The 60,948-nt window shown below is 33.6% G+C and overlaps 9 protein-coding genes, 1 long non-coding RNA gene and 1 pseudogene across 10 annotated transcripts; 3 read left to right on the top strand and 8 right to left on the bottom strand.

The window, feature by feature from the left end:
- The first annotated feature begins 4,222 nt into the window (after positions 1-4,222).
- Positions 4,223-7,223, top strand: LOC122599964. The gene is made up of 2 exons (XM_043772954.1): positions 4,223-4,578; positions 6,507-7,223. Exon 2 carries the CDS (start codon positions 6,536-6,538, stop codon positions 7,220-7,222), a length of 687 nt encoding a protein of 228 aa, XP_043628889.1. The 5' UTR covers positions 4,223-4,578; positions 6,507-6,535; the 3' UTR covers position 7,223.
- Positions 7,224-9,959: 2,736 nt separating this feature from the next.
- On the top strand, positions 9,960-16,312 carry LOC122592874 (MACPF domain-containing protein At1g14780-like). Its single transcript, XM_043765197.1, has 7 exons — positions 9,960-10,374; positions 11,664-11,902; positions 12,156-12,357; positions 12,460-12,537; positions 13,479-13,662; positions 13,766-13,932; positions 14,570-16,312. The coding sequence occupies exons 1-7, from the start codon at positions 10,111-10,113 to the stop codon at positions 15,290-15,292; spliced, it is 1,857 nt and encodes a 618-aa protein (XP_043621132.1). The 5' UTR covers positions 9,960-10,110; the 3' UTR covers positions 15,293-16,312.
- A 798-nt stretch (positions 16,313-17,110) lies between these two features.
- On the bottom strand, positions 17,111-19,471 carry LOC122596868 (auxin-induced protein PCNT115-like). The gene is made up of 5 exons (XM_043769515.1): positions 19,104-19,471; positions 18,805-19,011; positions 18,225-18,397; positions 18,029-18,131; positions 17,111-17,628 (listed from the first exon to the last, which is right to left on the bottom strand). Exons 1-5 carry the CDS (start codon positions 19,314-19,316, stop codon positions 17,293-17,295), a joined length of 1,032 nt encoding a protein of 343 aa, XP_043625450.1. The 5' UTR covers positions 19,317-19,471; the 3' UTR covers positions 17,111-17,292.
- Positions 19,472-19,827: 356 nt separating this feature from the next.
- Positions 19,828-22,462, bottom strand: LOC122596852 (probable aldo-keto reductase 2). Its single transcript, XM_043769501.1, has 5 exons — positions 22,216-22,462; positions 21,851-22,054; positions 21,591-21,763; positions 21,410-21,512; positions 19,828-20,344 (listed from the first exon to the last, which is right to left on the bottom strand). The coding sequence occupies exons 1-5, from the start codon at positions 22,441-22,443 to the stop codon at positions 20,012-20,014; spliced, it is 1,041 nt and encodes a 346-aa protein (XP_043625436.1). The 5' UTR covers positions 22,444-22,462; the 3' UTR covers positions 19,828-20,011.
- A 2,325-nt stretch (positions 22,463-24,787) lies between these two features.
- Positions 24,788-26,654, bottom strand: LOC122596857 (probable aldo-keto reductase 2). Its single transcript, XM_043769506.1, has 5 exons — positions 26,366-26,654; positions 25,951-26,154; positions 25,654-25,826; positions 25,478-25,580; positions 24,788-25,346 (listed from the first exon to the last, which is right to left on the bottom strand). The coding sequence occupies exons 1-5, from the start codon at positions 26,585-26,587 to the stop codon at positions 25,014-25,016; spliced, it is 1,035 nt and encodes a 344-aa protein (XP_043625441.1). The 5' UTR covers positions 26,588-26,654; the 3' UTR covers positions 24,788-25,013.
- A 438-nt stretch (positions 26,655-27,092) lies between these two features.
- LOC122596877 (voltage-gated hydrogen channel 1) lies at positions 27,093-27,909 on the top strand. Its single transcript, XM_043769524.1, has one exon. The coding sequence runs from the start codon at positions 27,112-27,114 to the stop codon at positions 27,817-27,819; it is 708 nt and encodes a 235-aa protein (XP_043625459.1). The 5' UTR covers positions 27,093-27,111; the 3' UTR covers positions 27,820-27,909.
- Positions 27,910-28,158: 249 nt separating this feature from the next.
- LOC122596347 (F-box/kelch-repeat protein At3g06240-like) lies at positions 28,159-29,199 on the bottom strand. The gene has a single exon (XM_043768914.1). It carries the CDS (start codon positions 29,197-29,199, stop codon positions 28,159-28,161), a length of 1,041 nt encoding a protein of 346 aa, XP_043624849.1.
- A 2,160-nt stretch (positions 29,200-31,359) lies between these two features.
- LOC122585350 (F-box/kelch-repeat protein At3g06240-like) lies at positions 31,360-33,747 on the bottom strand. The gene is made up of 2 exons (XM_043757477.1): positions 32,464-33,747; positions 31,360-31,630 (listed from the first exon to the last, which is right to left on the bottom strand). Exons 1-2 carry the CDS (start codon positions 33,651-33,653, stop codon positions 31,627-31,629), a joined length of 1,194 nt encoding a protein of 397 aa, XP_043613412.1. The 5' UTR covers positions 33,654-33,747; the 3' UTR covers positions 31,360-31,626.
- Positions 33,748-42,229: 8,482 nt separating this feature from the next.
- Positions 42,230-50,944, bottom strand: LOC122596337 (annotated as a pseudogene).
- Positions 50,945-51,395: 451 nt separating this feature from the next.
- Positions 51,396-54,842, bottom strand: LOC122585570 (F-box protein CPR1-like). Its single transcript, XM_043757698.1, has 2 exons — positions 52,491-54,842; positions 51,396-51,703 (listed from the first exon to the last, which is right to left on the bottom strand). The coding sequence occupies exons 1-2, from the start codon at positions 53,496-53,498 to the stop codon at positions 51,680-51,682; spliced, it is 1,032 nt and encodes a 343-aa protein (XP_043613633.1). The 5' UTR covers positions 53,499-54,842; the 3' UTR covers positions 51,396-51,679.
- Positions 51,396-56,081, bottom strand: LOC122585571. The gene is made up of 4 exons (XR_006321732.1): positions 55,831-56,081; positions 55,508-55,571; positions 55,267-55,361; positions 51,396-51,679 (listed from the first exon to the last, which is right to left on the bottom strand). It is a non-coding gene; the product is annotated as an uncharacterized LOC122585571 (long non-coding RNA).
- Positions 56,082-60,948: the final 4,867 nt, after the last annotated feature.

The following is a 60,948-nucleotide window of genomic DNA, read 5'->3' as shown; positions in this document are numbered from 1 at the left end:
ATCATGTCAAGTGTGATATCTATATCTATAAACCCTTATAAAGAGTATTGGGTTTAAGACATTAAGCACTTTTGTTTCTTTCGAAAATGCCCTTACAAAAAGATACTCCGTAAAACCTATCTCCTGTTCATCACATCTTCCTCCACCACCACCCACCAACCTTCAATCTCCACCGTTGCCTTCTATGTACACCACCGCCTTCCATCTCCACCACCTCCTTCCATCTCCACCGCCGCTATCAACATCATCACTGCCCTTCACCACCATCGCCTATACTTGGTGTATTATTATAAGAAATACCAAGTAAGTGGCGGGACTAAGTAAATGATATCTAAAACTATTTGTGGCAAAATCATGTATGGGTATGGTGGTTTGACTAAATGTACCTGATGTTCGATACAGGTAAACTATATTCCTAAACACTTCAACTTTTGATATGTTTCAACAAGTTGATCCATATACTACGACCCAAAAAACGACACTTTCCAATTTAGACAACCTAAAGCAACGCCTTTCCATTTAAGGTATGTTGTAATTACTAACTATATTGATATCAGTTGCGACATTGTTAAGCTACTGACTTTATGATCTAAATGGGTATCAATATATGTCAGATTCAAGATCTTGCAATATATTTGATACATCTGTGGAACTAATGGAAACACCTGTTGCAGAGCAACAAATGTTTCTAAGTGTTGCATGAGTTGGAGACATGATCTAATGTATTATTTTTCATTACATATCACCTCTTGAAACATTAATCCTTTGAATAAAGGACTCATGGAAGGTGATTGTAACCTGAAAGAAATATTTCTCGATTATGTTTCAAAGTCTGCTTTGAAATAACTCATTTGTCGAATTTCCAATAATATATATCTTATCCTTTTGGTTCTGGTATTATTATATTCTTATACCACATAATGTCAAGTATTACTATTTTCTCGAGGTGTAGTTTCTATCTTTACATAGCTACGTGATTGGTTCTCTATTCTTTTCGTTGTAGTCCAGGACTTTTGTAGCATCCGAATGTGCTTCATGATCTACCTACTAACATATGATATTCTCAATAGTTTTTTTGAATAAGTATTTCAGAAACTTTGTTGTTACCTAAGTTCTACAAATATTCTTCTCACTTTTGAGTGGCTGGTCGAGTAAGGATCAAACATTTTGTTTTAAGATACCTGTTTCTCAAATTACGTTGATGCTATTAGTTGTTTTTTTCTCCCTTTTTATATCACAACCAACTCTCTTAAAACATTATAATAATTATTATGACCAAGTATTAACTTATGCAACAGGAACACAAATATCACAACTTATAATACTAATGTCATACAAAACACATGTAATTCTTTGCATGTTTGCTTTTTGTTTTAGTAATAATTTTGTCCTGTATTCCACTACACATAACCCATTAGTTTGTTCGTATAGTGAAGCAACAACCCAATACTGCCTCTGTTCACGATCACTATCTAAGAAATATCATCGTAACGTGCTGGTATCATACTAAAAGTTGTACATTATTGTCATCTCGACATCTCGCGCATTGTAAGTTATGTCTGCTGCAGCGCGCGGGTACTAGGCTAGCGTTATAATCAAGTAGAAAGAAAATTATGATTTAAGTTAAGTTGATAAACAAGATTATTAAATTGTATGACAAATTAAATAAACTATTAACAGTGTTTTAAGCTGTATCTAATATTTAGCTATAATATTACGTAGTAATTGAAAAAATAAATAAAAAAGTTATAAATTTCAAGATAAACATGAAACAAACATTAATATATGAACCTGAATTATGCTTCAAGTAATATCTCCATAGAAAATCTTCTATGTTATTCACTTTCCTTACTTTGTTTCGATTATTACGGCCTACGTACGTGTTAATCAAATCACGAGTTTTGAGCTTTCGTGGGCCAAACTTAATTCTATAAATCACCCTTGTCTATTCCTTCACAATTATCTCATATAATAAGCCATTCTCTCGTACAACTCTTTACACCCATTTGGTAACAATAACACCCCCGCCGCAAATAATATTTAGAAGGGAGAACAGCCGGGTGGTCGTAAACAGGAGATTTCTGGTTCCTTTTGAGATCTTTGGCGTCCCTTCGAGTCAATGTGAAAGGTTTTATAATTCGTTTTGTGATCCGTTTCGAGTACATCACGTACACGGTATTACCGGCGGAGGTATAATCTGATCAACCTTTTTCAATATCGATCTTATCCTCTTTTTGTTATGTGTATATGTATAGCATTCATACCTCATCTTTCATATTGATCTATCATTCCATACCGGATCTCTGATATATCTCTCTTTTTGATCTAGATTTTGTATCTCTCTTTCTCATATTTGATTGATTTTGTACTTCTTGATGGAATGAAAGAAATGCCGACCTATAATTAATTCCTAGTCATGAAGTGGAAAAGAAAGAAGTAGGAAAGCAATTCGCCAAGCTAAAACCCAAGAAGGGATTCTCTCAAAATCTTTGAAGTGATAGGACAAGTCATGGTGATCAATGGGGAAGACGCATTGCCCTCGAACTCGATTAATAACGCACCTGAAGAACCACGAAAGGAGCTAGGAACATAATATATATATATATATAGAGAGAGAGAGAGAGAGAGAGAGAGAGGAGGGGTAAAATAAAACAACTATTATCCTAAAACAAATAAGATACATTGTAAGTTTAACACGTGGCCATGGAGTTAAATAATATTTTAAAATACGCTGAGGCTATTATTATTAATTCAATTCTAAATCTTAATTTTGGAACTCCAAATCGATGCTTAAACAATATACTAATCTTTGCGATCTTTGGATAAATCGAACCACATCTGCGAATACTATTCTGTTAAAGAGTTGATTTCTCTATGCTTCATTAGACAAGTTTTAATTCAGTTTCATGTTGGTGTTTACTTCTTGTGTCACGGAGCATCACTTTGTATGAGGATGCAAACTATTTGGAAGCTGGTCATCAAAATGAATCTTGGTGCATTAGTTTTCTGTTATTATGTCATTAAAGTGAATCTTGGTGCATCAGTTTCTGCTAATACGACATTAAAGTGAATCTCGGTGCATCAGTTTTCTGCTAATATGCATTAAAGTAAATCTTGGTGCATCAGTTTTTTGTTGATATATGATTGAAGTAAATCATGTTGGAGGTTAAAGATGGATCATCAAAGTAAATAAAAGTATATCAGCATGCATCAAATGTCTCGCTTTTTCTTTTTCTTTTTTTTTTGTGCATCAACGATCTGATAATTTACGACTGTGCATCACCATTTTCGTTGATATAAACATGTGATTTCACATTTTGTATTTCAGTTTTTATTTTGTATGGAGAAAATAAGAGAAATAGTCAAAAAGAGAAAAAATTCAGAAGGAGAGAGGTGAGACAAATATAAGTACATGACATATATATCCTTAATCATTAATATTTTAAGTTTAAAATATATTTAATTACTAAAATCTTGATCCACATGATCTAAAGGCTGAAAATCTATTTTATTTGTTTTACCATAATAGTTATCTTACAATACCTAACCCCTCTATATATATATATATATATGAAGAGATCAAATGAGAAGGTATCTTAAGAAGAGAAGGGAGAGAAGATTCATTTTTTTAGCTTGTTTTTTGAACTTTTTTTCATCTTTTTCATTTGCTCTTTAATTAACTGACTTCATATAAAAAATTTAAAAATATCTTTTTCAAAGAGCGTAGCCCGTAAGCTATAGGCGAAGCCTTTCAGTTTATGACGTAGCCATGATGACTAAAGGCGAAACCCGTTAGGTAGATCAACCCATCACTGATCACCCCCTATGACCAATCACCCTTTATGACCTATCACTTCCACCAGTTTATGACATAGCTATGTATAACTTACTAACTCGAGTTAGAAATTTTTTTATTTTTAATTTTTTTTTTATGGATTGAGTTAATTAAAAAAAGAATGAAAAAAAGTGAAAAAATAAAAAAAAAACAAGCTAAAAAAAACGGATATTCTCTCTTAACTTTCTTTCTAGATCTTTACCCTATATATATATAATAGGGGTGGGATAAAGCTAGTCCAACCAATAAAAAAAGTCCAAGGGACCAGATCTGAGCCGTCCATTTTCCAGATCTGATCAAAAACGCGAAAGGGCATGATGGTCTTTTTACGTATACTATAAATACCAACAACTCGTTTCATTCTAACTTAAGACCCGACTTCTCCATCACCGCTGCGTCAACACCGTCGTCCTCCGTCATCTAACACCGCCGTACTTTCAATCAACACTTTCTTCTTCTTCCTCGTTAACTACAGATTCCGGCAAATAATCCTATTGGATCAATTTTCAGAATCCGGCCAGCTAGGTTTTTTCCTCTGAAATTGTAAATTGTAGATTCAGGCCAACTAGGTTTTTTCCTCTAAAATTAGAAATTGCACATTCCGGCCACCGGTGTTTGCTTCCTCCATCAATCCGAAACTGTCTTCTTTTTCCAAATTCTGGCAAATTTTCCAATACAAATGGAAAATAACAATGAAGAAGTTAATTCAAATGAAAAGCAAGCTGAATCTGAATCTGAATCAAGTAAGTAATTACTTTTTGTAATTTTTCTATAATTCACTGTCAATTTATGATATATCATTATCAATCTGAAACAAGTTTTTTAAAATTATTACTATTATCAATGTTTCATTCTTTGCTGTTGTAGTAGGAGTAGTATTTTTTTTATTGTTAATTGTTATTTTAATCCTAATGATGATACAATTATTTTGCTTTGTATAGTATTAGTACCAGTTGAGTGGTTTTATGAATGAAAATAAATAAAGAAACTAGAGTAGATAGTGTTTGTCAGGTGGAATAAGTTGATCCTATTTTTAGTTTATGCATTCTACTATTTATAGAAACGTTGATACTTTTTTTTTTTCAAGCCAAATACTTCTTGTTTCAATGTCAATATAGAAGGTCTTCCGGTAATACTATTTTTTCCACAATATGTTAGATTAAAAAATGAAGGCAAACCGATGATTCGTTTTAACAACGATGGCGCATTGTTGGCCGTTTCTCAATCGAAAATGGAATATTAGATGAATATTGATTTTTTTAATTATTATGTATCAACACATTATGCCTTTACCACATACATATATTGCCGCAGCTTGTATCCTTTTTAGCATTGTATTTCAGGTACCTTGATGCTTACAAAACAAAACATAATCGCGATTTCCTCAATTCGTAGGTAGATAAGCAGGAAAGTCTTAGTGTTTTTACAAAAAAATCTTGTATATCGTAGTAGATCATGATGGTGTACAAAAATCAATGGTCCTAGTTGGTCCTAAAATAAGAGGTGGTCTCAAATTATCTCACCCCTATATAGGGTTTATATCTATATATATAAACTAAAATAGAAGACACGCGCCTTTTATTTACTTTTCAAATAATTTTCTTTTGATTTTCATATATGTGATAATTTTTACTTAATATAATTATAATATAAAATATTTTAAATAATACTTATATATAGATAATTCTTTTTCTAAAAATATTTATATTTAAAAACAGAAAAAGAATATTAACGATGATCGTATTATGTCCGTATCTACCAATAAACTAAAACAAGATTAAAATACTTATTGATCGAGACCGAGTGTTTTTAGTTTATTATGATTAAAAATCTTATCTTTAATCGCCATTAACTTAAATTTAATATTAATAAATCGTATTATATTATAATAATCATTATTTACGAATCAAGAGATCTGTGCGTTATTTTAATATAGATATAGTTATTAATGCTTTTACTTTTTAAAGCTACTCGCATTATATTTATTATTTTTATTATTATCTTATATAATATTTATTGAATGCATTGTTGATCGATATAACACATTCAGTAAATTTATCGAATGTGTTGTATGTTTGTTGATGTGCAGATTACGTACGTAAAATATATATTGTTGAATTTGTAAATTTGTATTATGACTGGATGACGAGAGTATTGTTAAATTTGATGCCTTACCCAATAGAACATGGGTGGGTCTTCAGTCCACTTTTTGGTAATTTTGGGTTCTCGGTCGGGTTAAGTTGAGGCTGGGTTGGGTCAGATCGAGGCCCATGATCACCCCTTGGTGTAGCCATCCCATTTAGATCGAGGCCCATGATCACCCCGTGTATGTTTGTTAGAGTCGGTTTCAAAAAATATATACTTGGTTCCATTATTTGGTTCTATGTTCATAAGCATATATGTTTTAAAGCGACAATTCATCAATACCCCATTACATCAATAACCTATACACTACTCGCCGCCACCGCCGCACGTTGACGTCATTACACCGTTTGCACGGATACCCTTCTAGTATGTTTTTAGAGTTCATTCGGTTTTATGTAATATATGGATGTTTAAATCCGGTTCTCTGAACAATTATTTTAGTATTATTTTCATAGCAATAAAAATCCAAATGATGTAACAATTGATCGAGCATTTGAAGTTCAACAATTGTACTTTGTGATTGCAGAAGTTGAAAAAGATATCTGTTGACCGACGATGGAACTGGATAAGCATTCCAAAAAGCCACTAAAGAAACCAAAATATACCCTATACTTGCAAGATGTTGAAAAGGTTGTAAATCTTGGGGTCAGAAAATACGCCTCTACTACAGTTTTCGATGAGCCTTCGGTGGTTGCGGGTATCAATCATTTTTTGGATTCCCAAGCTAAACCACTGCTGGTGAAGCTAAACCATCTATCTAGCTCTAAGGAACAAGTAGCTGTAGTAATTGATCATAGTGAAGATGATGAAGAAGAAAAAAGGATAAACCTTCAAATGGGAAAGCCAAAAAGTGCAGTAGAATTAGCTCAATTAGAGGCTCAACAATCTGCACTGACGATGAAAAGAAACGCAAGAAAAGTTGGAAGATTGGAAAATGTTAGGCGTATTATGGAATGTTCTACAAAAGATCAACTTGTGAAATATGATGCCAAGACACTAGCAAGGACTGCCATGTGGTTTAAAAATTTGATAATGTCCCTTCAAAATATTATGAAAGAATACCCAGGATCAAATGAGTATTCAGGAAATTTGGACCAGGTGCAAAGGGATGGAAAGATAAAGGAGGGAAACGTGGATGTCCGGGTGAAAAATGTGCAAAAGGAAGGACAACTGGCAAACAAGAACATTGTAAAGCCAATGTCATATTTGAATAAGGCAAAATCGGGGATGACGAAGAATTGAGAAGATTTGATACTAAATCGGAAATACTAGGCATGTTTTGACTTTTTGGTCAGTATAAAAAAGTTTTGACTTCAAGTTAAACATGATGTTATTGAGAATCTTAAATAAAATGATAAATAAGTTTTTAGTACTTAAAAGTTTTGCAATTGACCTCCAATTAAATCATATGTTGAAGGTTGTAATGTTCAATGTGATCAAAGTCAAATTTGAATTTGTTCTATACTCATCCCAAGCTTAATTGGTCGCAGATACATAGGGTGGTCTAATTACTCTAGGCAGCTTTTGGGTCGCTTTAGCCTTTAATAGTTTAACCCGTCCCCAAATCAACATTGTGATGTTTTTCTCTTTCCTGATTGTAATATAGACTAGGCTAAATTTGGGTTAATATTTCTACTCAATAAGCCCATTAAGCTTATGGAAATACTATCTCATAGCTAACGAACTTTGTTTATCGACACAACTACAGCTACTACATAAGTTCGTTAATTTTTTCCTGATACAAATACTAGCCTCAATATCTGTGTGTGATGCACGGTATATTATAATTTATTATATAACTAGTATTTGAATTCCGGGCGTTGCCCCGGGAAAGATAATGATGCACAAAACGTATATCGTGCATACAGGCGGCTATACATACATAAGGATGAACGTACATTACAAAAAAGGTACTACACGAACGACAAAAATGGATGTAAGAAACAATTTAGATATGATAATTTAGTTGTAGCCAAAACACTACACGATATTCCGGTCGTTAGTCAGATTACCTTGTTGTTAGAATCATTTAAAAGAATGAAACAATGAAAACATAAAAAACTAAATATAAATGAAAAGAAAAAGACATTAATGCCAAGAGAGAAAAATAATTGTTTAATCAATTTTATTTCTGTAAAAACAAATGTTGTAATGTAATAATAATCCACATATGTAAACAGTAATTTACATATGTAAGATGGAAAAAAAGAGCGATAATTCACATATTTCAAACTCTAGTTTAAATACTCGTACGATGTATGATTCATTATATATTATACAATAACTTTCTTTGTAAATGATGGTGGAAAATTATTTATTAAAAACGATATTTTTGTATGTAATTGTTTTATACTTAATAAAATATGTATTAAAATGACATCTATGAGAGAATCATTAACGGTATTTTTGTAAAGCTTTTTAAATGACTTATTATTATTACATCAATCTTTTTTAAAGGCTTTTTATCATTGGTGTAATAGCTTTTTTGGCAATAACTTATAAAATTTCTAGTTAGTAAGATATTTGTTAAGAAAATACAAATATGATTCTATCGTATCGAAAACTACACCAAATGTAGCACATTTAAATTTGGACTCTGACTCAAATGGCAAACCAGTGAACACAACTGAATATTATTACGCTGTAAAACATCATTATTTTACGGAAATCGTCTTTGTCGTGGACTCCAACTTGCAGCTTTTGTCCCTAACTTTCAAAAATTACAGTTTTGGTCCAAATTACTTTGCTCCGTCAACAACTTTGGTACAAATTCCAAACGGACGTTTTGTTACCCATCACGTGATCTGCATATAATGGGTATTTTAGTCTTTTTCATAACGCCAGGACCAAAAATGTAATTAACTCAATTCTTGCCTATAGCATCATCAACTGTATGTATATTGTATTTATAATCTACAAACAAGATCTAAAAAATGATTAAGATTTCAATCTGCAATTTAAGGAAGAAAGATGAACAAACAAATCAAATCAAGAAAATGGATGCCATGAAAACCCAGATGGCAGAATCAAAAGAAGCCATGAAAAACAAACAAGAAACTATTATATACAGAATGGTGTATTGATCTGGGTATGGACCAAAAAGAGCTAAAAAGAAAATGTGAAAAAATGGAGGAAGACAACAGATGGGTTTTGGCCCAAGTGTTTGTTTCTGAATGAGGTTTAATCCAATCCATTATTTTCCCACGATTTCTTGATGGTATATGATTGGTGCCTTTTTAGTAATACAGCTTATATCTTTGTTGATATCTAAAAAAGAGTTTATTGAGGATATTTTTTCAAAGAATAAAAAACAACAAACACCTTACACATTTGTTGTAGTTGATGATGTTATACATTATATAGTTGATTTCAATTTTGATTTTCATTTTAAAAAAAACCTATTTGATTTTGTAGTTGGATATTGAAGATGATGAAGATCTAACTTTTAATTTTTGTTATTTGTGTTTTAAATCATTGTGTTTATGAAATGACCAATATACCCATCATGTTTAGATCACGTGATGGGTAACTTAACGTCCGTTTTGGATCTGAATCAAAGCTGTAATTTTTGAAAGTTGGGAACGAAAGCTGCAAGTTGGAGTCTACGACAGGACGATTTATGTAATTAACTATATATATATTTTTTTAACACAACCAATTTAACTAAAAAAACTAAAAATTGTCCGGGTCAGTTTAACCGCTAAATATTCCTTAATAGAAACAGATTAACCCAGGGCTCAACTGGCCGGTTACGATTTTAATAGCACTACGGATAATCGGCGAAACAGGTGGAATTTGTTAGGGAAAAAGTGTTAAAAAAAAAGGAAGAGCGCCGTACACAAACATTAGTCGTTGAACTACAAAGACGCCTGGTCAACATCTGATACCAAAAAAAATGGCTACACAAACAAACACACACATCACCCCCTACTACTATTCAAACTTGTTATTCAAATGACGCAGCAGGTCAAACATCCCTATCACTTGTGTATTACTAATTCAACTCATCATTTAATTACTTTTTTATTATATATCTATTTATATATGTCATTTCCCTCACACACACACACTATAATACTCTACTTGTATAAACTCTATTTGAATATATAAATATATAATTGTATGTATGTATGATGGAGGGAATTGAGGTGACGGCGTTGGAATCGTTAGGGTTAGGGTTTGATATCGCGAGTGATTTCCGGCTAAAGTTTGCGAAAGGATGCCCGGATGGCGGTGGACGGCTGGTGAAGATTGATGAATCTAATGATAGAGACATTGTTATTCCTGCAGCAGCAGGTGGTTCCAGTGTTGTTGTTTCAGGTGTTTCTCAAGATATTCGTTGCGATAAAGGCGATCGTATTCGCTTCAAATCCGATGTCTTGGAATTCAATAAGGTCTTCATCCTCAAGTTTTTTTTACTTTCATCATTTTATTCAATTATACTCGCTTAGTTATGCTATATTCTGTTTATGAATAATTCAACACCTTTTATGATGATTGCATTGAATATTTGTTTTTACTTTCATCATTTTTTTTTTCCTTTTTAATCTTCATTAGCTAAATAAATGTGGTAATCCTGCCATAATGTTACAAAATACTATCTGATCTTATAAAAAATAGTATGTCAAAAACTTGTCGTTATCAACAACAGGTCATAAAAGAAACGGAGGTGATAGGTAGACGACAACGTTTAGTCATACATAACATTTTTATGAAAATAACAAAAATATGCTACTTAAAAGGATCAAAAGTATAATTATTATTTATAAGGACCCCTAATTTTGGAAGTGCTCGTTTGATTCAAACGAGCTTTATGACTTTCTTTGTTTTTATGATTAACTATGTTTTGTAAAAGCTCTGTTTTTTTGGAATCTTGTGAAATGTCATAAAGTAGCACCACTTGCTTTGTTTAGCTTTTAATGTATATCAACTTATTGCAAAATCATAGAACATCATTACTGCTAGTTAAATATTACTAAAATTCAACATGGCATGCTTTTTTTACTATTTTACAAATATCATATAATTGCAATGTGACATGTATTAATCTGGTTTCATAGAAATTTAAATATAGAGTGTTGAAATGGTTGTTTAAACGTCACATTTTTAACCCTTAATAGTCACCTAGGAAATAAAGTCTCAGGGATGATCCAAGGCTTGTGACAAGTTACACTTTTAACTTTAAACGTTTCAAATAATCCCTCTTTTGTTTCTTGTAGCACCTGCACAGATTGGTAAGCAGATTAGGATTTCCCTTTTCAGGTTACCAGGGAGGGTGAGTCTTTGAGTCATATGTACTTGGCCTAACGGGGGTATCCTTGTTGATCGTTTCCGAACCCTTTCCTTTGGCCACCCTCAAGATGTTTACCTAGGGATGCTTGAACCTGAGACCTATATTAAAAAACAACATTATTATGACTAATATGCTTAAAGACTTGGAAGCCTCTAGAATCAACAACAGACATTTCATGATTGCAGTATACTGGTTCTTGCTTTGTTAAGGAATTAACTAGGTTGCTTATCGGAATGTGATTTTGATAATCTTTTATATCTTGTATTTGATCAACAAATTTGCTTTTGTCTCTCTCCATTGCTTATACATGTTGATTGCCATTTCTATGAATGGTGGTAGTGTACTTATAGCTGATACTAACTTGTATTTCTTTTTATAATTTTATTATAGATGTCAGAATTACTTAATCAAAAATCATCAATACAAGGAAAAGTACCATCAGGCTACTTTAATGCGTTATTTGATCTAAGTGGAGCATGGTTAAATGATATCTCAGACGCAAAATATATTGCTTTTGATGGATACTTTATCTCTCTGTACTATTTGCACCTCACAGCATCTCCACTGGTACTCCAAGAAAGTGTCAAGAAGTCTGTTCCGACTCATTGGAATCCATTGTTACTAGCTAGGTATACATCTATTCTATATATCCAGCTATTTCCTGCCATGAAAAATGAGCTGATTTCATTTTGATTAATTTTTAATCTAATGCTTTTCAATCTGCTTGTATTTTGATTCTATGCAATTACATTTTTACTTTATGGTTGGTTAACCGTAAAATAACACATTTTTAATCTAATACATTTTTACATTTTCTTTTAAGACATTGCAAGATGCTCTTTTTGGGGTTCTTATCCGATGTGTTTGAAATGGCTATGGCAGGTTCATTCAGACTTATGGCACACATATTATTGTAGGGATGGCTGTTGGAGGTCAAGATATAATATGTGTTAAACAAAAACCATCATCCCCTATTCCCCCCGGAGAACTTAAAAGATATCTGGATGATCTCGGAGATAGTCTATTTTCAGATGGGAGGAGTCCTTCTCTGATGGAGAGAAAAACAAAAGATGGCAAACAAAAAGTAATTTTGAATCTTTAGTACGTGTTGTTGATTTTAACTTTTCAATTCTTGACCTATCAAGCAACAAAGTATGTAATTGACAATGCTTGACCTTTTTTTCAGATTCCAGATGTATTCACTCGTATGTTGCAGCCACATACCATGCAATTCACCAACATCACCGAAACGTCAAGCAAGGATGTAAGTCACATAAGCACATAAAACATTTTTCGAACAAACTGAGTTGATAAGAAGCATTTTTTTTCCAAATTTTCTTTTAGCTTAAATCATTAATTAGGTGCCGAAGAAGATAGACATTCTATTGGATGAATGCACTGATTTAGGAGATTTTATAACATATATTCGAGCAAGTTTCTAACCTTTAGATTACGTAACAGGCAAGTTAGTTAATCCCTTAGAGACAAGGTTGTAAATATCGGTTATCGGTTTATTATCGGCCGACCCCCGATAAGCGATAAATAGGATATATCGGGGATATATCGGATACCCTAAAATGTAAAGGAATTTATCTAAAATTTATATATATATATACTAGCAATACATACAATTTGTAATGCAATACATTAATAATTAGAATATAAAATTGTAGAAAAGAAAATAATTACAATTAAAGTTTCGAAATTTAAGTATCTATAGACTATATTCAAAAGGAAAAAACGGTAGTAAAGAAAGTAATTACAATTTACAACTAGATTTTAAAAGATTATTAAAGATTAACTCAAAAGTTAAAGAATTAATTAAAAATTAAATAGAAAAAATTGAATTAAAGAATGTAATAAACCCTAATATTTGATAAAAACCCAGGGTTTTTTTTTATAAAAAAGTGGTCAAAATTTTTTTTTGACCGATATTGACCGATAAGTGCCGAGTTTGACCGAAATTTGACCAAAACGATAAATTGCCCGATAAGTCATTCTTCTTATCGGTGAAGGGCCGATAACCGATATATCGCCGATATATCGGCCGATAAATCCGATATTTACAACCATGCTTAGAGAAAAAGCATAACCTGCATCAACCCATTCAAAAGTAAACAGGTGTTCTGACCCAAACCAGTTTGACCCATTACTCAACTTCTGTATCATTTATGGCCCATTGATGTATGACTGACTTTGGAACAGGGACTCACAGTTATTGAGTGTAAAAGAGGCGGAGATGTATTTTCAGAAAGTCATTCAAAATGGCTTCAGACCGTTGGTACTAATCCTGAAGCAATGCTTTTTAAATTTGTACCGATTACTTCTCTTCTTAATGGGGTCCCTGGTAGTGGATATCTTAGCCATGCAATCAACTTGTATTTACGCTGTAAGTGATTACAATAAAAATATGTCACTTGAATAACACTTTTTTGGACATGTGACATGGCCGATGAATATTTGTTGACAAATTACTATTGTGATTCACACAGACAAACCTGCTCTTGAAGATTTGCAGTGTTTCTTAGAGTTTCAAGTTCCAAGACAATGGGCGCCTCTATTTTGTGAGTTACCTCTTAGGCATCAACGAAGAAAAACCTCTTGCCCTCGGCTTCAGTTTAGTTTCATGGGTTCCAAGATCTATGTCAGCACGACCCAGGTAAGCTTCTATTATTACTTCACTGTTACTCCACTGCATAATGTATTGGCATAATGGCAGGGGTAGCCAGTTTGACCCATTTATTTTTGAATGTCATTTGGGATGTTTTTTGTCTCGAATGGCTTAATTATCTTATTTCAAGCTACATAGGCATTGGAACAAATAGGTAAAAGCCACCCGTCACATTTATTTGCATACCTCCTGAATTATTGCTAACCAAAGATTTTGATCTTTGTTTGGTTAAGATTTTTGGTTGTGTTTATATTAAAACTCAGACAAAAAGTTTGTTTCTCAAGTTATAGGGTTCATAGTAATCCATGAACCCCCACCCCAAACACACACCCCACCCAGACCCCCAACACACACACACAATCTTTCATTTTCCTTCTATGCATCGTTTCTTCTATTCCCTAAGTTTCTATATACAGTAGGGTACTATTAGGTTTGAGATGCATGTATGTGATCTACACTTCAAATGGATTAGCCTTATACTGGTGACTTCTTGGCAATGAAACAAAACTGTGGTGCAAGAGTTGGTTATGAATCACTGAATTTTATTCAATTATGATTTTATGACTTACATTTATTTCACCTGATCAATTCTGTGTAAATTGTCTCATAATGGGTACTTTATCAGGTTTTAAGTGATGATAAACCGGTCATTGGTCTACGTTTGTTTTTGGACGGAAAGAAAAGCAACCGATTAGCAATGCATGTACAACATTTATCCAGTCTACCGGACACCATAACACATATATCTTCCAAATCAACCATAAACCGCAGGTTGTCTCAATGGCGCGGCTCTGATGAATATGAAACTAGCGCCCAGTTTCTCGAACCAATCAGATGGAAACGGTTTTCAAATATATGCTCATCTGTAGTCAAACATGATCCTAACTGGTTAACTGAAGAACCATCCGGGGGTGTCTATATTGTAACTGGGGCTCAGCTGGTCACCAAAGGGAAATGGCCTAAAACTGTACTACACCTTCGGTTACTCTTCACCCACCTTCCAAACTGCACTATCCGTAAGACAGAATGGGCCGGTGCACCAGCAGTTGCTCGCAAGTCCAGTCTTTTCACAAACCTAAGCTCGACCTTTTCATTCACACAGCGGTCAGTTACAAATGCACCAAAGCAGCAGTCTGAAATGCTTAACTCGGGTGTGTATCCTGACAGCCCACCGGTGCCAGTCAGGTCCACAAAACTGCGAAAATATGTGGACATGGATGAGGTTGCACGGGGGCCAAACGACTCTCCTGGCCATTGGTTGGTGACCGCGGGTAAGTTGGTGATGGATGGTGGTAAGATCGGGTTGCATGTCAAGTTTGCGTTGTTAAATTTTGCACCGGAATGGTAATAATGTGATTCTGTATATAAGGTTGATAGAGAGTGTGTGCGTGTGAGAGGCTTTTACATGAATTGTTTTTCTATTTTTGACGGAAGGGTAAACTGGAGGGCTTAATAATTAATTGACGGTAATGACTCCAACTAATGAGATAAAACTAGTTGATTCTTTTTTATAATTAGAAATCTCAATTAAAACGGTTGTAAAGATGACCACCCATATGTAGCCATGGCAGAACGTCTTGGCGATGATCAATGGAAGACCAAAAGCATACAAACTCGAAAAGACATGTGTTATATATAAAAAATACAAATATCAAAAACCAAAAGCATGTGGTTGCTGATATTTGTCAAGGCTTTATAATGTCTAGCAAAAATCAGTTAGACTAACCAAATGTTATGAATTACTACTGTACTTTCTTACAGTTTATATATATGTAAAGATGACTGGTTTGATTTTGGGAGAACACAACCATTTGGCATCTTAAAGGTATATTTGATTGTACCGGTTTATATATATGTAAAAATAACTGGTTTGGGAGAACACAACCATTTGGTTTCTTAAAGATATTTTGATTGTACCGAATGTAAAAATTTGATTGGACCGAATGTAATGAGCAAGTAAAGGAATAGCCTTCCTCCAATGTGTTTGTTTTATTTCTTAGAAAAAGTAAGTATCAGTTCCGTCTTTTGCGGGTTTTTGAGCCCTAATACTCCGACGGTAACCAGATGTGAAATCATTGATTCAATTCAGATCAGTTTCGAAACCATGGAAGTCTCTCATCGACAGCCGCGAGTTTATTGCTGATTACCACGCTCGTCATTGTAATCATCGTCTGCTTCTCAGGTATTATTGTTGGCTCGGGAAATATGTTTCGATTGTGGACGATGATGATACATTCCCACAACACGAGATTTCTGTTCCAATGTATGTTACCGGAGTCGAATATTCCACTACCTCTCAAGGCTTAATATTCTTTTACAAAACTTGTGAAAAGTCAGTTAGTGGTTCTTCTGGAATGCTTTTATGGAATCCTGGGGTTAGAAAATCGGTTGAAATTGTTGTGCCTAATTATGTCAAAGATAAAACTGTTATTGGTTTTGGGGTCATGACCCTATGCTTGTCAAGATTAGGAATAATTCTGATACTCAAATATTAGCAAACTCTATGTTTAACTTTACTATATATTCACAACAAAAACCCAATCTCGCCATAGGCAAGTTTATGATATACCCGGCAGTTTCTTTTAAGAAGAAAAGTTATAATTACCTGAATGTTGGAATCACTTGCTCTTCAACGTCTCGTCTACAACGACCATTCAAGCTGATGGACCACAGTTACTGGATGAATAGCAGGCTACGTGCAAAATAACTTGTCCAACCGCCAACGTCTGGTAGACTCTTTTTATATCATCCACTGATATACTTTTGAGAATGTTGAATAAAAGTACAATGGAAATGAAAACACGCACATAGAGGTGCATTTGAAAAATACCTTTCTTATACTTGGATTTTCATGATGACGAAGTTGGGAGTATCTTAGTTCTGTAAGAAATCCATTCCCAGTTTCCCATTCCCCATCAAAACACAGAAGCACAGTGATTTAAAACACAGCTACGTATTTTTGAAGTTAATTATTAGGTAAGAAGTGTTAAGTAAAATTTGATTTGACCATATAAAAGCTAGTATTAGTTACCAATCAATTGAACAGAATCAAAATTTTGAATTTTATGTTAGACAGTGGCCTTATCAGTCTATTAGGATCATCTTATGTCACATATATAGCAAACAAATTAAAGAGATTTTGATCATGAAACAACAATGATGTCTGTGGTTCCAAAACACAATGATGAACTAGTCATACACAACGAATCTATGGCAAGTTAATTACTAAAAATCAAAAACACACAAAAGGTAACAATGGTGAACAAAAACATCAGAAACAACATTATTAAATCCATGTCTTCGCTAGACTCGGTGAACAAAAGGTGTGCTACAAAAAAGGCCATGCCCTTACTCAGTTTTCCATGATGACAATGGTGGAGTATCCGAGTTCTTGTAACTGTGCACCAATATCTGTTCAGGCATTCTATCTCCCTTGAATGAAGCTATGGATTCAAGCTCAGCCATGTCTTCAGTAGTAAGTTTAACAGCTAAGGCTCCAAGATTCTGGTCAAGGTTTTCGATCTTGGTTGTACCAGGGATGGGAGCTACATCATCTCCTTGGTGTAGGACCCAAGCCAATGCTAGTTGCGACAGTGTGCATTTCTTTTTCTGTGCCATTTCGTTGATTCGCTCATACACAGCTTTATTGTGTTCAAAGTTTTCTCCTTGCAGCCTAGGTAGAATCTGTGAAGGATAGATGGTAAAAAAAAAGTATAAACATAACTCGCAATTGTCATGAACTACATCCTATACAGAGAACATTTGATATTAAAAGATATACCCTGCATCAACTATGAATATAAATTATTAACCTTAGTCAACTATGAAAAGGATAAAGTGATAAACAATCAGGGACCATGCTATGGAGCGGCTTTATAGGCGCAGACATGCAGTTGCCCACATCTTAAATTTTTTAGGGTTATTACTACCAAATCAGATTATTTATGGTTGCTATTATACAAGTACAAGATTTTTATGTAAGACAGAGGGGGTTTGCTTATAACAACCAACAGAAGATTGCAAGAGATCTATCTATATAGCAAAACATCAAATTCACAAAGACTCGCAAAATGCCACAACAAACCTTTCGGAAATCATTATCTGCCAAATTCTCCATCAACTTAGGGCCTGATGCAAAGAACCCACTGCCCAATGGAGCAAAAGGAACGATACCGATTCCTAATTCTCTGAAATGAAGGAACAAAACAGACAACGTTACCAATTGCAGAGGCTCAGAATTTCTTAACAATATTAAAAGCAACATGTAGCTCATGACTCACCTGCAAGTAGGAATAACCTCATCTTCTGCATCTCTAGTCCACAAAGACCACTCCAATTGTACGGCTGATATTGGATGAACAGCATGTGCTCGTCTAATGGTTTCTGGACCAGCCTCAGATAGACCAATGTATTTTATTTTACCTTCTTCGACTAATTTTTTTAGTGCTCCTATCTACAAAACATTTTTGTTCTGACTTCAGTCAAACAACACTCGATAAACATCACATCTCAACATTTATCTATGAATACTGATAAGCGCCACTTATGTTTAGCCCATCTTCTTTGTTCTAATATATACTCCTGTTACCTAATTTAACTTTAACATGTGACAATGGAATCCTATAAACCGTACTCAATAACATCACCAAGTTGTTAAATGTTAAGCAAACAAGGAGCTTTAAAACTCACATTTTTTTTATACTTACAACAGACTTTGCCATATCGTTCTGAGACTAACAGGGTGTCTGGGCTTCATAATTGAAAACTAAAATAGTTTGATTAAAGCTAAAGTATGTGTTGAATTAAGTCATTCACAGGAAAATTAAGTTAGAGCATACAAGAGAAAGGAGGAGTAATTACAGTAATTTCGATGGGGATTTTAGTATCGATACGATGAACGTAGTAAAGATCAATGTAATCAACATCCAGGCGCTTCAAGCTAGCTTCACAAGCGGCCCTTACGTACTCTGCTTCCCCATGGATCTCCGCCTTACCCAAACCTTCCCCAAAAATGATCCCAAATTTTGTAGCCACTTGAACCTCCTCTCTCTTCAATCCCTTCAATGCCTGTACGTACGTACTACTCATAAACAATTAACACACATAAAATATCTATACATTTAGGAAAGAAAAGAAGAAGGAACTGAATGTCGACCGACCTTGCCGAGGAGGATTTCGTTGGAGTGAGGACCGTAAACATCGGAAGTATCAAAGTGAGTGACGCCCGAGTGAAAGGCGTGATGGATGAGTTTGATCATATCTTGGTCAGGTTTGGGAGGGCCGTAGCCACCGGACATGCCCATGCATCCAAGTCCTATTGCTGATACCTGTAGTCCTTCTGATCCTAGTTTTTTCATTTCTCTTCTTGACATTTGTCTTTTATATATATATTTACTCTGATGATTGCGGCAAGAGGAAGGGGAATCGAGAGTTGACCAAATGTGATTATTAGATTGAAACTATACACCACTCCAAAAAAATACCCAATATGAAAGAAGAAGATATAAAGTTTAGTTTAATACAGTAGTAATAGTTGACTGATTGGAAGTCAACGGTCGTCGTCCCTGATGAAAAGCAAATGGGAATATTGGATAACATAAATAAAAAGCTTTTGTCAATTAAAGTGGCTGGCATGTTGGAATATGGTTCCGATTTCCTGGGTAGGATGGTCCACTTGCTTTTTCAAAAAATAATTACCAAAAAGATTATTCCAAACCACAAGGACCATCGTTTTTTTTTTTTTAATGCTGAAAAATGATAAATCTTTCAAAGGAGCTGTATTGTTGCCATCTAAAACTATGTACGGATATATAAATTTGAAACCTTACAAAATATACTGTTTTATTTTACCTACACCTCAAAATACTCTGTCAAAACTAAGTATGCTAAATGTAATGTAATACATTCAATCCCAATATGAAATACAGTACCAAGAATTGCAAGAAACCACACGTCATTTACTTAATTACTTGAGTGTAACCCAAAGTTATTACAGAACAGTAGAGAGTCTGAACTCTTGAAGCCCTTAATCAATCAACATTTTTCTTGTGCCGTTTTATCAAACAACTTAGTTATCTTTCCAAGACGACAATGGAGGAGTCTCCGAATTTATCCATGTCAGTTGCATGTATGCATGCCTTTCCCCCTTCACTATGTCACTTGAAGCAAAGGATTCAAGTTCCGCCATCTCCTCTGGTGTTAGCTTTACAGACAAAGCTCCAATGTTTTGGTTGAAGTTCTCAAACTTTGTGGTACCTGGTATTGGAACCACATCAGTTCCTTGGTGATGAACCCAGGCTAGTGCTAGTTGAGCTGCGGTACACCCTTTCCTTGTAGCCATTTCATTCACTCGCTCAAATATAGTCTTATTGTGATCCACATTTTGAAACCTTGGGAAACTCTGCAAATAATTTCAAAATTTAACTCATTGTTCCATTTGTTACAGCAGGGTAGTGTAAAAAATGGAAAATTGGATAAAATGACTTTTAGCTTGTAAATTCATGCAAGGTATATAGGGGTGTTTGGATGTGTGTTTGAAGTAATAAACTTAGAACGAGGAAATGAACTGATTATGATTTGATTATGCATGGTTAAAACAATGAAATTTGGAGAAAAATCTTGAAATTTGGGAAAGAATTAAAATTTTCATTAGTGACAACAATGTTATATCACCCAACTGTTCACAACTTCGATCAATTATTTTACTCTAATCCTTCAAGTCACAATAATCACTATTAAAACAAACAAAAAATTGACCCATATAAACGGTTTTAAAATTTTGAAGCTAAAAAATGCCCTGTTTTGTATTAAACTTTTTAGGGTTAAGTCACTGGATGACCATCGTACTTTCCTTCTTGTACATGGTTGCCCATCAAACTAGAAAACTAAGTTGTATGACCAACATACTTTTCAAATTTGTACAGTGTTAGGAAACATTAGACTCAGTTGACTAAAAAACGTTCATGGTGCTGATCAAAACATTAAAAAATGGAACCCTATACTTCTAGTTGGGAACCATTTTCTACTACTTTTACAATGACCCTGAACCCATAACCACATCTTTTGTTCTTTACCTACCAATACATGCTAAACAAAAATACTGTAAAGCCTAAACATGTGAAACCAAAACTAGTGACATATCTATCAACTCACTCACAATGCATTTGGGAACAAGAAAAGGAAGTCCTGACTACAAGGTTATGCAGAACTGAATTGTTATTGATAAAGTTAACTTTCATATATGACATTATGTAGGACATACTTTTGATTAAAATATAATGGTTTTAGTATCGCTCCTTATTGTTTTTTTGTGCAATTAAGTTACAGTTTGTGTTCCATGAGGGTTATATAAACTGATAAACTGATTGTAAAGTTTATATGAATGAACTTCATGTGTGCTCTTAGTTTCTAGAAGATAAACGAAACAATTCAAAATATCTATCCACACACATATATAACTGCATACCTTCCTGAAGTCGCCTTCAATCAAGTTCTCGACCAATGAAGGACCGACAGCCAGGAATCCTCTGCCAATTGGACTATAAGGAACAATCCCAATGCCAAGTTCTCTGCAAAACAGCCATAAAAATCTCGTCATCAAACAAGGGGAGCCAGCATGATCCCTAAAAGAAGTTAAAAATAAGCACCTGCAAGTGGGAACAATTTCATCCTCTAAATCTCTTGACCATAGGGACCATTCTTGCTGTACCGCTGTGATCGGGTGAACAGCATGAGCTCTTCTAATTGTCGAAGCAGACGCTTCTGACAATCCTATATACTTCACTTTCCCTTCCTCTACAAGTTTCTTCAGCTCTCCCATCTTTTATATGTCATAAGTGTTAGAATTATATAGCCGTACAAGTTTTCAAACTACAAATAACAAACAAATGAAGCAAGGGGGACGAACCGTGACTTCGATAGGAACACGGATATCAATGCGATGAACGTAGTAGAGATCGATACAGTCAATACCAAGTCTCTTCAAACTAGCTTCACAAGCTGATCGAACATAAGCCGGATCACCACAAACATCCCGCTTTCCATCGATCACCCGGTTTCCAAATTTGGTAGCAATTTGAACTTTATCTCTCAGTCCACCTTCTTTCAAAGCCTTAACACATTTCCCAAAATCCATATCAACATTAAAATTCAATTATGATTAAAATATTAACTTTCCATATGTCCTATACTGAAATGGGTAATTTGGGGTAACAGATATTAATTAAATAAATAAATAAATTATTTTGGTTAACTAAGTGATTGATTACGTACCTTGCCGATGAGGATTTCGTTGGTGTGAGGGCCATAAACGTCGGAAGTGTCAAGAAACGTGACGCCGGAGTCAACGGCGTGGTGAATGAGTTTGATCATATCGGGTTCGGGTTTGGGAAGTCCGTAGTTACCGGACATACCCATACAACCCAAACCCTGTGCTGAAACTACTAAACCTTGTGATCCTAATTTCACTTTTGGCACTGCTGCTGATGATGATGATGTCATTGTTGTTTGTCAATCGTGATTTCGATAATCCTAACGTGATTTTCCACACCATTGATTTGATCGTGACACTATAAAGAGCAAGATGAAATGATGACCTCATTCGTGACGATTTTGCAATAAGAAACGAAATTCTTTTTGGTTCTGTTTTTATTTTGTTTAGGAATCTTTAATTTAGTGATTATACATTCAAACAATTTTAAAATTGTGTGAAATAAATAAATAACAATTCTAAAAAATGAGTGGTGGGTCGAAGAAAAAGAAAAAGTCTTTTGTAAAGGTTCATCCGCTTTTTTTTATTTAACAAACTAGCATGGTATCCGTGCAATACGACGGTAACGGTAACGACGGTTTTGTAGTATCGGTAATGGGTGGTGACATCGATAATTGGTGTCGAGTGCTGTAACTGTGTAAGTTGATGTAATGATGATAGTGGAAATACTTTAAAAGATAAGGACTTAGAAAGGTAAATTAACAAGATAAAGTTCTAAAGAGTAAATTAATTTATTAAGGGCAAAATTAGTAATCTCTAATAACCTTTTTCATAAATGGTGTTTATTAAGGGTAATTTAGTACTTTTGAATCAAATTATTTTTAACATTTTACTAAAATTTTACTAAAATAGGGGTTTGATAATTATTACTCCGTATAATAGAGTATAGAGATATAGATAGGTTAATAATCTTCAAACTTTGATTTTTTTCCTTGTTTTAAAATAAAAAAAAAAAACTTTAGAAAAAAAAATTATTAGAAAAGCTGACTTTTTAATAAGATGAAGATGGTGAATTAATTAAATGGCAAAATAAAAACGGCTTTTGTCATTGTAGATGCTTTTAATATCATGATCATGTATATTTATTTTTGAAAGGCCCTAATATCATGATTATCAGATTATATGATAAATAACTATCTACTAAAATGGAATTAGCGAGGTGTTTGGTTACGTTAATGACTGGCTATGTTTGAAAGAATAGGCGAAAACTAAGCGATGTTCTTTGGTTAAGTAACAAGTTGTTAGTTTTATCATACCACCCCCCACCCCCCGAATGGTAACAGTAAGTAGGTTGTAGTTAAGTTTAAATTGAGATGATCTTGACCCTTAAATAACTATTTTCATTGATTAATGGCTACTAAATGAAAGTTCCGATAGTAAAAAATTGGTTATGTTAAATCACTTAATATATTAAGTCATTTTTTTGTTTTTTTTAGACTTAATGAAAATATAAATTGTTGTGGGGTTTTCAAAACCTCCCAATTGGTTTCCAAATTAACCCTCCCTTTATCTTCAACTTCCCCTACACAACTTCCACGATCTTATTTTGGCGGCAAAATCTTTATAATTACCACCACTTCTTATCACTATAATTTACAATTTCATAGTTCCTTCATTGTATCACAAAACAGGTATATATTTTCCTTTTCTTTTTCTTTCCCTCAACAACTGATATATGCTTTAATAAATTATGTGTTTGAATTTTTCTTTCCCTCAACCAATTAGTTACGAATGCTTCAATTTGAGTTTGTTTATAACTTTGTATGTATGATCATGAATATTTTGCTTTATGTATGTTTAAATAATTATGTAATTGTTTAAATAATAGGTTATGTATATTTGGGTATGAATATAGTGTTAAAACAAGTCTTGAGCTAGTTTATTTAGTAGATTCTTTGCTCAAGGCTTCTGTACAATCAAAGTCAACCTGATCATGCTCACTTATAAAGAGTATATTGCATCTTGAGCCTATTTGAGTATTTAATCAAAATTTGTAAAAATCTATCTGGATCATAAAGTTTGTGATAGGGTCTAATATAATATTGTATTTTTATAGTAAAACCTAAACGAAATGAGTTATGTCATTAAAAAAAAGTTTTATATTTTATCTCTACGGTACGTGTTTTTTATGTGACACAATTATGATTTCGGTTTTAACTCCCTAGATTTCGGTTGTAATAAAAACAAATATGATATATGGGTAAATTTGTAATTTTATTTATTCAGACGGTTCATTCGGCAAAAAAAAAACATATACTAATTATTTATTACTTAATCAATTCAGACATTTTTTATACATTCAGCCACTTAATACACTCAGTACTTAATTGGAAAAAAAAAAACGGCCCAATGTGTTTGAATTGGTAATAGATAATCGTTACAAAAATAAAAATGCAACGTTTTATGCAGTTGCTTCATAAAATAGGTAGTATTTAAAAAAAATTAAAAAATTCACATGCATATTTGTGTCCGTTTGCTTTGAAAAGAACATTGTGACAAATTAATTATTTTGAAGTATGTAAAAGGTTAATCTGTTACCATTTCATAATACTTAATAGGTACCAACAGATAAGATTATGAAAAATTGAAAATGTATATTGGATATAGAAGAATATATCTTAATTCGAGAAACAAGTACACAAAAAACACATGAATCGTGCACAAGATGATTTATTTAGGAGCAATACAAACTTACAAAGCTCCTATCAAACAAACAGCAGCTAAAAATTCAACTTACAAGGCCTTGAAAACCTTATTCAGTCAACGTTTCCGTTATTTTGTAGTATAAGCGATCAACAGCTCAACTGCTTTTCCAAGATGACAATGGAGGAGTTTCAGAGTTCATCCAGGTGAATTGCATGAATGGATTCCTCTCACCCTTGACCACATCACTCGAAGCAAACGATTCAAGTTCCGCCAACTCATCTGATGTTAGCGTTACAGACAAAGCTCCAATGTTTTGGTTGAAGTTGTCAAACTTTGTGGTACCTGGTATTGGAACCACATCACTTCCTTGGTGATGCACCCACGCCAATGCTAGCTGAGCCGCGGTGCATCCTTTCCTTGTAGCCATCTCATTCACTTTCTCGAATACAGTCTTATTGTGATCCACATTCAAAAACCTTGGATTACTCTGCATTTGCAATGTAAATATTTGGGAGACTCAAGGTTCAATAACTTTTACAATTTGATACACTTCAGTTTAATGTGTTTGCTTATGCTATATATATGTAATAGATTATGTACAGAATGCGCATACTATACCTTCCTTATGTCGCCATCTATCATGTTTTCGACCACTTTAGGACCTGCAGCCAAGAATCCCCTGCCAATAGGACTGTAAGGAACAATCCCAATGCCAAGTTCTCTGCATAAACCAACCATATATATCAATCAGCATCAAACAAAATTACTGTAAGTTGACTTAAAAAGAGTCCTACCTGCAAGTAGGAACAATTTCATCCTCTAAATCTCGTGACCATAAAGACCACTCGTTTTGTACCGCCGTTATTGGGTGGACAGCGTGAGCCCGTCTAATCGTTGAAGCAGATGCTTCTGATAATCCGATATACTTCACTTTCCCTTCCTCCACCAGTTTCTTCAGTTCCCCCATCTTTTTATTACATTTTGGCACAGACACACAAGTGTTAAGATTAAAATTGCAATAAGTTATATCAAAAGTAAGCAATGCAAGCAATATTGACAGTTGACACACACAAAAACTAGAGAAAACTAACCGTGACTTCAATTGGGATACGAATGTCAATCCGGTGAATGTAGTAAAGATCAATGCAATCAATACCAAGCCTCTTTAAACTAGCTTCACAAGCTTCCCGAACATATGTGGGGTCACCACGTATCTCCAGCTTCCCGTCAATCCATTGGATTCCAAATTTCGTAGCAATCTGAACTTTGTCTCTCAGTCCACCTTCTTTCAAAGCCTGCAAATAGTATCAGATTCATAAACTAAGGAGCCGTTTGGTTCCCAGAATATACGAGAATTCGACATAATTGAATTTGAAATTTTCTCACATACAATATGGGAACCCAACGGCCCCTAAGAGGTACGTAATTATAATGACATGTTATTGCAACTAAAGGTACTAATTGTACTTTTTTGCTATTATTTGACGAAACTACTTGGTTGGTTACCTTGCCGATGAGGATTTCGTTGGTGTGAGGGCCATAGAAGTCGGAGGTGTCAAGAAATGTGACACCGGATTCAATGGCGTGGTGAATGAGCGTGATCATATCGAGTTCGGGTTTGGGAAGTCCGTAGTTCCCGGACATGCCCATACAACCCAAACCTTGTGCTGAAACAACAAGACCCTGTGAACCTAATTTCACTTTTGGTACTACTGATGGTGATGCCATTTTTTATCTCTTGTTCAAATTAGTAAATCAAGCCTAATTAAGGTTTCTTCTTCTCATGCAATATATTCAGAAACGTTTATATATATATAATAGTATCTCGATCTATTAAAATATTACTGTTAACTAGCTTTGACTTTGACTTTAAAGTTTGGAATGATGGTGAACTCACTGATGACGGAAGTATAATTCATCCAAAGGATATGTGACGTCACTAGTGGCGTCAGAGGGCAAAAAGAAGTTGATGCATGGGCGCACCAGATGATTGTACCCATATGACACCGTACATGAAACCTTTACTAATTTATCTAATTAAAAACTACATGGACAAAAAGTCCTCACTTGACTTCAAAGTCAATAATCCAATGGCTCGAAGCTTTGAATGCCTTTTACTTGCCTTCCAATTATGCTAACCATGTATGGACTATGGATTTAAAACTTTTCTATACAAAAACTTATGACAAGCTAGCTAGCATCAAATTAAGTTATCATTGGCACCATTCATTTTTACACATACATTTACATTTATGGATTTATCTGAAATACGACCTCATGATAAACCACAATCGCCCTCCGCTTCGATGATATCAGCCGAACTCATTCAAGTATCCATTGAAAATCTCGTCAAATCATACAAAACAAGGCAAAAATGGGGGTTTTTCTCAGGATCAACAAAACAAAGCTCAAACAAGAAACCACCATGGCGAATTCACTTAACAAGTTTCCTAGAATCAACCCCCGTTCATATTATCGCCATCATATTGCTTCTAGTTGATCTTATTATGGTAGTTCTTGAACTCTCGAAAACTCTGGTTTCTTGCCCCACAAGCACGAAGATTAACAAGAAAGTAGATTTTTGGTATCACTGGGTAGGAATTGGAATCTTGATAATTCTTGCTACCAAGAGTGTGGCATTAGTAGTAGGGTGTGGAAGTTCGTTTTTCAAACGCCCGGGGTTAGTAGCCGATGGTGTGGTTTTAATTGGGGCATTGTTGTCAGAAATTTTGCTGGAACGTGTAGGGGTCGGGTTAATTGTTGTGGTGAGCTTGTGGCGGGTATTGAGAGTTGTGGAAAGCGTTTTTGAGCTGAGTGATGAAGCTATTGAAGTGCAGATAACAAATATATTGTGTCAGCTAGAGTTGCTTCATGAAGAAAACGAAAAACTCACAAGGACTGTATCCGAAAAGGACAAGATCATAGAAGAACTGCAAAAAGAACTTGATAAACGCTTTTAGATGCATTCAAAACTATCAACTGATCGATGATAGTTTAATGTTTATCATACTAACTCACAATATATGTCCGCATAATTGTAGGATCATCATGACGTGCATGATTGTATATTATATATAATAGAAAAAATGCTAAACAAAGCCCTTAACGCTTCATTTAACGTGCATAATAACTCAATCGTTGAAATTAATGGCCCCTTATATCGAGTTCATGATTAAAGCCTATATTGACAACAATTATGCCATATATACGAAGATGATAACTGGAACATGCTATCAAATGAGCTCACATCAATAGTCAAGAAATCAAGATATACGGCAACATATATGTTGCAAGTCTGTCTAAAATCCAATCTTTGTATTCCTCTTTCTTTTCCGTCCCCCACTAACATGCCGAGATACAGGATTCTTTGGTCTTTCATTAACTTGAGGAGATACAAGGCTCTCTACGTATATAGGGGCACTAATATAATCCAAAGTATTGAGAATACATTGTTTACCTTCATGAAAGAAGGATTTCTTGACTCTATTGTAATATATCAGATTTTTTAACCGGAGTGTGAAGTCATTATCCCACTGATCTTGATGCGAAAGCAGTTCCCACCACCTACTATCGTAGTTTTTCATTACCCATTTGGGACTAGCACGCGGTTGGCCTATACTTGCACAACGGGGATGGTGATCGTGAAATATGCATAAACTTTCTTCAACCATCCCCAAGCGGTAATAAGTAAAAGCAATTGGCTTCTTATAATTGGCGTCATCAGGTTGGGGGAGTTCTTTGAATTCCTCTGTGGATAAATCAAAAGAAAGAATCACCGGGTTCTTGTGTTGATCTAACACAAACCAGTGGAGTGCCCCATTGCATAAGATACCACAAGTATTATTTTCATGATTAAAACTGACCATGCGAATGGAGCTACATTCTATTTCTCCAACAAATTTCCAAACATTTGATTTCACAGAAAACATATGAAATTGCATATCCTTGTTAACATAATCTTGTCTCCCTGAAATGACCTTGTAATCATCTGAGGATGAATCGTAACCAAAACCAACAAGGGATGGACGGATAACCTTATTATCAGGGTGGTTTTCGAGTTTCTTCAACTCTCTAGTTAAGGGATTAACCACTATATAGTCAAGATAGCGAGTAAAGATGCATACAAGGCCATTGGAAGAGCCAACAAGATGCTCTCGCGGATGATCCTCAATGATACAGATCCTCTGCCTTCTCCTGTTCCTGTAAGTAAAACGGGATACAGCGAAACGAAAACCTGAGACCAAAGAATGCCATGACTTACAAACTCTCATGCAGTGGATGAGATACTTCCAATCCAATCTAACTAGTATTTGCTCAACTATATCATCAGGGACCACCATCTCCGACATTAAACCCTAAACGCCGTATAAATATATTTGGTTAATCAAAAGATTACAAAAATTAATTAGATTGGCGGAACGAAAATAAATATTTTGGGTTATATTCGAAAACAAAGGGCTGATCCAATACTAGTAGCCCACATTCCAAGCTAGCTAGGCCTGTTTACTTATTATGACTACTGAGTGGTCTACAACTGACTACAAGCCACGTAATTAAATAACTACTTTTATTTTGGCAATTAATTGTTTACACATAACATTTTCATTTATGGATTCGTCAGAATGAACCACAATAGTTTTCCACTTGGACAAAATCAACCGAAGTATCCATCCAAAATCCCATTAAAATCATACAAAACAAATTAAAGGAAAGATGGGAGTTTTTAACAGGATCAACAAAACAAACTTCAAACAAGAAACTACCGTTCACATATAATATATGGTAGTTCTTGAAATTTTGCTGGAACGTATGGAGGTCAGGTTAATTGTTGTGGTGAGCTTGTGGCGGGTTTTGAGGGTTGTGGAAAGCGATTTTTGAGCCGAGGGATGAAGCTATTGAAGTGCGGATCATAACAAGCATATCGTGTCAGCTAGAGTTGTTTCATGAAGAAAACAAAAAACTCACAAGGATTATATCCAAAAAGAACAAGATCATAGAGGAACTGCAAAAAGAACTTGCTAACCGCTTTTAGATGCATTCAAAACTCTCAGCTGATAGTTTAATGTTTATCAAAGGAACTCACAATATGTATTGTATGTTTGTGGGTTATCATTATGTACATGATTTGTAGATTATATGAACTAATATCTCAAATGTTAAAATGGCCCATTATATCGGGTTCATGTACAAGATGAAGATGATATACTCTACCCGGAGTATCTTATCCAATGAGCGCACATCATTAGTCACGAACTCAAGATATATGGTGGTAACATATATGTGGCGAGTCTGTCTCATTATTTTTGAATAACTCATCGCTTTGGGGGTCAAATAGCTCAAACAAAAAGCTTAGCTAATAATGGAAAAGGTTGAAAACTACCCAGAGTGACACATTTATGCATACAATTCATATATTGATTCGTGAATATAAGTAAATTCTTACTAATTACTATCGTAACGGTATAACTTTTGTCTTCCTTAATCAAACACTTCCAATAAAATACAAACAAACAAACCAGTGCTTAAGGCCAATCCGGCACATTTTGACCTACACAAAAAACCCACCTGGTTAGCACAGCCAATTACCCGACCCGCTTTAACCACCCATTTGCCATCTCTGGTTTTGATCCTATAAGAATACAGTTCTCAACAACATGACCTATTAAGAATATTAGTTAGACAAAGATTCAACATTTGCTAAATCTGAACACAGAAAACATCCAAATAATTTGTAACCAGCATAAGGGTAAAACAAGCAGATCAACAATCTTTAGAACGCACTTCCAAAATTTCAAACACAAAGCACTTGAAAGCTTCGACAACACAACATCAACCTGAGGCACTGGTGTCACCCGACCTGAACTTACTCTTTAGCTTGTCCCAAAAAATAGTAACGAGCCAGTTTACACTTTTTAGCTGATATTGGTCTTAAGTCACCCAAAGCATATTCAAATTTTTGTAATCATAATACTTTTTCACAAAAATCTAGTAAAAGGGACATATAAGCTGTTGGAAGGTAGACCCAACTATAAAATGTAAAGCAGATAAAAATTCACACCCACACGATTCTTGCACAACCTCTTACATTTTATGAGATCAATCCCACATTTACACCTAAAATAACTCACCTCTATTTTATCAACTCAAACAATGTTAAGATGGAAAGACTTGTATATGAGAATTACCCTGTAATGGGTGCCTGGCAACAAAATACATCCGGGTTCAACTGGTTGCTTGTGTTTGTTTGGTTGACGCAGGACAAGTGTTGATCATTTCTTTCAAGCACTTACATATTGAATTGATGACTGCCATGAAACCACTTACAAAAACTCAAAGCGGTAAAGCTCTCCCAAATCGATATACTGGCAAAAAAAAATACGCATCTTCCCACAAGCATTCCCAGAATTTGCAAAACAACCACCATAACGGGGAAACAGTAAAATTAAAGTGACTATACATACTTAACTTAAAGGACCGTCATCACCATAAGACAATAAATATGAACGCACTAAGTATCAATTTTGGAACACTTTAAGAAATCATCCAACACAGATACTGAAATCCATAAAACACAAGATAATAGAAATAACTGGATTATAGATCCCTAATGGAAAAACACATGCTTAAAACAAGGTCCAATAGAAAGATAAACAAAGATCACCCGTACCACTATGTGTTCTCCTCGTATATCCTTCAGCAAATCAACAGCATCAAATTCAGTCTCGCCCCTCTGTGTGGGAACCGCAGCATCTCCTATTATCCCTTAATTAACTGATAAGTCAACAAACTGAAGTTAGCGAACCAAGGTATACAAATAAAATGCAAAACATGTCAGACTAATTAAAGAGCTGAATATATGATAATACCATTTGGGCCAGTAAATTTCTACGATTCATTTTAACTATCACAGGTTTATAAACGACTACATACCATACTACCATGTGCTTCAGACCACCATAACATCTTTAATATATTTCTTTACAAAAACTGATTAGGGATGTCAAGAAAGCATCATAAGTGATAAGAAAGCAAACGCTAAGTAAGTTATAGCTTCTTTGCAACAATATACATACATATATATACATATATCATATATGTAGTCTAGCAATCCGACACGAACCAAAAGAAGCTTATGAACTGTAGATCCTGTATATTCTTTCTTGTTTCCATACGCAAATATCATATGGAAATTATAGAAATGCATCTTCTGTGTTTGATCACCACCACCATCTCTGATCATCACCAAGGGAAGAGCCCGTCAGCCGCCACCATCCAGGGCAGAGCCATGGCGGCTAACATCGGAGCCCGTAAGTACAAGGGGAAGCCATGGAAGCTAAGGGGGGCGGCGTCAAGTGGATCGCTCCATCACCAATCACCCTTTTGCCTTATCATCCCCGCTAGCTGCCCTTTACTAATACCCTTTAAGGGTGGCGGCGGTGGCAGAGCATTTGGAAAAAGAAAAGAAAAGGGGGAACAATGGTTCTCACTTTTTTTTAGTTCTCACGTCAACCATACTCTCTCAGTCTTTCTATATATAAGTATATATGATATATGAAAGCACTAATATATAGGAAATAAAGCATTATAATTAGAACCCATCTTACCGCTCTTGATATCCATTCTGTGTATGCCTCTTTCTTTTAAGCCCCCCAATAACATGTCCAGATACATTACTCATAGATCTCTCGCTAACATGATGATATAGAAGACTTTTTGCTCCCCCTGGAGATACAGGACTCTTTGGTCTTTCATTAACTTGAGGAGATACAAGGCTCTGTACATACATAGGGGCACTAATATATTCCGAAGTCTTGTGTACACATTGCTTACGTTCATGAAAGAAGGATTTCTTGACACTATTGAAAAAGATCCCCAATTTTAATCGAAGTGCGACATCATTATCCCACTGAGCATGATGTGGAAGCAGTTCCCAGCCCTGTTTACCATTGTACTTTTTCATTACCCATTTGGGACAAGAACGCGTTTTGACTAATTTTGCACAATTGGGAAGGTGATCGTTATATATGCACAAACTTTCTTCAACCATCCCCAGACGGTAATTAGTATGAGCAGTATACTTATAACTCGGATCATCAGGTTGGGGGATTTCTTTAAATTCCTCTGTGGATAAATCAAAAGAAAGAATCATTGGATTCTTATGTTGATCTAACACAAACCAGTGGATTGCCCCATTGCATAAGATACCACAAGTATCTTTTTTGTTATAAGAGTAGGGGTACCGGGATATACAAATGAAACTACATTTTGCCTCTCCAGCAATTTTCCAAACATTTGATTTCAAAGAAAGCACATGGAATCGCATAAAATCCGCATCGTATTGCCGTGTCCCTAAAATGACCTTGTAGTCATCTGACCATGAATCGTAACCAAAACCACCGAGGAACCATAGGTTGTTACAAAGAGATCGTACTCCATGACGAGGGTTTTCGAGTTTTTTCAACTCCGGATTTTTGAGTTTTTTCAACTCTCCCGTTAAGGGATTAGCTACTACAATTTCAGCATTGCGGGTAAAGATGCATACAAGGCCATTGGAAGAACCAACAAGATTCTTTCTCAAACGATCCTCATTGATACAGATCCTCTGCCTCTTATTATTACTAGTATTCTGTTTATTACTAATAAAAACGGAAATAGCAAAACGAGAAGAGGAGACTAAAGAATGCCATGACGTACAGACTCTTTTGCATTGGATGAGATCCTTCAAATCCAATCTAACCAGTATTTGCTCAAGTATATCGCCCAGGACGACCACACCCACCTTCTCCGACGACATCCAAACCCTAATCGCCTACGATTAACAGAATAATAAATATTTTATTTGTTTAATTTAAAGAGATACAAGAAATATTTTCCAAACATAGATTTATTTATGCGGTTATGCGGATAAAGTTTCTTCTTTTTTTTTTTATTTTTTTTCCTCATTTATATATATCTAAAAGTTTTATGATGGTGATGAAAAAATTAGCGCATTCTTGACGCTTTATCGATGTCTACTTAAGAGGTTTAATTAGGATACTTAATGGAGTTCATTATTTTGATGTAGTATGTTTGTGGTTCTATTAGACGTTTATCATGTAGTTTGCATTCATTTTGCATTTAGATATTTGAGTGATTAATTGTTGCTTGGTTAGTAAATATTGCTTAGATGGATCGGCAATTGCAAGCCTTTTATAGCTTAATGTGCATGTAATTATCATAAGTGGACATAAAGATATACATTGTGTTGTTGTGACAAATTTTTATATATATTATTAGTTATAGATATAATTAATTGAAATTCAGGAAAAAGAATGTAAGCTGAGTTGATAGTTCCATTGTTTAGCCCAAATAATATGTTCATTAATCCATTTGATAACCTTGCCCAACCCAAACAATATTGTTCTTTTTCTAACCTTGCTCCAGGGTGGGTTTTTTTTTTTTGTATTTTAAAAATACAAATCCTTTTTGTTTCTTCTTTCTTTGTTTAGCCCGATTGAGATAATAATAATAATAAGATAAAAACCCTTTCATGTCCACTTCATTCTGTCTTTTATCGGTGTCCGATCGATGACCCAGATGAAAGGTAATCCTTTGTGAAATGTGTGTATATAAATGTTAGTGTATTTGTGTTGTATTTAATGAGCTTAGGGGTATACATACGAAGGGATGATTGGTTGATTAATTTCTTTTTAAAACCAACAATTAATGACATTGTTGCTTCGATTCTTTGTAACGGTTTTAGTCCATTTATTCTTGAAGAGTCGGGTTGATTACTAACCTATGTATATAAATGAAGCATTTTGGTTGGAATAGTTTGTGCCCTGCAAAGGTAATTCCTATTTAATTTGTTGCTTATTAATATTTTATTTGTTTTTGTGATGGACAGCCTTAGGGTTTGTGGTAAATCTATTAGTCAGTTTGGTGTGTTGCTCGATATTAGGTGGTCCTATGACAGTCATGATTTGTCGCAAATGGGATGTCATGAATATGAAGGGAATCTACATGAGTGCCGATTTCGTCGTTTCTGATTAGCAGGTATGCTAACGAAATTTTTGTTGTGTTAATCCATGGTATATGTATTGTAATTTTTCTACTTAAGTGTGTTAAGTCCAATCTGATGTACTGTTCTGCTAAGCATAATATGGCATTCAAGTTTGTTGAAAGGTTGGAAGAAGGTTGTTTATATACGTTGGCTGGGTTTAGGGTTGTGCCTAATAAGATGGATTTTCGCATTGGTCTACTAGTGATGTTAATAGATTTTTGTGTTATGTTTTTCAGATGTGCTCATTTGAGCAACTTGTGCCAACCGATAACAAATATGTGGTTGGTATGGTTTCTGTCTCTGTTTTCTTTTATGGTACTGATGTTATTAGTTGATGTATATAAGACTAAATGAACTCTTAAAGTGTGTGACACCATGTTTTTTGTGGTTTAAATGGCTTTCTGATATGTGTCTACATGATGTTCTTAGTAAATTTGGATCAGTTTTGATAGTATAAGTGTATTGGTTAGTGCATTTTTTTTTGGAACAGCGAGTTAGTAGTTAGTAATTAGCGGTGTGTATTGGTTAGTGCATTGATTGTCTATTTTAAATAATAGATGTTATGTACAAATTTAAGATTGTCGACTACAAAGAAACGATGTATGAAGTCTGATATGTCCATTTATATGCATATTCCCATATCGTTTTTAAGACATTTTAAGCTTAATTATGTGTAAATTATATGTATATTCGATGCTTTGATGGTGTTGATAGTGATTTCAGGTTTAGAACAGGTAAAATGGTTAGAAACAGCTGTTGGACGACTTTTAGATGCATTGGGATGGTTCGTGGACGCATACGAGTGAAGATGGAATGGAAACTACAAGTTTTGGCTGAAAACAAGGTTGGTGCGTCGCACCATGTAAGGAGGTGCGGAGCATTTTCTATTCAGAAACTTGGAAGAAGTTGGAAAGCAGGGTGGTGCGACGCACCAACCCTGTGGTGCGTCGCATATCAAGCAGCTTCAAATTTGGTAACAAGGTCAGGTGCGCCGCACCTGAAGCTTGGTGCGTCGCACCTGTAGGTCGGTTTGTGAAGACCTCTTGCAAACTCTATAAATACAAGGCCATAACCCTCCCATTCGACACACAATCACTTCTAGTCGACTTTAGGGTTCTTTGGGGGTATTCTTAGCAGCTTTTTCGTCCATCAAGGTCTAAGGGTTGTTCGTGATCTCCAAGGCATTCGGTTGTCGATTTTCTTAGCGTTTACTTGTTTTCTACACATTAGTACAATATGTTCTTCTATATTTTTACTCTTTGTGCTTTGTTTTTGATTATGAGTAGCTAAATAATTCGTCATCCACTGAGATGAAGTGATACATTGAATAATGGTTGCATAAATCTTTTGAATTCAAGTTGATTTGATTTAACGTTGTGTCGTAATCTTAGCTTATTAATTCTTTGTTATTTAACTCTCAATTGCGGATAGTTTTTGCATAACTTCAGTGGTAACTAGGTTGTGTAGAAGTTATTTTGATTGCTTGGTTAGAAGCAATTGTTTCTATGACGGGTACGGTAGGAAGTAATTGATAGTTAATAAGGGTTAACGGGTTAATGGTTGGGTACAATCAATAGACACAATTGTTATCTAAATAACCAAAACAATTAATTGGATTGGAAAGTTATGAAAGGCGTCTTGGGGTACCGGTCTTAATAATGGAACTAGTTAATTAAGGGAATTTAATAAAGTAACGAACTTGACGGGAACGGGGTGAGTCTTTGTTAGTTCTCGGTTATAAAATCAACATAATTGAATTGTTTCTTCAAATATATGCAACCTAAATAATGTGTATCATGGAGTCGAAGTGGATGATCTTCTCATCTTATTTGATTTAAAACAATTTTCTTTTCGATAAATTCTTTGGAATTTCTAACTCTTTCAATCAACTAACTTTTAATATAAAAACCAAGATGACGTGGTGTCTTTAAAAACCAAACTTTTTTTAAATTACTTAAAACTCGCTAACTCTTATTAGTCTCCGTGGAACGAACCTTTACTTACTTCAATCTATATTACATACGAACGGGTCCACTGCCCGATTGTGTGTGGTAAACGATTTGGAGTATTTATAGGATTTTAATTTAACTAGATTTTCACACATCAAAGTCTGCAGTCAAATAATGTTAGATGGTTGTCTCCGATTATTTGGCGAGGAATGGACTGCATTAATCCATTCTTTAAATCTAAAAGAAACCCAGACACTTTGTTTTACCCAACGTGTAGGGACTATCTTTATGGTTCGCGCATTCAACGATACTGGTCTCGAGATTCACGCATACCCTGGTGGAATTTATATTCCCGCATGCTTGGTCCAAGCAACTTATGAAAGCTACTGCAAGCAGGTTATCCATACCAAGATATATCAATATATTCAATATTGAAGTTCATCATACCATTACCTGGTACTAACTGTTGTTCTTTATAAAAATGTAGATTTTGCCACATCAAATTCTGTCGGACTTAACCCTTAAAGAGGATGATACTGGAAACAATACAGTGAGATTGCATGGGGCAAAGCAGAATGCTGTTGTTTTAGTAGAATATTTACCACGAGTAGCTAATGAACCAAGAACGAAAGGACATGAGAATGGAGTTGCACACGCATTCAGTGGATCACAATGAGAGGCTTTTGCATCACATAACCATATTGATAATGATTTTTGGGTTGTTTTCCAAAAAGAGATCCAGACTAAAGATCACACTATCATCTATGGAACCACTGTTTTCAACCTATATGGTAATTCCTTACACACCGGTTCAAACAAACAGTGCATCCATCAAGTTCATCATCACAACAAATGGAATCCTTGCTTCTACCAGAGGCTCAAACACAACACATTCGCAACCCATATCCTGGTATTTCTATTGCAATTTATAAAAAGACATATCTATTATCAGTTTAACTATTACACGATCAAGGAAACTAACTATACTTTTGGTTACTACAGATAATTCCAACAAAATTTACAACAAATCAGAATCTCCACGGTTACAACAAAGCAACCATTCTTTATCATCATATGTTGTTTAAGGCGGTTCTCAAATCAAAACAAGGTACAAAAGACAAAAACAATACCTGCAGATTACATATAATCACTAATTGGAAATCATTCACTGAACAAACTGGAACCGTTACCAGTAAAAAACTACAATTTGAAGTTCTATGTGAATTGTGTGTGGATAATGAAAATCTGTGTTTCGGGTTATGTTGAATTTATCAAAGGGCATGTTAAGAAAATCAACTTCATTGCACCAAAAGGATTTCTTTGTATTTTGTTGCATGGACTATGTAATGTTTTGTAATAAATATACTATACATGGTCTTATTATGCGATATCAAGTGAAGCAGACATGCATATTGTGTACTATATAAATCATATTTACATATCCTTTCTCCCTACATTAGTAATTTATCTTGCTGGGAACCAATAAACATTAACAATTGCTTAATTAGACTATTATTTCATAATACCTGCTGCACAAGAATCATATATGTTCAGTAACAAAACTTCGAACAGAAACAACATGCAAACGTACGAAACAATCCGTGAAGCCCGGCCGTGCGTAGCGCGGGCCTTCACTCTAGTTTTACTAAAACGTTTTGGAAATTGCTAAATTAAAAGCCAAACATTTTTAAACAATTATCTTTTATCTTTACTTTTAGATCAAATAAACTATTTTTCCCCCTTTTTTTTATTTTCAACCTTAAAATCTCAAAATATTTCTTCTTTTTTTTTTACTAAATTAAATATCGTCACGTAACATACATATAATACTCTTAATAACATTATTTATAACATTCATCATTTAAAATAATTACACTACCATTATTTATATAACTATTTTTACATTAATAACCATACTACCACCACTCGTCATCACGACTATCGACGTCTTTGCATTACGCCGGTACCTGTTTAGTTTATTATTACTCTTAGGGTAAATTACAAAAATCATACATGAGGTTTGTTTGAAAGTACACTGGTCATACCTACAATTTAAAAATTACGCGAGTCATACCCACTGTTGTCAAAAAGTTACACTAACCATACCTATCGCTCGTCTATTTGACCGTTAAGTCAAGTCACGTGTCATGCATGTGAGGTATCAAAACTGTAATTTCATGGATACTTCAGGTATTATCCTTGTAATTCACCATAAAAATAATTATTCAAAATTTTAGACTTCTATTTGAAAAATGCTTCATTTATTAAGTTAGGTAGGTATGACATTTATTATGAAACAATAATTTTTATAATAAAAAGTATATCAAGAAAAATAGTTGATACAAGAATGCATTTATTATTAAACATGTCATGATTATTTTGTTATATGTATAGTAAATATAACAAGGATGAGAACCATCAAAACCACTAAAATTTTCACTTTAATATATATATATATATTATTATTAATTTATGATTTATTCTTTTTAATAAAAACCTATTTAAAAAAATATAATTTTAAAAAGCAATATAATTTTTTCGTATGGTTTGTTGACATCCCCCTCAGATTAGAGGGATAAAGCAATATCAAATGCTCGTTACGGTTTTAGAATATATCTCAAAATTAGCAATTTGTAGTATTTTGTGTTTAAAGTTCCAGAGTTAATCGTTATTCTAATCTTAGAATTTCTAAGCCTAAACTTGTATCGTATGATGACATCCTTTTATAATTTTTTTAATTTTTATTTTGAAATAGGTTTTTAAAAAAAAATATATATGTGTGTGTATGTGTGTGAATTTTAATATAGAATATCTACCCACTTTAATAAATGAAATATAAATATAAATATTTTAAAAAATTTTATTAGGGTGAATTACACAAATGATACTTGGAGTATACACGAAATTACGGTTTTGATACCTCACATGCACAACACGTGACTTGACTTAACGGCCAAATTGACAGCCGTCAGTGATAGGTGTGGTCAATGTAAGTTTTTGACAACGATAGGTATGGCTCGCGTAATTTTTAAATTGTAGGTATGACCAGTGTAGTTTTGAACAAACCTCAAATATGATTTTTGTAATTTACCCTTACTCTTATTACAAATAGTTGGTTATAAAATATTCATTAAATAGATTTGTTTTGACTTTTCTTAAATTTATTTTATTAGAGTAAATAAAAAAAAATCATATTGTGAGACTTGTATTCCAAAATTTGTTAAATTTAAAAAGTAAATATTTATAAAATATGAATAACCTTTTATAAAATTGTAGTTTATTGCTAAATAATAATATTTTTGTTAATAAATAATAATTGATAAAATATAGTTTTATAAAAGTAAAGTATTAATAATAAGGATAAATTACAAAAGTTGAAAACAACAAATAGAAAATAACCAATTATTTAGTTATCACAACAACTAATTAACTAAATACTAACCAACACAATTCGTATATTTTAAAACCATCTAATCACAATTGATGTATTACGAGGGATTTTACCGTATTTTAATTCGTTTTCAACATTTTACATACTTTGTCTTATGTATGTTCAAATATAATGATATCACAAAATGCTGTTTGGATATGTAGTCTGGGATACATATTTGTAAGTTTAAAAACCACCGTTCAAATCTCGAATCTTCTAACTAGTTTTATTTATTTATTGAGTTAATTACAGATTTCGTGCACCCATACTTACAGCTTTCATCTCTAAGTTTCATAAATTACAATTTTAGTCTAAATAAGTTTGCTCAGTCCATAGTTTTGGTCCAACTTCAAAACAGACGTTTAATTACCAGTCACGTGACCTACGCATGATGGGCATTTTAGTCTTTTGCTCCTCAAGGACTAAAAGTGTAACTAACTTTTCTAACAATAAACTTTTTTTAATTAATAATATATACATATATGTTGTTGTTGCTGCTTGGGTTTTAATTTTTCCCCCCATATATGCATACATATACACATTATCAACATACTTCATATACATATACTTTTCCAAATCTATATACTTTTTCCAGATTTCACATTTTATCATTTTTTTTCCAAATGTTAATCAAGGGATCTAAACCCAAACTAATGCTTACAAATCAAATCCATCAATCAAACAACTTCGCATCATGACAAAAATCAACTAAAGAAAGGAGAAACAAATAAAGGGGGAAAAGAAGGTAGGTACGATTTATAGTTTTGGTAATGAAATTCTAAAAACAACAAAATGAAAGAAAGTTTATCAATATCTATCTCTCACATATTAAAAGTATGGATACGACTCTTCTTCAATCTGAATCCGAATCATGTATGGTTTTCAGATCTAGAATATTTTTGTTAGATCTGGGAATTCGTGATGGGTTCTATTTCATATGTTTTCAAACTTGATTTGTGGTGATGGTAGATGAGAAGATTAAGATGAATGGTTGAACCTACAACATTAAATCAACCCTTTCTGCCACCACCTTGTTTCGTCGATTTTGAAGGAGGTAGGATCTTGTTTCATCGGTTTTGAAGAAGTTGTTCTAAAGATCTAAAAAATTTTTGTTGGAATATATTGAATGATTGAGATTTATTATTATTTTTATGATGTTGTTCACATTTTTATTCTTTAGTATTATGAAGATAAAAAAAAAAATTTGGAATATATGTATGTATAATTTAGATCTATAAGTTCTTGGAATGCTTTTGATTTAAGAATTGGGGAATGAAGAAGAGGAAAGGAAATGCATGTAGATTTTACATGATGATGATGATGAGGAAGATGATAGATGCAAAAAAAAAGGGAGTTAATTACACTTTTGGTCCAGTGTTGGAAAATGACGAAAATACCCATCGCGTGGCAGTCACGTGATAGCTTTTTAAACGGACGTTATTACTCAGGACCAAAAGTGTTGACGGACAAAGTTTTTTAGACTAAAACTGTAATTTATTAAACTTAGGGACGAAAGCTGCAAGTGAAAGTTCACGACGGGGACGATTTCTGTAATTAAGTCTTATTTATTTAAGTTCATTCAAAAATCTGGCCTGTTACACTAATCCACTAAGGAGTTAAAACGGGCTAAATTTTTGCAATAACGGGCCAAGTATACAATTACATGGACTGAGAGTTTGCTGGCCCAACTAGTGTGTTGCTCTGGGATGTTTCCCACATTACTAAAGGATGATTGGAAATAGACCTAGCCCCTAAAAAAGATAGAGAAGATAAGTTATCTTAGAATCTTAGATAACAATAAAAATAGTGAAATCAAAATTTAATTGATAGGTTTAATCAATGAGAACTTCCGAATCAATGAACCAAACACTTTCAATGGAATGATATGATTCCTTCATTCCCATTCTCATAATCCAAACACACCATAACTTGATGAACCTCACTAAAAATAATCAATTAATATGGCATATCGAATGTACTCAAAGATCCAAAAATTCTGTATACAATATTGAATTATAATTAACAAGCAGCCATTAGAACATGAATAAGCCCTCTATGCAAAGAAGAAAAAACATGCATTAGGACAAACGATTGAGTGTTACTTTTGATCAGATGTAGCTTTGAGGTTAGGATTGAAGCATTTCTTGGATTTGGCATCAGAGGTTCCTTAATTCTTCATACGTATAAATCGTTGCTGGTTTCACCTTCACCGCCAGGAACTTCGGTGTGGCTTCCTCCATTACTAACTAGAGAGTTACTCCCGCTACCTACCACCAAAGATCTGCCTACAGTGAACGATGATTGGATACTGGCTTTTCTTTTTAGAAGTTCAGCCACCTGTATGAAATGGGACCAGGGCCACCCGTTAGTATTCCAAGTATATGCAAACCTATAACAATGAGAGAAGGTGGCAATTTTGACTCGTGTTATGTTCATTTCCAGCGGGCAAAATAAATAAATAAAGGCATAATTCTAGGAAAAAGGGTCAAAAAGATCATAATAGTGTCACACTAGTTGTTCAAAACCTTAACTATGATTATGGACAAACATGGTTCCAGGTCAACCTACCCGGGATGTTTTATTTGACTCCAAAATGTTGTCTGACCAGAACCGATTTTGACTAGTTACCACAACCTCACCATTTTCCAACCTCTAACAATATTAACTATTGCAAATTATTAAGGAATAGGTTGATTACCGAAAATATAAAAACAAATTGCTACTGTTTCGAATTTGAAAAACAATGTAGGTTCACCAGCATGGAAAATGTTACTTTGAAAATAGACCAAGGAATCATATTTATACGAGTTGCTTATCTATTATACCAAAATGCTTATGTGTGTCAGCTGGCATTGTCAAATTTTTGGCCATTCTTTAACGACTTAATCATTCTTTTGAGAGTCGAACTGAAAAAATTTGACACACTATTAGAAGTTATGTCTTTTAGTATTTGACTCGCTACCTTCTGCTTTTCTTGGTTACGTCTGTTGATCACTTCATAAAATCGTTCTACAGCCTGCAAAAGATGAAAAGAAAAATGTTTGTAGCATAACTATACTAAAAAGGGATTAATTACTAGATGACCAATGTACTTTTTCTTTTGTAAATAAACTGAAATATTGGCAACCATGTACAAAAGGAAAAAAAATATTGGCAGCCATGTACAAAAGGAAAAGTATATTGGTCATCCAATGATTAACCCCTATTAAAATATTACAAAAGAATATACTAAAAAGGGATTAATTACTAGATGACCAATGTACTTTTTCTTTTGTATATACAATGAAATATTGGCAAACCATGTACAAAAGGAAAACATATCGGCAAAGATGTACAAAAGAAAAAATTATATTGGACATAATCAACCCCATTAACAAATTACAGTAGAATATCACCCATCTCATGACATATACGGAAGTAATAATAAATTTACACTTTATGATGACTCATGGATTTATGAATTTTCTTTCTTGCAAAGTGAACCCCTATGCATGCTAATTGGTGCAATTTAGTCACAAAAAATGATGCTCTATGCATGCTAAAGTGTAATTGGAGCAATTTACACTTTAGCAATAGCTTTCTTTAAGCTACATCAATAAGTAGATCACAAATGCTTAAGAAGATAATATACCTGTTGGTAATCTGTCTCACATTCACGTAGCTCGGTTCTCTTTCTCAAAATCTGCTGCTCAATATCATTGAGCTTATGAGTTGTATCCTCATATGTGGTGGCACAAATAGCTTATATTGTATACGATGTTGTTTGGAAACCATTATCTCCTGCAAGTAGATAGATAGATCGAATTTTGCATAAACACACATACCCAGAATAGGAAGAAAAAAAAAAGAAAAAAGAGAGAATCGAACAGAAATAAGAGTTCCCTAACCATAGACTGCAAATATTTGAGTGCCAGATTTTAGTTTAGAGACCTCGCACGGTTGAAGACCTTCTAACACTTTAAGGTCTGGCACCGCATCGTCCTTAGCCATTGCTAACTGCACGATGATCAGAAGTGCACTTTCATTGTTAAATTAAAGCATGACGGGATAAAGGGGGATGTATTGAAAGTCTAAAGGATGTGTACGTCATTAACAGTTAAATCGATTCTGTATACTTGAAAATGCAAGAAGTACATCCCTGCAGAAGTCATCTTACCGGTTTTCTCACTATCTTCCTGCAAAAGATTTAGTCATAAATGACTAGCCCACAATATATAAAAAACATCGTGTTCTAATATGTGTAAATTCAACACTTTGAACATAAGTAAACTTACTAAGACTTTCTATATTATAGTCTACAACCATCTGAAATCAGTACCACAATGTTGTTAGAAAATACACTTATTGAATTATATAAATTCTTGCAGCCTGTTAATAACAAACCTACTCACTATGAACCTATGATGATAAGTAATGATAATCTGTCCAATTAAATTATAACTATGTACATATTATGGTGGCAATTGACATTCATTTTTTGACCTAACTTGGATATGTTCAGAATACCTTGTTCAAGTACGAAATGATTGCTAGAAACTTAATGGCCATTGGATCTTGTAGATAAGCTACCCCTTGATCGTAATTGACGAGTGTCATCAAATGAATCAATAGCACGTTACATAAGAGTTGAGTGAACGGTCACTTTATTGTTTCCTGCTCTGCCATCAAGGAGCATCAGTTTTCTAGTTGAAAAGCCTCTTGAAGTAGATCAAGGAGGTAAACACAGGACAAAAATTCCTAAACATTCTAAATCATGGTGCAACTTTCTTTCCTTAAACTCTATTACTCTATATTTCCCTTTGATTTGCATCATGTATTTTGAGAGTAGTTAACTTGCTATCAAACTTTGCAGCTGAAGGACCGACAAAAATCATAAATAGTTTTAAAAGCCTATTCAAAGTTCAAACCCCTTCTAAGTTTTCGACTGTAGAACTACAATGAAGAAACATTCTGTAACATTCCAAAAAAGAAAGAGTGAAGACGGCATTGATCTATCCTGAAAACACATCTAAACATCCTCCAGAGTTTATGAACTTCAAAACCCCCTTATACATGCAATTATGCAAAAGGTATCGGTGAGGAACACATAAAGCTCAATGAAATAATCAAATTTAATCGACCTAATAATAGGCTACCCGTACCCGTTTTGGTGCTACGCGACTCGTGGCAGAAAAGAAGTAATGGATGACTTAATCTCACTAATACCTATATGTAAAATTGAAATAACAAACAAAATCTGCAAGTTAAATAGCCTCTATTCAGAAATAACTTTTACTTGGGACATATAATCAACAAACAATGAGAAGGCACACCACATATAAACTAGAATTATAGATGTATACAAAGAACTATAATATTCGAAGACTGGGTTGTGCTTAATTCCTAGAGATTTTAAAGCACATGGATTCGAATATTTGATACCATCGATCCGGTTTCTTCACAAACTAAAAATCAAAGGTACTAATACTACAAGTACCTAGGTTGCACCGGGACGGGTACGGTATTAGGATACGGGGACGATACGGAGACGGGAAACGGAAAAACTCAAAAATCAAAGATACGGGGACGGCAAGGATACGGCAATAAAAATATAAAAAATAAAAAGTATATTGAAGAAATTCCAAAAATATTAGATCTTACTATTATATCTATAATATATGGGAAAATGATTTATATCATCTTTGTTGGATGATGTTGCTCTCACAAACTCACTTAAATCAATTTCTACACATGTCAAAAAGCCCTCCATGATTTTAATGGTTTGTGAGAGCAACATCATCCAACCAAAATTATGTTAACATCATCCAAGTTATCCCAATAATATAAATCAGATTCTTTAATTTTAGATAATGAATTCTAAAAAAGCTGTATAGTATAACTGTACTATGAAAATATTTTGTAATTTATTAAAATAAGTATTAAAATATAACTATGCAGCCTACTTTTATTAGTAGTGTTACGTAATGTAATTTCTCCCCACGTTCTTTTTCATCATCAACATCACTTCCTGCTCATCACTCCTTACGCCACCAGTCCACCACTAATAAATCCATACCTAATTCGTTTTTAGATCAAGGCTCATTAAAAGGTATTCCCTTCTCTCTATTTCTTTCTCTCGCTCTGTCTTGTCATTCATCTTCTCCGCCAGACGTGGAGTCGCCGGAAAAAACGGTGGAAGCAACCACATAACCACCACCTAATCTGGAAACGGCCTGGAAACTTTGTGGGAAACGTCCCCAAATATCTAGAAACGTATAGGGAACGTTTCTGGCCGTCCCCAACGCGAATCCGTCCCTGTGAAGTACCCGAAACGGGTACGAGCACCTACATGCCGTCCCCGTGCTACATAGGCTACAACGTTAATTGTTAAATAGCATCGATCTCTCTCTTTTTCTTACATTTTTCTCTTAGTGCCACTTGTAGTTACAGCAAAAGATCACTAAACACACGTCACTATCACAATGTTACTTAAAAAACCTAAAACAAAAGATAACAGAAATGAAAGTACCCGTAATGCCAGCCTATAGCCCCCATCATTAACTTGCTCAAAATAGAGTAGCTGCAGTGTAGATTTACACGTAGATTAATATTTTATTAAACAATATGATAAACACATTAAAATCGGAAAAAAAAAAAAAAAACTGAGAAACTTTGGAGCACCTTAAATCTGCATTTGTGCATTTGAAGTAACTCTAACAACAATCCCTGATTGAGCTTCATCCTCACTAATCGTAACACTAAAAAAATGAGCACATTGTTTGTTTACTGGCAATCAACTTAGTTAAGGTACCAATATGTAAACTACAAAAAGGAGTCATGATCCTCTAACACTAAGATAAATACTCACCTTTCCACTAATTGATGCTCCTATTGGAAGGGGCTTGGCTGTGAATGTTGCATTTGACGTTTCCTCAAGAACATTCACTGAAACTCTTGTCTTCATATAAGCTCCGAACTTACTTAAAAAGGTAAAACTTGCATAAAAAAGGTACCTAAGTGGTACTCCAAAAATGATACCCATAAATCCAGCGTTTGATAAATCAAACTCCATGTCGAAGCCTTCATCATCAAGTGCCTATTTGATTGACAATAAGTCATTCAATACTATTAGTCTAAATCAGGCAACTCTAGTGGGACACAAGTCCATTGAAAGCCTTTTTCCTAAATAAAAGGGAAGTCCAGTAAAAGCCTTTAACATGACTGGAATACATATTTAATTGATAATAACTATGTTATTGATATATTCTTACTGACTCGGTGTGTGCGGGAGCATCAAAATTCACAGCCATGGATCTCATCCACATGGGAACATCAACTATTACACATATGGGGTGTCGTGGGTCATGTTCATTCACATTCTTGTTGAAAGAATTACATCTTTAAAATTTTAGAGTAAAGGAGGTTATATGTGTTTTAAAGTAGAGCTACATACGTGGTGGAGAACTTATGTTTTTTTGAAGTCAGTGCTAACAATGTGTAATACAATATCAAGTAACAAGTTAAGATTTCTCGTCTTCTTTAGGATTATATATTCTGCAACTGTATATGCTTACATACATAAGATGTTATAGACCAAATCATTATAAAGAAGAGAGCTTCCACGCTATTTTGACCCTTGTATATTGATAATCAAACAACCATAGTAAGCATAACTACATTATTGCACATTTTATAGTCTTCAGTTTCCGAACCCTATATATATACACATATATATATCAATTTTACCATGTAATCAGGGATTGCAACGAGTCGGGTTTAAGGATTCCCGGACCCGATTAAAAATCTCCGTCCCCGGATCCGACGGGTCCCCATTTACTTACTAACCGTCGGGGGTAATGGGTTTCCCCAAGGGTAATCAAGGATCCGTTAATTATATACATATATCTATACATATAGTCAGTACTGCTAACTTCCGTGATAATGGTTACAAGAGCTCTAATCTATTTGATTAACTAAATATAGTTACAAGACTCAGTTGTAGTGACATTACACACAAAATTTAGAACGATAGCCATCTATCGGCACTTTCATTCAGTCAAGCTAATAATTTCAAGAAGCATAGATATTTGCTATTAATTCTAAAATAATCAATTAGCATTTCAGACATTTAGATACTTATTGGAATTAAACTATCAAGAGTTAAATGTAAGAACGGTCCCTGTGGTTTGAAACTTTTTGCAACAACAATCTCTCTCTTAAACTTTAAGCAACGGTGATCCCTGAAGACATGTTTCAGTTGCAACGGCGGTCCCGCAGACCCGCACTAACAAAACCATTAATTAGTGTCGTTAAGTTTCCAGGTGAGTAGCACGTGAGGGGTATTAATGTCAAACCACCTACACAAATAATTGGATATTCAAACTTCGGATATCCTAAATTTCAGATTCGGGTTCAGATAATGATTTTTGAAAATTTCGGATATTCGAAAATATCCAAAAAGTTTATTTCTATTTTTTTTGTTTAAATTTGAATATATATATTTTTTAATCCAAAAAATATCCGGAAAGTTTAGTTTCAATATAAGAAAATACTCAAAAAAAATGAAAAATTCTGATATGTTAGTTTCAATATATACGAAAATATCTAGGATATTTATTTCTTTCTTCTTTCTAAAATTCAGATATTTTGGATATCCAAAATTTTGAATATGTGTTCAGATATTGAAATTCGCTATTCGAAATTTCGAATGTCCGAATATCAAATAGCTGAAGCTTGGATATCCCCCGAAATTTCAAATATATGATATCCGGATAGCCGAATTTTAGAAAAAAATAAATAAACTAGAAAAAAAATATTCGAAGCAAATATCCTAAAAATAAATATCCTAGAAATAAATAAATAACCAAGAAAAAGGTAAATAATTTTTTGTTATTTTCGAGTATGATTGAATTAAAAAAAGGATCTTGAAATTCAACCAAATAAAAAAACAATTTCCGGATATCCAAAATATTTGAAACTTTTAAAAAATACTATTCAAGTTTGAATCCGAAAATTACGGTATCCAACTTTTTGGATATAGATAGTTTTGAACACCCCTGGGGTTGTGTAGGTGGAAGGACATTAATACCCACACGTGCTACTCACATGGAGAACTTAACGATAATAATTAACAAATCCATTAGAGATGGACTGCCATTGCAACTGAAACATGTCTTCAGGGATTGCCGAATATATGGGGACCATTCTTGCACTTAACTCAAATATCGATATTTTTATAATGTAATATATACATATCAGGTATACTGGGTCGGGGCGGGGTACGTATATATGGGTCGGATATGCGGGTTTTAATCTAAAATCATCCCGGACCGAACCCGCAAAAAATTTAATATCATCCTCATAACCAGCCCAGCCCAAGTCCCGCATACCCGGACCCGGCCCAAAAAATGACGGGTTTCGGATACGATTTTTTTTTTAATAGACTGGAAAGATGTGTTGAGAATACACATCACTCACTTGTTTTATATATAAGAGGATTTTTCCCTTTGAAGAGGCAAAAAAGCATCTAATAGCAAACACTTCAAACTGTGATTAGGCTTTCAGAAAACATAATAAACTGTTATTCGCACTCCCACACACCCCCTAAATAACAAGACGATGGCTATAGTACAAGCACATATGTTCACAGGAAGTATAAAAATTTCAGAAAGGTGGAAAAGTACCTCAGAGCCTAAAATATCATACTGCCTTCTTTTTTCCGGATCAGATAAAATGCTGTAAGAATACATAACTTCCTTGAATAGCCCCGAATCTTCCGACGCTTCTCTTTCAGGATGATACCTATATATAGTAAACAACAGATATTAACAATTTTTGACAGTAACATTCTGAAAGAAGGGAGGTAAACTAACTTGCGAACAAGTTCTCTGTAAGCAGATTCGATTTCTTGATGAGAAGCTTCTCTTGAAACATTCAAAACTTGATAGTGATCTATTTTGTTTTGAATACCACCAGCTGCTGATAAATTATTATTATTTTCATCATTTGTTTGTTGATCGGTTGATTCCGTGATATGGAGTTTGAAGCCATGAACTTGTTCCGCCGAGTTTGAAAACCGCTGTGCAAATCTCTTCCATATCTCTCTCTATCTCTATCATATATAAAAGCTAAATTCCCTTGCCTAAAATATAACTGACGAAATCTTATTTTGCACACTTTGATTTGGGTTTTGAAATTTAGGGTTTTAGTATTTAGGAGACAGGGGGTTGATTTTTACAAAGAAAGTTTTACTTTTTTTTTTTAAAAAAAGTAAAGAAAGTTTTACTTGATATTTCTGTTGGTTAATATACCCTTAAATTTATTTTATTATTAAGTTAATAACTATTTTCATCCATCCATGTTTTAAAAATCGATCGTATGTGAAAAAAAAATTTTATTATAAAATACCGACCAATACGACTATTTTAATATTTTTGTATTTTTTATAAAAATTTTATAAAATTTGTTACAATTTAATGAAATTAGTCAAAGTACAATTATAAAAAATAATAGTAAATAGGTATTTCATAACAAAATATAGTTTTAAAGTTAATAAATAACAAAAAAAAAAAACATTAAAGTATCATAAAAATTATTTTTAAAAAATTTCAAGAAAATACCAGAAAGTTCCGGGATACCGGTAATATCGGTCGGTATATACCGGTAATTAAAACATTGATTTTCATTAATTCACCACATAGCACATCCTCGTTTCAATGATTTACCCTCTCCGTCTTATATTATATGTCCACTTTTGATTTGAAGTTTTATGCTTTAAATTTTGACCGCAAAAATATTTGTTTGTATTATATAACACTTCATATAAAATATATTGACGTTTTGAGATTTCAATATACTTTTCATTGATATAATTTTTATTAATTACTCTATCCGTTTTATAAAACTTGTCAAATTTTTTAAAGTCAAAATTTATCAACTTTGATCATAAATATATTTATTTTTGTTATATATTAATTTTATCAACGGCCTCAAACTTTTAGTGCCCATTGATTAGAAATAGACTTGGGCCAATATAATTAAATAGGAAGATTATTATATATCCTCGTTCTAAACATCAAAATACAACACATTATATTCTTTAACTTTGTTAAAACTGAAAGTAAAGAAAATCATCCAACAAAAAAATTAACATGGCATAAGCCTCCAACAAAGTAACCATCTTAAGAACACACTCTAAAAATCATTAAACACAAGAAATTTAAGCCAATGGTACGGGATTTCAAGCTAAGTCTGCTAGTTTGGACACCAATTAAAGAACATTGACCTGTCACCCCCTCCGTCAACTTGACAGCTTCTTCTCGAACTCTGGAACCATAACTAGCTAATACTAGCACTAGCGCTTGCATTGACAACGGCACTGAAACTGCTACTGGCATTGGCATTAGGAACACCACAGAATGCTACAACAGAAGTTTTTGTATAGCCTGAAAAGTTATAGCAAGAAGTGATTATAATATGCCCAACTATGGCGGTAAAAGAAAACAGCATACAATGGTTGCTACAATTGTACATGTAAGATAGAGAGATATACTAACAAGCGGATGCATGTCCGAATCATTATTAATTTAGAACCTAGTTAAGATAATGCACACTTATGGCAAAGAGCATTAAGGAAAAGAAGAAATGAACCATAGTTCAATTGATACAAAAGATTTTACAGCCTCTTGATGATTAGCTTTGAAGGCATTAGGGATGCCATGTCTAATGTGATTGTATTAAATGGCTGCCCAACACTTAAACAAACGTTCTTGTCCAAACATCAAATTAAGAATCAAGTCCTCTGTATGTTACACAATTCAGCTCCTGTACAGTTTTACTATAAAGAGGATTATGGATAATCATAAGCAGTCTGTGCATTACCTTCTCCAGTCAGTGGGTTACAAAATGACATTCCTGAATCAGGGATTATATTAAAAAATGTTCAGCCAAAAATTGAAAGACACATTAAGGAATTTAAAGAGAGTTACAACCTAAGGATATGTAGAAGTGATATCATAGGACAATAGGCCACTTAGAAAAGATAATTACAGTATGCAGCAGATTACTGGATATTCTTTTACATCTATTTTGACAATAGGTTCAATGAATATGATACTGATGTCAGTCACCGATACTATAAAACTGGACTAAATTAAGATTTATAACTTAATGACCAGGATGAATATGAAATGCCACAAATAGGCCCAACTTAGAGCTCTTCATGGAACTTACTTGCCGCCTCTTTCTCTTCTGTCTCTTGTGGAAATGAGGAGAAACCAGACTTTCAACAAATAAAGGAGACCCCATGAACAATCTCCCATCGGACAGCCCTATATCACGACTCAAGGTCCCTTTATTTGGAACATAATTTTGCAATAGTTTCATGCGGTGCAGGAAGTCATACTTAACCTCAGGTTCACGCCCAATGATTTCCCAGGACTCTTTAACATTATACTCCTTCATTACCCATAATTCATCAAGAAGTGATTCGTGCAGAAATACACATAAACAGTCTTTCATAGTTCCCAAACGCATTAAAAACTCTTGAGCGACATCATATTGGTATCTCACATCATCAGGTTGAGGGACTTCCACAAACTTTTCATCCAATAAACTAAAGGAAAGAACTATATTCTTTTTAGATGAGTTATCATATGCAACCCAATGAAGAGCTCCCTTGCATAAGACACCTATCCTACTTGAAAAGGCATGATTTACCTCTTCAATCATCTTCCAAGTATTAGCCTTTAAACTGAAGACTTGAAAACAGGTACAATTCTCATCTTTTAAATACCCTATAACAGCTTTATAATCATCTACATATGAATCATGACCAAAGCCCCAAAAGAGGGGCCCAGTTTCAGCTGGAATTTGCGGTTTGGTTATTTTGTTTACCTCTCTAGTCGAAGGATTAACTATTACAATTTCAGTACGGGAAAGAGAGACACATACCAGACCATTAGCAGAACCGAGTAGATGACTTCGACAGAAGTCAAATGTGTAGTTGTCAAATTCAAAAGCTCCATCAGAGTTATAAGGTAATTTAGACATAACAATTCTTCTATGTCCAATTATGTCATTCTTGCGATCAATTTGATCATTTTGGTTAAGGTGGGCTTTGATGAATTGAGGTTTAGAGATCAAAGATAGCCATGACTTACACACGCTCTTGCATCGGATCAGATCCCTCACACTCAATCTTATGAGTATCTGCTCATGGATTTCAGAAAGATGATCCATCGAAACCCTAGTTTCGGTGATTGGGTATGGAAAAGGAAAAAAAAAGGGTTGGGGGGTGGGGGTCAGTGATATATGGAGATATCTTTGTTGAATATATATTTATTTAGGGAGTATAGTAATTGCCATTGGCCACTCAGATATAGACACGTCATGATTCCGAAAGTTTTACGGACACGATACCGCATGGGCGAATTTTAATTACATTGATGGCTTTTAGAAACTTACTATCTACGCTTACTGGTTTCGTTGAACATCACATACTTACCAAGAGTGTGCTTATAAGCATATATAGATTGTGACTTCTTAGCAATTAACTGTGTAATCTACAGATCATCAAAAATAATACAAACAAAATCCGTTATACCATATCTTAACCGCAAAGAAGATAATGAGAACTTACAAGCTAGGCACTGTTATCACCGTTTGAATTAGCTATATACAGTCTATTTCAAATGTATCTACAGCATCATGGTTCCCTGAACTAGAATTCTACGCCATCAGTAAGATTATTGATCATAACCGTCATAATCTTTGTGGGAGCCAGGATTTGGCTTCGAGCCTTCAAGGTGGGCCAAAATGACAAATGATAATCAAAAACCAATAAGGGTCAAAATATGGTCATTTAGGCCATTAAGTTACGTAAGTCTATTCCATCGATAAGCTAAAAAAATTTCAAGGTAGGCCAAAATTTACAAATAAGAAAAAAAAAACTTAACTTTATTAATTTATTATTGATATAACAGTACCATGAAATTTTTCGGGTACATAGCTCTGCCCTTTTATACTCAGTAATTACTTAATTTCCATCTCTTAAATCATCATTAATGTGAGCAATTAGTGGCCATAACTTTATAGCCTGCAAAAGTGGAAGAGGATTAAACTGTTGGTTCCTCCAGGTAATTAAGAGGATTAACCCTTTACCCCGGATGCCTTTTTGGCACCAGCCATTGTCCACGCCACAAAGAATGGCTCCATGCAATTCATCTCCACCCTACAAAGAATAGCTCTAAGCAACTCCTTTGGCACAGCGGGGCACACTAGAGGCAGGGCTTTAACCAAGACCTCATTAGTCACAAAAGTCCCTCCAATGGGCTCATGCTTTTGCGGGTGTGTTTCACTGGTATTTAAGATAATAAGCCTACCCAAAACCCAATAATCATAAGAGGGGTTTGGTCACAGAGCTATAAGTAATTTCTGAAGACATCTTTGCTACCAGACCCATGCATTGAACAGATAAGTGAATATTAAGCTATTATTTTCAGTGTCCATTAGGAACATTAGACCCGATAAAAAGAATAATCGATCTGCCAGTGATCTGCTTACAGAAATATATTAGCTTATATAAAGCTATGAAAAAGGCAGGCGACCTTGTACTACTTTACTAGTAAACAAGTATGTATTCTGCAATAGAAACACTTATCTACGGTAAATAGTTGAACCATACAGCTTAAAGTTGGTTGAAAGCCACAGTAAGCAGATGTCTACATATAGTACTACTACTCAAAGATGAATTTGAAAGCCAAATTCTGGATACGAACGACGTTAAAATCGGGATGTTAACAGAAAAAAATTTTTGGAGATCATCTATCAGATGCTCAATGTAACACTATACACTATGCACATTCTCCACTGTGCAAATACAATTTTTCATATTGTGCGACTTTTATATATATATATATATATATAAATTACACATACTATGGCGTGCAGCTAATGTATATAAATGAGTGTTTAAGATGAATTCATATTATTCAAACATAAATTTTACCTTTAGACAAAACCATTAACCATATACAGCAGTCACATTGTCTGAGTAAAGTCTGTCAGTGTGGACTTTCATCAAACACTTGCACTGCACCCCATCTGTGACAAGTGTCTTGTTACTGATACGTTTTGAAGTGTTTTTATAAAAAAAAAAAATTTAAGATATATGATATACTTAGAGAACTGTTATCAACTTAATCTACTAAAAAATCAGAATGGGAATTAAGGTTAGTGAATCCCATTACCCTTTTTATTTATCATGATTGAACAAAACGAAAAATATTAGGCAAACGATCTCTGATGAAAAATCTGCAGAACGTCAAAATATCAGAAACATATCTCTGATGAAAAATCTGCAGAACGTCAAAATATCAGAAACATACTTTCTTTAATTCACTATGTCATCTTCTTTAGTATAACTCCACAAAGAGTTAAAAATTACTAGTTTCAAACAGAAATTCACACTAACAGTAAAAAAATAAAAATAAATAAATAACTACGGAGTATTTCATATTGGGTCTTTTTAATTTTTTGGGTTAACAAATATGTCATATTCAACTAATTTAACCTCATATTCAAAACTAAAGCACTTGCGGAGATGATTGTCGGCAGTGGCGATGTGTTTGCATTCTTTGGTGAATGGTTTAGCTTGGTGGTAGCATAGATCTCCGACGCTTTGAAGAGGAAGATGAAGGCGATGATGGGACTCGATGGCGTGTTCTACCATGATTTTTCTACCATGATTTTTAGAGTATTCAAACTTTCAAAAGGAGTTTGTGACGGGTAGCATGATACACTGTATTCTTTAGTTTTATTAAAAGAAATAGAAATAGAAATAGAAAGATCGGATAAGAGTAGAAAGGATAAAAAATCATATAAAAAAAGCATTCTTGAATTTGAAAAGAAAACTAAAAAATAAAAAAGCTAAATAATTTAGAACTGGATGAAACCACCACACAGCCACCACCTGAAACCCCCTTCCACAACCAGCAACCACCCCTACCAGGCTACCACCTGAAACTAAAAGGATTTTCTTTAAATTGGGTTTAGTTTTTAATTGAATATATATTACTTTGTGAGGGGGAAGCATGATTTCTACCATGCTTCTAACAGCATTTTGGTTTTCCCTTACATTATATTCTTGAGTTTTATTAAAAGAAAAAAGAAAGAAAGATTAGACAGGGGAAGAAAGGATAGAAAATCATATAAAAAAAGGCATTCTTGAGTTTGGAAAGAAAACTAAAAAATAAAAAAGCTAAACAATTTAGAACTGGATGAAACCTACCATGTCCACCACGCAGCCACCACCTAAAACCCCCTTCCACCACCTGCAACCACCCTACCACCTAAAACAAAAAGGATTTTCTCTAAATTGGGTTTAGTTTTCAAGTGAATATATATTATTTGGGGTTGGATTAGTGATTGGGTTGTGAATGGTGTAAAAGAAAGAAAGAAAGAAACCCACGCAGTCATGTTAAACAGCAACAACACCAATCCAACTGCTACAATCATCAGTATTGCATCATCACCATGGGTCTTCTAACGTTGTGTGTAAGCTTTTCCATCCAAATCAGACAAAAAATGGCCATAAAGTTTTTGACTGAAAAAGCCCTAACTTTTCCTTCATTCCACTTTTCTTTCTTTTGTGAGAAAAACTCAAGAATGCAAAATGGTAAGATTTCTTATCTTTCCATTTCTTTTTTGTTAGAAAAAAAAAAACTCAAGAATGGCGCATTAGTTTTTATAGCATTTTAAATAGAGAACAAAGAATTTGGTCAAGGAATATAAACTCTTCCACCCACTTAATGCACATAAAAGATCATATGGTCAAAGTAATTGATATAAAGGTGTTTGATTTAATGAGAGTATTAGATATATCTATACAACTAATAAAACAATAAGAATCCTAGCTTTATAAAGCCATCCAACTCAACTTAAAAATATTTTTAGACTTTGCCACGTAGGAATTTTCTTACGTGTCGCCTCCATATTTTTTTCGAATATTTATATACAATATAATTAAATAATAATATAAATATATTTTAAAAATATTTTTAGACTTTGCCACGTAAGAATTTGCTACATTATCAATTTACATTTGATTTATTTTTACACAAATGGTGTTGTTGATGATATCAAATTATCTTGGGGTAAATGTTCTCAAAAGAAGTGTTTAATAACTACGGTAGGTTGAGTGATTGTAATATTGACATGTCAGAAAAGTCAAAAGGTGACCAGAATTTAACCATGAACTATAACATAATCAATTTCCACATAATAAACTTATAGAATACCTATTTACTAATGTATAAAATAACCTTTATAACTAGCCGCGCATATACACATAATAAAACAATAGTTATCCTGACTTTTTAAAGCCATTCACCTCAAATTAAAATTATCTCTAAACATGCCACATTGGATATATCCTACGTGGCATCTCCAAATTTTTTTCACACTAATAGATTTTCATTAAATAATATAATTATACATATATTTTAAATATGGCATATAAAAAAAGCATATATATAAAAAATATATTTATATTTATATGAATCAAACATATATAAAAAGTCACGACTAACATTGCATGACATTTTTTAACTTTTTTTTTTTAACTATAAACACTTCATAATTCATGACTCATAATCCATGATATTTTACTACCTTTTCTTTCTTTCTTTTTTTTTTCTTTTTCTATTTACTATATACACTTCACAATCAAACTATATATATTACGTTCAACAAGTACACCTCAAATTACATAGCCCTTTATAATAATCTATCTATATATATACTATGTTTCACAGTTTTCTTCGTTGTTAGTTTATCATAATCATGAAGTATTTTTCAACTGGTCTTTAATTTATAAGGTTATTCTTCTGCCGTATACCAATAAGTATATATATTTTGTTAAATGATCGTTTTAAATAGTCGCACATCGTGCGGGTAAAAAGTCTCTATATATATTAAACAGTAGTTATCCTAGCCATTTTAGTCATTTTCCTTATTCAAAGCTATCCTTAAATATTGACACATCTCCATGTGTTTTTTACAACATTTATCTTATTTATATATAAAAAAAATATAAATAAATGTGGCAACAATAGTGGGCTTTAACAATGAACACTAAATTAAATTAATTTAGAACTGCCATAATATATTTTTGTCTTTGGTAAATATTTGCTTTTCATAACTAAATATTATCAAATCTATCTCTACTTTTAATTTAATATTCTTACTATATAATTATGCTATATACTTATTTAGTCCCAAAAATAAAAAGACAAAGAAGTTAACAAAAGTTGAAGGAGAAAAGAAAGTTGGTAGCACACGAAAGAAAACCATCAAAAGTAAATAATAAAGTGATTTACTAAATTTACAGTGCTGATTATCATTAAAATGACAAGAAAAGCCATGAACATAAATGGCAGTGCAAGCTTATATTTTTTTTAAGCTTATCATTAAGGTACAGTCAAACCCCTATAAATTAATACTTTATAAATTAATACCTCGATAAAATTAATAATTTGTCCAGATCCAACTTAAGAGATTAGTGAAAATCAACAATCGATAAATTAATAAGATATCTCAGTCCTAATACTATTAATTTATAGAGGTTTTACTGTAATCAACTGTAAATATGGATGATGGAATGTAACGTAAATTAAATCAAAATAATATTGATAATTGATGATATTGTAAATGTTTTGATGAGCGATATGTTTCATTTTTAATCTACGTAAATATTGTTGATAGAACTTAATAACCCAAAATAGTATTGATCCGGGGATAGACCATGAACTATATCATATTAATATTTTTTTTTTATAATAAACTTATTGAATGATTTACTAATGCGTTAAACAGTTATTAGGAACCCATATATGCGTATATTTTTCCCCGAAAAACCTTCTTTATGTATGTATTAAGCAAGTTATTTACTTTCCGCACATCGTGCGGGTAAAATACCTAGTTTTATAATATAATAGACTAATGGTGTAAGTTAATACTAAGTGTTGGTGGTGATTTAACTCATTAAGTATAGTTTGAACAATTCACGTGTTCAATTTTTTCTTAACTTTGAACATGGGTGTTATAATTTCTATATAGTAGTATATATTAGAACCAACCGTACCATTCCTCTCTTTTTCGTCTCTTTTTTAAGATAGGAAGGTACAAGGTCCGACACGAATACAGGGACACTAACTTATTCTAGAGTGTTGGACAAAAACCGATTACGATGGAGATATCCCTTGGTAAAGGTTGTTTGATTCCCAGAATTTATGAGAATTGGGTGGAATGGAATTTAGAATTTCCTATATTAACCTAACATGACAAGAAAGAAAGTTCAAATTTCATTTGGATTCTCATAAATTTTGGTATTCAAACGGCTCCTAAAGGTTTGATTAAAGAATTTGCATCGAAAAATATGATGAAGTTGTTATTTTCTAAATAATTTTGAACTTATGTGGTTTAATTGGTTGTGTATCCGGGGTGGGTTTTAGCCCATTTAAGTATGTAACGGTTTGTATTTTGCATATTACATTCCATTCTTTGGTGGCTGAATATGCATTTGCTAATTAAACAAGGTCTAACAAAAAAAAAAAAGGCTAGGTCTTACATAAAACAATTTGCTATCATTATGATTCCTTGAAAAATCATTTTAATGAAACTTGCCTTATTCAAATCTTCATGAATTCACTGAGAATTAAAAAGTTGTACTAGTACAAATTTATCGTATAGATACTGGTCAAATGGATTTTTGTGACCGGTCTCTACTATTCTAAGCAAAGAAACCGGTTTTTATTCAACTGAGGTCTTTATATAACATGTTCCTGCCAAACACATAGAGATCGCTTTATTACAAACTTTTTTTTTTACAAACTTGTTTATTTTAAATAGGGATTAGGATTTTAGAATGTAAATAACTTTACATGAATTGTCATATGGTGTATCAAACTTTTTTCATGTGCATTGTATGTAATAAACTTTCAAATCTAGTGCATTATATGTATCCGTATATATGGGGCAACCATATAAGCTGTCACTTGTAAGTTTTTTATTGGTCGGATACATGCAACGCACATGATTTAAAAGTTCATTACATACAACACACATGATTAAGGTTCGATACACGCTATGACAATTCGTGTAAAGATGTTTACATTTTAAAGTACTAATCCTTTTAAATAACACTTCTCTATTCAATTTTTTAAAACAAAATAAAAATAGGTGTTTCCAAAAACCCGTTGCTCCATTAAGCTTGTTTCTCAACAACCAAATACCAAAACCAATCTTGTAGCTCAACAACCAAATACCAAAACCAAAATTGTTGCTCAATAATCATATTCAAACCACTTAATCAAATTCAAACCACTAGTGCTAATGCTCAATAAAAATATTACATAGAATATAGGGAACTAAACATCTCCTAAAAATCTAAACAAAGTTAAGGGAACTAAACATCTCCTAAAAATCTAAACAAAGTTAAAGTTCCTAGCTACAAATTCATAAAATCCCTAATAATGAAGTCAAAGTTCATTACATACTTCAAACTTTAGTCGTCGGGAATCGAAATTGCATTTGTCCAAAATTTAACCATCTCATCTAATTCCCATTGTTCATAAGGTCTTGTATCATTCCAAGGTATCTACACCCACAAAAATAAAATTACTACTTATAA

This window comes from Erigeron canadensis, chromosome 1, assembly GCF_010389155.1.
Source record: "Erigeron canadensis isolate Cc75 chromosome 1, C_canadensis_v1, whole genome shotgun sequence".
In the NCBI taxonomy this organism is placed as follows: domain Eukaryota; kingdom Viridiplantae; phylum Streptophyta; class Magnoliopsida; order Asterales; family Asteraceae; genus Erigeron; species Erigeron canadensis.
Note: the sequence above shows the minus strand (reverse complement) of the source record. Positions and strands in the feature narration are given on the sequence as shown.

Excerpts from the sequence above, each read along its gene's own strand:
- LOC122596852 (XM_043769501.1), bottom strand. The coding sequence starts at position 22,443 with ATGACATCATCATCATCAGCAGCAGTGCCAAAAGTGAAATTAGGATCA. Across the intron at positions 21,513-21,590 it reads GAAATTGTTCCCACTTGCAG|AGAACTTGGCATTGGGATTG; the intron begins GTGCTTATTTTT and ends GCTGTTTTGCAG. Across the intron at positions 20,345-21,409 it reads TTGAAGGCGACTTCAGGAAG|AGTTTCCCAAGGTTTCAAAA; the intron begins GTATGCAGTTAT and ends AATTATTTGCAG.
- LOC122596857 (XM_043769506.1), bottom strand. The coding sequence starts at position 26,587 with ATGGCATCACCATCAGTAGTACCAAAAGTGAAATTAGGTTCACAGGGT. Across the intron at positions 26,155-26,365 it reads ACGAAATCCTCATCGGCAAG|GCTTTGAAAGAAGGTGGACT; the intron begins GTAACCAACCAA and ends TACTATTTGCAG. Across the intron at positions 25,347-25,477 it reads TAGATGGCGACATAAGGAAG|AGTAATCCAAGGTTTTTGAA; the intron begins GTATAGTATGCG and ends TTGCAAATGCAG.
- LOC122599964 (XM_043772954.1), top strand. The coding sequence starts at position 6,536 with ATGGAACTGGATAAGCATTCCAAAAAGCCACTAAAGAAACCAAAATAT.
- LOC122596347 (XM_043768914.1), bottom strand. The coding sequence starts at position 29,199 with ATGGTGGTCCCTGATGATATAGTTGAGCAAATACTAGTTAGATTGGAT.
- LOC122596877 (XM_043769524.1), top strand. The coding sequence starts at position 27,112 with ATGGATTTATCTGAAATACGACCTCATGATAAACCACAATCGCCCTCC.
- LOC122596868 (XM_043769515.1), bottom strand. The coding sequence starts at position 19,316 with ATGTCAAGAAGAGAAATGAAAAAACTAGGATCAGAAGGACTACAGGTA. Across the intron at positions 18,398-18,804 it reads AAATCCCCATCGAAATTACT|ATAGGAGCACTAAAAAAATT; the intron begins GTAATTACTCCT and ends AATGTTTTGTAG. Across the intron at positions 17,629-18,028 it reads CAGATAATGATTTCCGAAAG|ATTCTACCTAGGCTGCAAGG; the intron begins GTTTGTTGTGGC and ends TATCCTTCACAG.
- LOC122592874 (XM_043765197.1), top strand. The coding sequence starts at position 10,111 with ATGATGGAGGGAATTGAGGTGACGGCGTTGGAATCGTTAGGGTTAGGG. Across the intron at positions 12,358-12,459 it reads CAAAAGATGGCAAACAAAAA|ATTCCAGATGTATTCACTCG; the intron begins GTAATTTTGAAT and ends CCTTTTTTTCAG. Across the intron at positions 13,933-14,569 it reads TCTATGTCAGCACGACCCAG|GTTTTAAGTGATGATAAACC; the intron begins GTAAGCTTCTAT and ends GTACTTTATCAG.
- LOC122585570 (XM_043757698.1), bottom strand. The coding sequence starts at position 53,498 with ATGGATCATCTTTCTGAAATCCATGAGCAGATACTCATAAGATTGAGT. Across the intron at positions 51,704-52,490 it reads AGAAGAGAAAGAGGCGGCAA|GCTATACAAAAACTTCTGTT; the intron begins GTAAGTTCCATG and ends ATAACTTTTCAG.
- LOC122585350 (XM_043757477.1), bottom strand. The coding sequence starts at position 33,653 with ATGTCGTCGGAGAAGGTGGGTGTGGTCGTCCTGGGCGATATACTTGAG.